The sequence below is a fragment of the Amaranthus tricolor genome, chromosome 3, assembly GCF_026212465.1.
Source record: "Amaranthus tricolor cultivar Red isolate AtriRed21 chromosome 3, ASM2621246v1, whole genome shotgun sequence".
Lineage (NCBI taxonomy): Eukaryota > Viridiplantae > Streptophyta > Magnoliopsida > Caryophyllales > Amaranthaceae > Amaranthus > Amaranthus tricolor.
The window spans coordinates 9,773,690-9,845,051 of record NC_080049.1 but is presented as its reverse complement, the minus strand read 5'-3'; the positions used below and the strand labels follow the sequence as shown (position 1 = coordinate 9,845,051).

Genomic DNA, 71,362 nt, shown 5'->3' with positions numbered 1-71,362 from the left:
TTTAACAATAATCAATAGTGTGAATTATTTATAATAAATAGATGATATATGATATTCAAATTAATTTTTCCTTAATATTGTTTTTGATCCCACCATAATGGGACATGAAAGTTATTGAAGTGTACGTGCAATTAGCCTATAAATACTCCTCTTCTCATCAAGAGTTTTATTGTACAACAAAAAAGTGTGTTCTATCTTCTTACTAAATCTTCACTCAAATATATTTTTCCATATTGAATTGCAATAATCTCTTGAATTTTCTAAGAGTAGACAATATTATTAATTCAAGGGTTAATAATGGATATGCTTCAAGTTTTTCACATGAACAAAGGTCAAGGGGAGTCCAGTTATGCACAGAATTGTACTGTTCAGGCAAACAAACTTAACTCCTTATTTCTTGGTGTTTACGATTAGTATATAATTAGTTTTTCTTAGATTATTCACACGATAGGCTAGACTCACTGTTAGAATAATATATAACATATCAATGAACTAACTCAATCAAAAGTTTAAGCTTATGATTAAGACTCTGTTTATATTCTCTAACAATATACAACATTTCTTGAGGCCTCAACCATAATTTTAAGCTTTTCGTTGAAGGTCCAGAAATAGTTATATTCTTTACAGCAAATGTCCTGTGACACGGCCGCATACGTGCGACCACTCTTAGGTCCAACATATAATTTTGAAATAACCATTTTAAAGCTGAATTGGACATTTTGAACCTTAAAATAGGCATTTTAAGTCATGGATTTGACAAGCTTTAAACCATTGGAATAAACATTTTAAGTCTTGAAATAGATATTTTACAGTTGGAAAAGGTAAGTAAAATTTAAAATTAAAGATTTAAAGGTTAGAGTAGTTAGAAGTGGTCTTTTTTAGTGGTGGAGGTGTTTTAAGGGTTGAAATCGATAACTAAAAATTAAATTAAGCCTCTGGAGAAAGAAGATAGAGACTTGGAGTAGGGATTTTAAGTGTTAGATTTGGCTTTTAAAGTCTTGATTTAAGTGTTTTCAGGCTTGAATTCGGCAAATAAAAAATCTTTTTAGTCGCACGCGTGAGGCTGCCGCATATAAGTTTTTGTGTATTCTTTAACAATCGCGCATGTCTAAATCATGGGCCTTAAAATTTGATTTAAAGCCTTATTATATTAAATTGTGTAACATATAAAGTTAATTCTATAGAGATTGTATATGATCACTTTAAAACTGTAAAAGTGATCACTTCAAAATTGCAAGTGAATACTTTAAGTTTATACGTCATTACTATAAGACAATATGCATATGTTAGGTCAACGCAATAGAAATGATCTTACTATAAGAAGTGAGAATGTCTTATCTCATAATTTGTCATTCATATTAAATTGTACGTCATAAGGTAAAGTCCAATAATTATTTTTTTCTTATGAAAGTTGTGATTATTCTTAGTTTTTAAGACAATGAAAATGGCAAATACATTACTTTTAAAGAGAAAACAATTTATAAAAATTTATATTTTCATACAAATTAAGAATTATATGTTAGTCAATGGCTATAATCTCAAACTTTATTATAATTGTTGGCTTTAATAACCAATCACTAAATAATTTCAATAACATACACAAAAATATAACATTCGAGTTACATATTTGTAGAAATCACGATTAGTGTATCCACCCTATACTTTTGCAGGAACTTATCCGTTTGAGATAATTGTTGCCTTTTTTTAAAGGGGCACACGTATAATATGTACGTTATCTTTCTTTCTCGTATGGAATATTAGATTGATGATTATAACTAAAACCCTAAACTTTTGCCCTTTGTGATTTACATACATTTATTTAAATTTACAGAAAAAGATAATGTTGTTGGCGAAATCATATCTAAAAGAAGCCATACAAGGGTACCTTAAGAATGGTTATCCAGAGAGCATGGTGATCGCAGATCTGGGTTGCTCGTCGGGCCCCACTGCCCTCGAGGCGGTGTCGGATATCATTGAAGCGGTGGTTGCGACATGCCCCAAGCATTTATCACCAAAGTTTATGGTGTTCTTGAATGACTTACCAAAGAATGACTTCAATGGAGTATTTGCGTCATTCTATGATTTTCAAGAGAAGTGGAGAAAACAAAAGGGTGATGATTTTGGACCTTGTTTTATAGCGGGTCTTCCTGGGAGTTTTTATGGGAGATTGCTTCCTCCCAATGGCTTGCACTTTATCCACTCTTCTTCTAGCTTACATTGGCTCTCTCAGGTTTATTTTAATGACTTTTAACTTCTATTACTTTTCAATTTATTTCATTTATTTATTATTAAAGAAAAACATGCTATGTATACCGTGATCTAACATTTAATATCATGTTAAAAAAATAACTCGCTTAAACAAAAGTCAAAATTAATAGTGGCTATTGATTATTACTCCTTTAATATATTTATAGTAAAAAAAAGTCAAAATGGCACTAATATAACTGCTTAATTAGTGATTATTCTCAAATAGTGTTTTTTGCAACTATATAATATGGTTCGGTTTCAGAAAAAATTGATTTAAAATTTAAGAATATGTACATAAAAATTCGAGATATTAATGATTGTAAAATTAATTTATGATTAACCATTTATTAAAAATCGTTAAGGAGATCAAACCTCAATCAATTAATTTTCTTTGGTTACTGTTGAGTTTATATTTTACATTAGTATAATAAACTCTGAAAAAATGAAAAAGATAAATTAATCTAGTGTAAAATAGATCCATCTAATTTAAATGTATAATTTTACCTTAGTGATAAATTTTTAAAATTTCAAAGTAATTTATCATGATAAAATTAAAGTAAATTTTGTGAAAAGTATGGATAAATTCTTAAAATAAATATGAAATATTTGTAACAAAAATAAATAGTCTAGTGGGTACGAACCACCAATAGTAAGTGACTAAATGCAAGCAAACGTTATCCTTTTACGACTGTATCTTTCATTGAAGTTGTGGTTATAAATTAAAGTACTCTATTTTTATTTTATGAAATTAAAAAGCGCAAAGTACATAACTCGCAAGATAAATTTGACTTTTATTATTTATAGATTTATGTACTTTCTCTGTTTATTTGAAATAAAATCGGTTGATTAAAATATGTGAGTGCTTTTTGAGATAGATATTACGAGTTACTATTTTACAGGGTAATTGATTTTTGGTAAGGTTGTTGATTGATATTTAGCCTTTAATGTGTTGGGTAAACTATATTTTTTGATAAATATTTATCAAGTGAGAAAAAATTAAAATTAAAAAATTATTTTGAAATGAAAAGGAAAAAATGATATAAACACCTTTTTGCATTGGCATTAATAATTAACACAACAAAAAACTATGTTGTACCTACAAATATTTACCTTTAATTATTATTTGTTGGAAATTGCCCACATAATACAAAGTTTGTGTAGTTGACATCTATATGCGGACTAAAACTAATCGTTAATTTTTTGAATTTTTTTTTTAAAATAGGCGATAAATAATTAAATTTAACTTTTCATAGGCTGAATATATTAAACTTATAACAAATAGTATATTCAACTATTATAGACTTATAGTTATAACTAGTAGTGATATAGAAAAATCAAAGTTAAACTATTTTTTAAACTATTAGACTAAAATAATACCTTAACTTGAATAATCAAAACTCCATTCATTATAATAAACCAAATTAATGTAAATAATAATTAAACTATTATAAATTATTAATTAATCAATAAAATTAATAATTAATTATAACTAGAGCTGACAAATGGATTTTCTTAGATATATTAAAATAAACAAAAAAAATATTTAAGACTATTTATGATTTTATAAAACAAACAACGTTTTGTGGGCATCTTGTAGGGAACTTCCTATGCCTAAAAACTCGCAGTTGCCGTAGGAAATTAAAAAAAAAATTTGATAGTGTAATTTTTTAATATAGCATACTACCATACTCCGCTCTCCTCTCAAATTTAACATTTTGAACTTTAATGAATATATAATTGTAAAATTTGACCATATATTTGTTATATCAATTATCTGATAAGAAATGATAAATTTAGATTTATGTCAAGTCAATGCACTTTTTCTCTTTAATTTGATATTAATTTTATAATAGATAGGACATAAGATAAATACTCTTTTGTTTTTATTTGTTTTTCTAATTTACTTTTGTGGCAGATTCTAATGCAAACACAAAAGTTAAATGATTTTAATTGTAAGTTTTTAAAAATCTAAAAAGTTAATATTTAGAAAATATATATTCAAACGAATATATTAAGATTTCATATTAATATATTTTCTCATATAGATTAATGAGAAATTATAATCAAAGTTTGACACTAAAATTTATAAATTTTATTTGAGAAAAACATAAGAAAACGAAGAAAGTATTCTACATGATAGTTAATATATGCTAACCATTATCATTGACGATGTGAACTGACCTTAATAAAGTAAAGGTGTTCAACGAGCCAGGTCAAAAATTGAATGGGGTTGGGTCATGTCAAATGTTAAACATGTCGGGTCAGGTCAAAGCCCATTTAAATCCGACCCACTTTGACCCGATTTTTAAAAGTTCATAAAATAGTTTTTTTTATTATACTTTATGGCCCATTGGATCAACCCACTTATGTATATAATAATATCATTTACAAACATTTTTAAAAAGTGGTAAATTTTATTTAGCAATTAATTCTTATAACTATTCGACCTGGCCCGGCCCAACCCTTTACATCATGCCCGTTAATGACCCGCCCCGTTTATCACCTCTACAGCAAAGTCATGTTGCATTAAGTCAAAATGTAAATTGAATATATAAAGGAAAAAATTACCGTGAATAATACAGCCTTTGTTAATTTTCCTACAATAATACCAATTATTGATTAATCATGAATAATACTAACTTAGGGGGAGTATTTTCCTAGAATAATACCAACTTTAGTTTATTAACTAATTTACCAATTTTTTTTGTCTTATAATCACCTTGTAGAAAAATAAAAATTAGAATAAAATAAAGATATTATTTCAGAATAATATGTTTTTAGGAAGTTAAGATCTTTTTTAATATTTAGGATATTAAGGTTATTTTGTTTTCTACTCCTATTATTTAGGTTTAGGTTAATATTTTGTTTTCTTATTTTTAGTCCTAATCTCATGTATAAATAGAGGTGTTCCTCTCATTGATAAATCAATAAAAATTCAATATTCACGAGACTAAACCCAAACCAAATTCCGCATGAAGATTTTCTATATGGTATCAGCGCCGTAAGGTTTTCCTGGACGAAAAAACTCTATCGGTATTTTATCATTGATCATAATCGACCAAAATCGATCCAAACAAATACCAAATCAAAATAAAACCAATCAAATCAAAAACAAAACCAAAACCGGAACTATGATTTCTATGGCTCAAATGGAACAACATTTGTTCCAACTTATCCAAAAACACAACAAAAAAATTCATACTTGGCCAGAAATTTCTGAAAAATTACATTTCAAAAATTACACTAAGTGGTGTAAAGAAATTCAAATTGAAATTGATGATCGGGGGCGACTCAATCATATCATTGTCGCCCTTCATGCCACCAGAGATCAACAATGGATCAAAGTGATATATTGGTGATCTCTTGGATCCTTGCAAGTCTTGTACCCATCATTATTAATTGTGTTCTTCTCGGGCCAATTTCGCTACCTCCCGTGAATGACCCCATCCAACGTGAGTCACGAGGGGGAGAAATATAGGAGATAAGGAAGAAGAAGAAAATCCGAAACCCGAAATTAATAATCAAACCCAAAACCGAGATGAAGACCCCCGAAACCAAGGTTTAAAAAAAATTCTCAACAAAGGTACAAATAATTTGTTAGGTGTCACTGATTCTAATACCACCACCAATATCGGTGTTCACGGTGAGTTGAAGGTCGAAAATAATGAGAAAGAGGAATGTAGTTCAAAAGTGAGAAGGACAGAGGAGACCGAGAATGAGAAGTGTAATATTTTATTTCCTCATTTAATTTCTTTTTATATGGAGGAACAAAATAATAAAACCCTACCCCATCAAATTCCCATTAACAATGAACCATTTCTTTACTCAATCCATGTTTTTCGTGAGTTCCTAGCCCAACTCACTCCTTTTCCTTCCCAATCCAACTCACGTGAGCCTAAAATCCAACAACCTAAATTGCAAAGCTTTGACCCAAATAATAAAATAAATCAACTCAATTTGCTTCTTGACCTTTTATCCAAACTCAAAAAATTGAAAATAAATTATGACAAATTTGCCGATGAGATCATCAAAATGCGCTTTGTAAAATCAAAATCAACTAACAGACTTTCTGTTAAAAGCGATTGGATTCGAAGATTTGAAAATTATTGTGTAAGTTCAATTTCGGTGATCCCGGGACCTAACTTGAGGGGGAGTGTAGAAAAATAAAAAGTATAACAAAATAAACATATTATTATTTCAGAATTATGTTTTTAGGAAGTTAAGATCTTTTTTAAAATTTAGGATATTAAGGTTATTTTATTTACTATTATTTAGGTATAGGTTAATGTTTTGTTTCCTTATTTTTAGTCCTAATCTCATGTATAAATAGAGTTGTTCATCTCATTGATAAATCAATAAAAATTCAGTATTCACCAGACTAAATCCAAACCAAATTCCACATTATGATTTTCTACACACTTATAATTTAATTTTTAAATTGTTAGGGATTTTCTAGGAAAATACTCTTTTAAATTTGGATTATTCATAGTTAATCTATAGTTGGTATTACTGTAAGGAAATTAACAAGAAATTGTATTATTCACGGTAATTTTTCCATATATGAATGGAGTATAAATTTGCAGGTTCCACAAGGTTTGAATGAGGACGATCAGCCAAGAATATTAAACAAAGGAAACGTATATATATCAAGGACAAGCACAATGGAAGTAGTAATGGCATACAAGCAGCAATTCAGAAACGATTTCTTGACATTTCTGAAATGTCGTGCATCTGAGATGATTTCAAGTGGTCGTATGGTCTTAACATTTGTTGGTAGGAATTCTGTTGAACCTACTTCTCTTCAAGATAGCTATCCTTGGGACTTCATTTCTCATTGTCTTGCAACCATGGTTTCCGAGGTTAGTTTACTCTCATCAAAATTCTTTTTTTTTTTTAATACTAAATGAAAGGAAATAGAAATTCTTTTTCACATATAAGATTAAATTTCGTTAACTTATAAACAAAAAAGTTGCAAAGTCATGCCTTGGGATTCGAGAGGCCTAGAAAAACATTAAATATGAGCTCCTAAGTATTAAATATACTATTATTAGCCCCTAACTATTAGCTATTAATTAAGGTATGACATCCAGGCTTGGGAGAGACCACCTAACTTTAGGACGACCGCTCGTGCAAGAGTAGTCCATTCGACCAGGTTTTAATATTTTTATAATACACGATTATTAAATTGATCAATTTAAGGTCATAATCGATACTTCAAAGTTAAAAAAAATGCCTTTAAAAAGTTATAACTGATCATATATAATTAATTACTTAAAGGTCATAATTGGTCACTTTAAGATTATACGTTATAATGGACTCATTACAGATTATGAATTGGAATTGATTCATATATACGTGATGACTTATAATTTAGTACTATATGCTTTAAATTGATCACTTTAAGATTGTACTTGATCAGTTTTACACTTTTTAGTTGATTATCATGTTAAAGTATTCCACTCTAATGTTATAATTAATCACTTCTTATTTAACAGATTACATTGAGGACTGAATTGATCTTTAAAGTCATATTTGATCACTTTTAGGTCAAAATTTAAAATGGATCAATCTATATGTGTTTGGTCTTGCTATAAGACAGTCTTTCTTGCTACTTTGTGGAATTTTAATCGCTTTTCTAATATATTTGGATGAGACCGAAGCATAGACCCCTCTTAGGCTTTTATAGCATTTATAGGGTCGATTCAGGAGGCATGAGCAAAGTGATTAGTTGTGATTACTATTTCTATAAAGTTTTATATTCAAGATTACTTGCTTGTAATTAAGTTGAAGAAAGTATGGATTACATAACAGTTTGCATGCGAATTTTGTAGGGGCTTATCGAAGAAGAGAAGTTAGATTCATTCAATGTACCATATTATGCACCTTGTCTTGAAGAAATAAAAGAATTAGTGGATGAAGAATCATCATTTAGTGGGCATATTTTTGAAGCAGTTGAAGTTGAATGGGATGGAGGCATAAACCTTAATGATGAGTCAAGTTCATTAATGATGCCAACAAAAGGAGAAAGAATTGCCAAAATGCATAGAGCTGTTGCTGAATCAATGCTTCAACATTATTTTGGAGCTGATCTTATGGATGACTTTTTTCATAGATATGCTCAAGTTTTGGATGATTACCTCATTCAAAACCCTAATTCTAAATCAATTTGTTTGGTTGTTTCTTTGATAAAAAATTGAGAAATCTTACAAATGAGCTATTGTTATGAGAAACTGTTTCTCGGTGAAATGATTTTAAATAAAAAGTCTATATATTCTTATAATATGTATTAGATGGAATATCTAACGTAAAAATAAGACACATCTCTCAATGAGATCGTCTTAAACAACAATTTATGCTTACAAATCATCAATACTTGCTAGGCTACCTAAGCTTAGCTTACTTGTGGACTTGTTTTTCTCGACGACGTTTTTTAAACTTTTGGTAATTTTTTTGTGTTTGGAATTTAGTTGAAGATTGTCATAATAACTATTTCTTTCAAGAAAAAAGTTCTTATTTATTATTGTTGTTATTAGACGTGATGTTAATAAAATATGTAAGGTTTCAAGATTCTTCATAGAAAATTCATGTATAAGAAAATAATCACCTTTTTTCTTAGTGTTAGACGATTATTTTAGAATATATAACAACATAATGTTAGCAACCTCATACCCTCTACAAATTATAAGTAGCAAAAAGCGAGGATATATAGTAAGCCATTAAATCTTGTTTAAGGCCATACAGTAATCAACGGAGAATACAACCATGCATTTTGAGTTACTAGGATCAACAAAACCCCGGCCAAATACTCCCTCTATTACTTTTTATTTGTTATATTATTAAAATGGACGATTTTATAAATTTTTGTCAACTTCAAAAAAGCATTGCCATTTTGAAACATGTTCATTTCCTAAAATAACTCTATCAACATTAAAAAAATGATTTGTAAATTACAGCCTTAATGTTTTTTGTTATTTTGCAAATTATAACCACTAAAGTACCAAGGTTTGCAGGTTCAGGTCAAAACACAGAATTCCGACCATTTTGGTGGTTGGAAATTTAGGTTAAATGGACGAGGTTCTGTGTTTTTCGTCTAAAGCTGTAAACTTTGATACTTTGGTGGCTGTAATTTGCAAAAAATAAACATTAAAACTGTAATTCACAAAAGTGTTGAACTTTAAGACTGTAATTCACAAATTATTGTAAAAGAAACACCAAAGCTTATATAAGAGACCGTCTACCCACCCTTAATTTGTCACATTCTAATAGTTGTTTTCTTGGTTTTTCGAGAGTCATACATTTTCTGGTTTTTTCTCATCTATATTTTAGACTTTCTCACACCCACTATTTTTCTAATAAAAATTACTTGATTTATATGAAAATATCATACATATAATATATTTCAATTTTTTTCACTATATTAAAGGTTTAAGCTAAGTGTGGTTAGCATAAAAGTCAATCAAAGCGGCCAACACTTTTAACTGGTTAAATAAGTCATCTAAAAGACAAACAACTATTTGCCGCCAAACACCCACTAAACGTTTATATCGCTGGTGCAATTTTAGCTATATTTTGTTCCTATTTATCCCCATTTTATGCTCAGTTAGTGTGAGCTTTTATGATTGCCATTTTGGGATTTCACACTTGCTTAAGTGTTTTGGTTCTTTTGTTATGTTTCATGTACATTTTGTCAAACCAATCATAATCTGAGCATCTTTGGTGTATTCAGTGCTAAAATTTATTTTACGACCAATCAACTCAACAAAAATAAACAATTATAGCCAACATTTATAAATGAAAGTCGAATAACATTAACAACTGATAAGTAATAAGATTAAGTAGTACAATATTGTATAATATGGTCTAAAGTAATCTATTACGATTTGTTTGAACTAATTTGGTCTTAATATTTTAATCTAACGTAATTAAATTTGATTTGATATGATATGATCAGATCTAATTCAATAAAAGCAAATAGCAAATGGAAGAAAGCAAGCTGAAAATGTGAGTGTTTAGGCCTCACACAAATGAAGAACAACACAGAACATACAAGAAAAAGCAGAACAAATATCAATGAACACAAAACATAACAATAAAGTGAGGTAATATCTTGATTATCTCCCACTCAAACAATGTTTACGTTTTGTTAATGATTCAAGAACACACTAATAAAATAAAACTCCCTCTTGAGAATAAGCGTTCAAGACAATAACATCACAAACGATGAAGAACACGCTCATACTAATGCAAAGAAGAAGAAAGCTCTCTTGGTATTCACTCTAACCCCCGTATGAACCCTTCAACTTATTATTATTCTAATGAATTTATAAGCAAATAGAGATACAACATTCTAGACTTAACCCGTAGCTTTCATTGCAACCTTGAAGAAAAAGTCAAAATAGATATTAACTCTTGGCATTTTGAATTGCTGCTCGAACGAGCAAGTGCACTGCTCAAACGAGCAACTAACATTTCCACTTATCACCTGCTGTTGTCTATGATGCTTGAATGAGCCCAAGGGGTACTCAAATGAGCAGCTCTATTGCACCTTCTCTGTTTACTGTTTCTTCTTGCCTCATTTGACACAATCTTCCTCCATGCCTTGCCTCGTTCAAGGTGTGATCCAACATTTTAGTAGAAGGATGAACCCTGGTTCAGAAGCAACAACATCTGGGATTCAAGACCAAGCTAGGCAAATTCAGTCCAACACAGAGACAACTGAGTTTGCACACGTACCACTATCTGCAAACAAATTAAAAGCTCAGTCCAAGAACATCTCTATGACATTGCAACCATGGACCTACATTGGGATACATATTAAAAGGGCACGGATGGTTTTGACCCTAACTGAGCAAGACCACGTGTAATCACCTTAGTTTAGTACATGAGCAATGTTAGTTTAGTGCATGAGCAATGCAGCGTTGGCCTTAACAGAATTCTGTTATGAGCTGTGCCTTTGTGAAAGTAACTTTCTTTTTTGTTCTTCTTTGACTTTCTCGTTATGATGTGAACAGTTTAATTAACTTTCTTAGAGGCAAAGGTTAATTAACTCTCTCATCGATCAATACTCTACAGCAAATTTTATAAATGGTGAACAGTTTAAATGGAATGAAAGCATAAAAAATCGATAAAGTTCAATCTAATGGTTGAAGACTTTCTCGTTATGATATGAGCTTCTTTCTTATCACTAAAAAATTTAAGATAAAATTACTATGAATAATACAACCTTTCATTAATTTTCTTACAATAACACCAATTTTTGATTAACCATGAATAACACAACTCAGGGGATTTTTCCCAGAATAATACCAACTTCAGTTTATTAGCTAATTACCAATTATTTTTGTCATATAATCTCTTATAGTTTAATTTTTAACATGTTAAGGATATTCTAGAAAAATACCCCTCGAAGTTGGCATCATACATCATATTAAAAAGCTTAAAAATTCTAAGTGTCACAATTAGATAGGGTTTGCCAAATGAAATTTATTTATTTGCTAAAGAAAAATGGCATGACATTTGATGTTGATTAATATCTTTATCATTAAAGAATCTTTTATTAGCATTTATTTTTAGTTAAAACATGTAAATTAGAGACTTTAAAAACGGCATAATATACTTTTGTCAATTTTCAAAGTTACATAGTTAATTTATATACATATTACTGTCAAATTGATCAGTCTTTCTATTGCATAATATTTCTGGCTTTATTTTTTAATATTATATGTTTATATATGTTGATATTTAATTAAAATCGTGCATTGTACGGGTATTTACACTAGTTATTCATAGTTAATCAAAAGTCTGTATTATAATAGGAAAATATACAAAATATTGTATTATTCATGATAATTTATCCAAAATTTAATTAGCTATCAATTTTTGCTGCTAGAAAAAAAAAGGAAATGAAAAAAATAGCACTCATGGAATATTGAATTCAACAGGCTAATAATGGAAAACACTAATGAGTATCATGCAGGCCAAAATCCCAACACTCATAATCATTCATCAACACTAACCTTACGTGGCCCTTCTTCCATCGTTGAATAACACCATTATAATGATGATCATATCAAACTATTTAAATTACCAATTAAATTTAAACAATATTTTGGTACTCTATATTTAATGTATGAAAATATTTACAATCGATGAGAGTGTCTAAGAGCAAAATTAAATCCCCAATAAGTATATCAATTACAATTAATTCTCTTCAAAATTTTATCTTCAAATTTGAAGATTAATGGCATTGGGATTATTCCTATTTGTTCCATTTTTATTACTATTTTTTAGTTATTTAATAAAAAGGTCATTAAAAATTACTAATGATAGTGAAAATGGAGAATTAAGGATAAAATACCCACCAGGAAGTAGAGTAATATTACCTTATATTGGAGAATCCTTGCAGTTCATTGCAGCTATATATACTAAACAAGGCTTCTATAGCTTCGTTCAAGCTCGCCGTCTAAGGTATACTTTCTTCGTTTTATTATAATTGTTACCTTTATTTTTTTTTTATTATAGTTGTTACTTATATTTTTTTCTTTTCAATGTAAATAGTATACGTGAGATCATTTATATTTTGATTTAACATAAATTAAAATTTTAAAAAGACATTATTGATGAATTATATGTCTAAGTAGTTTAAATAAAATTTCATTTAATTATGTTTTACTTAGATATTAGCCTCAATATATATATATATATATATATATATATATATATATATATATATATATATATATATATATATATATATATATATATATATATAATAAACTCAAATGATAAAAAATGTTAAACACCTAAGATACCAAATATTTTAGAATACAGGCAATTTATTGTTTTTTGGGGGAGTTCAATTTTTAGATTATTGAGATCATTTGCTTGTATTTATAATCCTTCTTTGCATATTAATACACAGCTGTTATATCTCTTCTACTATTTGCTTTTTGATTTGGGGAAGGGGAAAGGGAAAGGGAAAGGGAAAGGGAAAAGGGAATTGATCCTTACATATTGGGGGTGAAAATCAAAATCTTAACACAAGGGTAAGAAAGACATCTTTGAGCATAAACCTATCCATCCTGAATCTCACGATGTTTTATGTTATTGTCGAGTAATTAGACTTATTTATTTAGGTCATAGGATCTATTTCAGGCTAGGTGTTTTGAATTGGTTTAAAATCGAATTATGTGTTTATATAATTGGTTATTATTTATTTTTAAATTAATTTTGATGTCCGATCAAAAAAGGACGTGATTACAAAATTGGGTATATGTCGAATCATCGAATTTGTGTTAAACACCTCAAATAAAAAGTTTAAACTAAAAGACAATAAAACTATAGAATTGGGAGACTAATTTAAAATTTCACTTGTTTGGAACTTCAAAAGTATCTCATGATGAAAATACAAGAAAAGTAGATGCTCAAAATTTTGAATCTTCCCTTATCACCAATAGTTAATTAAACCATTGTATTTTTCTTAATTTTCAGAAAAGAGACGCTTAATTTTCCATTCATGTGTCTTGAGCATCCATTTTTCAATATTCACTTTTAATTATCCTACAAAACAAAAAAATCAACATTTTCTCATTGACCAAGTGGCAAACAAAGGTGCTTATTATTCAAAATGAACCATGTTTATTTGTTGGTCTTATTCCCTTTGGTATCCATATTTGCTTTACATGTTCTCTTGAAAGGACTGACGTTGTAGTCCTAAGATATTCTGTTTTAGACTACTGTTTTTAGATTTCAAAGTTTTGACAGTGTCTTCAATATTGGACTTTTCAGGTTTTCATTTAAGGTTTTCTTTATTAATTTCATCTCTACTTTCAGCATAAAAACATGAAATCTTGTCTAGTGAGTTAATATTTGTGGTTAATACTACTCATTTTCGAACACATCATATAAGGTGTTTGCTAAGACTTCTTTAGAACATGTTATAAAATAGTCTAGGGTTACCTCTTTCGGAGAATCATTTTCCTCTTTCTTATTTTCCATCAAGCATAAACGAGCTTGTCCATCCTCATTTTCTTATTTACTGGATGCTTCTGAGTCAGTCCATTTTGCATCCATTGTTTGTTTCTTTTTGTCCCTTTTGTAGTAGTATGTGATTTTGTTAGGGCATTCTTTTACTAGATGATTTGTAGAATCACATTAAAAAAGCTAGTTTACTTTTTTATTTTTGGAAAAATTACCAAAAAGTACATAATAATTTTTTTTAGAAAGAGATTTGCCAAAAAATACCTAATGAAATTTTTTATGTTCCCAAGAGTACCAACTAACCACTTCCCTCAGTTGAACGTCATCTTTTTGCTTTAACTCACGAATGATTTGCACGTTAGCTTGTTGATTGGCTTATTTCCTACCAAATATTCGAGGTCCTCTAACTCCTTCACCCTTCTCTCCTTTTCTTACACTGTTCATAATTTAAAACCGAAACATAAAACTTAAATCGACTGCAACAAGAGAAATTTAATTGGGAATCAAATCAAAAGATGACGGTCAACTACTAGTAGTCGTTAGGTTGTACTCTTAAAAGAAAAAATTTTGTTATGTATTTATTGGCAAAATTTTTATTAGGTACTTTTTGGAAAATAAAACTTATTAGGTATTTTCTGGTAATTTTTACTTTATTTTAAGAAAAAGATTTACCTTTGTAATTGTTTTTTTATTTGAAGTTTATCAATTTCTTCTTCATTTTCATGATGCATTCCGATCCTCTAGAAATGAGTGCAAATGAATCTTCTTCTTCATCACGATTACCATTTTCTAGTTGAGGATTCTTCTACCTTTTGGTATTTGAGAGAAGGATACTTCATGGATGGAGTTACATCATCCTCGCCATCATTTTAAATGTTTTGCTCATGGGTAGTACGCTTTTCTCGAAGATCATCCAGAGACAATGTTTTAAGGTCTTGAGCTTCTTTAATGGTTGTGATCTTTGGACCCCACTAAGATCGTGGATTACAACATAATACTTCTCTCAACATCTGTACATTAGAAAAAGTTTTACCTAACGAATTCAAACTGTTAGTAATTAAAGTAAAACGAGCAAACATTCTATTTATATTTATATTTTGCTTCATTTTAAACATTTCATATTGTTGCATCAAGATATTGATCTTAATTTCCTTCACTTGACTAGTACGTTCATATGTCAGGACTAGTTTATTCCATATTTCTTTTGCATTGACACAAGAAGAAATCCTATTGAATTCCGTTCTTAAGCACACCACTGTTGATTCATGGCTCTATAGATTTTTGAAACTGTTTCCAAGTTGGTTTTATTGAATATGGATTTGGACTTTAGAACATAATTGCCACTTGAATATTTCTTCATTGGAGTTTAGGACAATTCTTGATAATTTTCCATATTTCCATATCTTGATCAATGACACATTTTCATCAATGTTTTTCAATGAGTGACTGAGCTATTTTTTACAGTCGTTTATACTTGCCAAAGTAATTTACAACTACTCCTAAATATAATACAACTAAGTAACATAATAGTAAGCAGATGTTCGATCCACAGGGAAAATAGGACCTTCAAATTATTTAGGTGTATCTTCTTAGATATGAATACTAATATAAGGGGGTTAAGTGTAATGATGAGGAAACTTGTTTCAATTCACTAAAAACAACTAATAAAGATTATGTGGTTGTAAACAGATAATAGTATTCCAACTTCACACATTAATTTTCAATAATCCGAAATCAACACAATCAACTATTCTATTGAAAGGAAAAGCGTCCTTAAACTTGATTTATAAATGTATAAATGAAAAGCATTAAGTATACATCATAACAAGTCAACACACTTATGGAATTATATACTAAAGCAAGATTACAATTAACAAAAAATGATAATCCTTCTTAAACAACTTATAAACTAAAGCAAGTTTTATAAATTATTTAAGTTGCTAACATACTCAAATTAAACAAAGCATCCAATTCAAAAGCACGTGAACAAGCAATTAGAAAACCTATTTGCAAACTAAGCATTCAAATTAAACCAATTCAATTCATATTCAAGATCAAAGAGATTATCAAAGATGATTGTATTAATGATGAAAAAGACTTACAATTAATGGCAATAGAAGATACTAACTTTCCTCAAGATGAGAACCTTAGCCAACAATGGTCATCTCTTTCAAAAGCATGAGGAAGATTAAGTTTTCAGATTTTCCCAATTACAACCCCAAATTAATTTCAGCAAAAGTTTTTGATTCTAAAACTATCTATGACTAAAACTACTACAATCCATCCCTTAAATACTAGTTTACATAAGTTTACGTAATTGAGAGGAGAAGAAAACATCATTACTTTGATTTGAGCCATCTTCTTCGTCTATTTTACTGTCTTTTGCATCCAATCATCATCAAAAGTAAAATGTGAAGGCGACAACTTTTAAAAAGTTGGAACGCTCAGGTTGTGGGCCGTGAGTTGACTGCTGTAACTTTTTTCCTTCAATTTTTTCTTAGTCTTCCTTGTTTTTAATAATAATAATAATAATAATAATAATAATAATAATAATAATAATAATAATAATAATAATAATAATAATAATAATGATAATATTAATAATAATAATAATAATAATAATAATAATAATAATAATAATAATAATAATAATAATAATAATAATAAAGCTAATAATTACAATAATAATAATATTAATAATATTAGTAGTAATAAGATATTAATAATAATAGTTAATTATGCTAATAATAATACTAATAATAATATTTACATACATAGTAATAATAGTAGAAGTTAGTAAGATTATATTCTCTATATCTGTTTTATTTCTCAATTTTATTGTATTAATCGATCCTGTACCCTTTGGTATCAGAGCTAGTAAGTTATTAATTGATTAATTGTGCATTCATTAAATTGCATCTGTATTGAGTGTTGGTAAGGTGCTTGGTCAGCCTAATTAAGTTGTTGGTAAGCCATTTGAGTGTTTGTGTTCCCCGTTAGGTGGTCCCACTGTTCTCATTCAACTCAGACATATTTAGTTTATGCATCATTTAATTTATTAATGGCAAATTGGTTAAGAAAAGCCATTAGTTTAGGACTATCCAACAATATAATTCGAACTAGTGAAATTCATGTAGAAAAGGACTTTTCAAAATTGGGAAATTCCAAAAGAAAATCCTACAAAAATTTATCATGTAGGCATCACTAATTTTAAGACTGCATTTTGTATCAAAACCCATGAAGAAACTAGAAGCATTCAAAAAGAATCTGAAACTATGCATTTACTTTCAGAGTCCAACATTAAAGCATATCTCAAACACAAATTTAGATTCATTCATTTTGGCCTTGTTCAAATAGAAATAAAACCATTAGTTCATAAAGGAGTTGATTGTCCAATTTTCTTAGCCCTCAAAGACGATCGACTTAACAATTATAAAGATTCTGTTTTGGCTATGGTTCAATTCAAACTAATATTTGTAATGGCCCAATATATTTCAATTGTTTTTCAAATTTTACAGTAGATATTCAAGATCCATTAATTTTATCTTCATTAATTTTAAATTTTTAAATTTTAAATAATAAATTTAAAGAGTTTGCTAGAAATTATGCAATTGTTTTTCGTATTAATTTTAGATTAATGAATTCCACCGTTAATCCAAAATTTATACATGAGGCTTCTTCAAAAGAAGAAACTATTTTTATAGAGGTAAAAACCTTGAGATGGGATCAAATTTCAATTCCTGAGATATTTCGATTCTCAAATCCAATGCCTCCTAGAAACATAAGATAAGAAATAGAATGTATTGAGGAAGATGAAAATAAAGTTCTCATAAGATTTGGGTCTATGAGAGAATTATCTAGTTCCCCTTTTACTTCTTCTACCAATTATTCACGAAAATCTTTTTCTTTTCCCCCAAAAACAACTTCTGGTACTTCTTAACCAATAAAAGTTAGATATAAATCTCCTATTCCTGAATATGAAGCAAATGTTTTCTCAAACTTCTCAAATCTCTTCATCCAGACCTGCATCTCCCACAATGTCTGATATGCAAAATTTTGACTCTATCAATGTAATTTCTAATGATTTTGAGATAGATAAAAACTATCTCAGAGGTGAATTTAATTCCTCTCACAATGCTAAAAATCGAGATTGGTTTAGATCTTTTCCTCGTTCCTTTAAAGACTCAATAAGAGATGTATGGTATAAAGATATGAATACTCTTCAAATTAATATCCCATTTTTTACATGGTTTTCATTGTTTTGTGAAAAACAAGGTATTATAAATCCATATTCTCAAAATCACATATTTGTACAAACCAAACTTCAAAAAAATTGGGTTTTAAAGGATGGACAAACAATTAGTTTAGTTCATCCACCACTAACAAAATATTACTTTTCCCTATTATAACCGTGAAATAAAGGCTAGTCCTTCTAAAGAAGGAAGAGTAGATCAAGCAGATAAAACTCCAAATGTCGAAGATATCATTAAACTTTATCATTAAAAAAATTTTACAAATCAAACCCTTCATACCATTGCTACATAAGTAGATCAACTTTCAAATAAGGTTGATACTTTACAAAAAGAAACCTCTAAATCCATCGCCTCTATTATGATTGTATCATTGGGATCTGAAAAGGTTTCTGTACTGCATTTCAAACCACCAGGATTAACTATACCTATGACTCAGATGTTTGCAAAAAAAAATTTTACCTTTTCTGGCTCTAATTCTGAAGTATTGGATAGAATACAAAAATCTTTACAAAAATTAGCTGACAATCCAAGTCATATTAAGGTTTTGAGTAAATATCAAAATTCAGAAACATCTTCTGATGAAGAAAATTCTGAGTCTGCAATTATTTCAAAAGTTGCAAAGCAATTTCAAGAATCTGATAATGATCCCCATCAGATTAATAAAATACGGTCTTCTTGGAAGAATGTCCCTACAAAAAACTATTATCCTAGGCCTACTCCTGTTGATCTTCAATATGAAGAAATGTCTACGTGTACCTCCAAATTTTTTTCTGCAGATATGATCCATGAATGGAACATAGATGGCAAATCTGATTGTGAAATTCTTAATACTCTTCAAAATATGGGAATGGCTATTGTAGCTTACAAAGCAAAACCTTCAGATGAACAAATAATTTTTTGTTTTATTATATTAGGTTTTACTGGTCAATTAAAAAATTGGTGTGATAATCTTCTCACTTTGCAAGATAGATTAGAAATTTTGAATCATGTTACTGACATCATGGATGATCAAGGCAATGTCTCTCAAAAATCTGACTGCTGTGATTTTTTAATCATAGTTATTGCCTTTCATTTTTTCGGTAACCCTACTCAAATTCTTTCTTCTGGAGAAACAATTTTACAAAATTTACGTTGTCCAACCTTAAGTGACTATAGATGGTATAAGGATACCTTCTTTAGTTATGTTTTATAAAGACAAGATTCCAATCAAAGTTTTTGGAAAGAAAAATTTATATCAGGACTACCCAATTATTTGCTCAAAAGAATTTTTAGAAAAATAACTAAACATGATATAAATAAAGAACAAACTCTTAATAATACTAGTTATGGAGAATTATTTGCTTTTATTAAAAAGAAAGGTCTTTCTTTATGTGAAGAGCTCAAACTCCAAGCCAAATATATCTCTGAAAAAAAACAATCTAGAAAAGAAATTCGATGTTTCTGTGAAGCATTTGGAATGTAAGCTATTAGAGCTCCCTCTACAAGAAAGAAAATTAAAAAACGATTATTAAAAATTTCAAAAGATAAAAAAAAATTCTTATCCTTCTTATTATCGAAAGAAACAAGGTAAAAAAAATCTCGGAAATTTCCAAAAATCAAACAAAGCTTTCAAAATCTTTTGTTACTCATGTGGAAAACCTGGACATAAAGCAAATGCTTGTACCACAAAGAAAAAGATTCAAGAAATATTTATTAATGACTCTGAGTTAGGAGATAAAATATCCAAGATTTTATTGCAAACTCCACTCCTGTACCTACTTCTTCTTCTTCTTCAGAAAAAGAAGATAATGAAATCTTACAAATTAATGATCAAACTTCTGATTCTGAATCTTCGATTTCTTCCACTCCTATCAAATGTATTAATATTTTAACAGATAAAGAAAAAAATGTAGAATTTCTTTTTGATCTTGATGACAAAATCCAAGATAAAGAGATCAAAAGAGAAACCCTACTGAAACTCAAAATTATGGTTTTGGGTGAAACCTCTACTTCTAAAAACAAAGAAAGTATTCCAATTTCACAAATTGAACCTTTCAACATTTCAAAATTATTAGAAAAATACTTTTCCAAAGAAATGGCTTCAAAATTGATTCCAATTAAGAACCAAACTCTTTCTGTCAAACATCTTCAACTTGAAATAAATAAAATCAAAGAAGACATTATTTCTATCAAAAATTGTTTGAAGAATTTAGAAATCTAAGATTTCGAATTTGAAATAAAATTATCTATTTTAGAAAACCCTATCTACAAAGAAAATCCTTCTTTGGGAAAAGAGAAAGTTAATGGAGATAATGATAAATTTATCACCGTTATTAATAAAATTAATTTTCAAAAATGGTACGCACCAGTTACTTTTCAAATCGGAGATTTTCAAAAAACCTATATAGCTTTAACCGATAGTGGAGCAGATCAAAACTGCTTAAGGGAAGGATTAGTCCCAACCAAATTTTATGAAAGAAAAAAAATTCAATTATATAGTGCAAATAATTCACCCATGAATATTAAATATAAGATTTCAAAAGGAAAAATTATAAATGAAAATTATACTTTTACTAATACTTTCATTATTATTAATGATATTAAAGAACAAATAATATTAGGCACTCCCTTTTTAACTCAAATTTATCCCTTTAGGTTGATGATAAAGGTGTTCATACAAGAATTTTGGGAAAACAACTATTATTTCCTTTTTTAAGTCCCATGTTACAAAAGGATATTAATTTATTACAAAGTTCTTCAATAATACAAAGTATAAATTTAATAAAGCAAAAGGAATTTAAAATTTCCTCTTTAAAAGAAGAAATTTCTTTTCAAAGGATTGATGAACAATTGCAACAATCAAAATTGCAACAAAAAATTTTTGGTTTAGAGAATATTAAAAATTAAAAGTTTGTGTTGATATTCCTAATGCCTTTTGGGATAGAAAAAAGCATATTTGTCCCGTTGCCATATGAAAAAGATTTCTCTGAAAAAAATATTCCTACAAAAGCTAGACCCATCCAAATGAATTCTGAGCATCTTGAATTTTGCAAAAAAGAAATTCAAACGCTTTTAGATAAAAAAATTAGTAACTCCATCCAAAATCTCCTTGGAGCTGTGCAGCATTTTATGTTATAAATGCAGCAGAAAAGGAAAGAGAAGTTCCTAGATTAGTTATTAATTACAAACCTTTAAACAAGGTTCTTCAATGGACAAGATATTCAATCCTAAATAAAAGAGATTTAATAAATCGCTTATATAAAGCCAAAATATTTTCAAAATTTGACATGAAATCTGGATTCTTGCAAATACAAATTGCTAAAGAAGATAGGTATAAAACTGCATTCACAGTAGTATTTGGACATTATGAGTGGAATGTAATGACATTTTTATTATTAATGAATATGGATATGGATATGGATATGGAAAGTGTTGTTTGAGACAGTAATTCCAACATAGAATCCATGGAATTTTAAATTCTGCATGAAACATGACTGAAGTTTCATAGGCTTGATTATTTGAATTGGCAACAAAAGTTGTGAAACCCTCATTGCACTCTTTTGGATAAATTTGAGGAGTTGGTCCAAATAAATACCACCAATGACAAAACCACATGGGATATTTCGTTGGACAATATTTGTCAAATATAAAAAACCATAAATGATCAAACGGTTTGAATATAAATGCTCTATACCAGGCCATTTTGTAATCATAGTATGATTAATTTTGTGGGGAAAATCTTTTTGAAAAAATGCGTTCTGCATAAGGGTTTCCCCATTCTGCAGAAGAATTAATTTTCTTAAAAATACATTTTGAATAATTTATTTTTTCTGACGAATCTTTGATATGCTGGATTTCAACAGAGTTTGAATCTACTAAAATAAATTCATAAAAACTTTGAGTTTTAAAATGATTTTCTGGTATCCATTCGCAACCTTTTGGAAAAGTTTTCTGATTGATCGAATGAATAATTTGTGGACTTTGAGGAATTGTAAAGTTAGTGAGATATACATTTTCTAATTCGGTTTTTGTAATATATGCAGATTTGGTATAGCCTTTTGTTGGTTCTTTTGTAATTAGTTCTTTTTCTTTTTGAGTTCGGAATAATATTTTGTGAAGTAAGCTCTTGAACAATTTTTGAATATGGAAGTGGAGGAAAATCATTTAGCTGAGTAAATCTGTTTGAAATGGATAGAGTGGTTTGAGGAATTTTTGAGGATGAAAGTATTAGTAAAACTATCATTTTCATTTATAATTTTTCCTTTTGAAATTTTATGTTTAATATCCATGGGTGAACTATTTGCACTCTATAATCGAATTTTTGTTCTTTCATAAAATTTGGTTGGGACTAATCCTTCCCTTAAGCAGTTTTGATCTGCTCCACTATCAATTAAAGCTATATAGGTTTTTTGAAATCTCTGATTTGAAAAGTAACTGGTGCGTACCATTTTTGATAATTAATTTTATTAATAACGGTGAATTATCATTATCTCCATTAACTTTCTTGTTTCTCAAAGAAATATTTTCTTTATAGATGGGGTTTTCTAAAATAGATAATTTTATTTCAAGTTCGAAATCTTTGATTTCTGAATTCTTCAAACTATTTTTGATAGAAATATTAATGTCTTCTTTGATTTTATTTATTTCAAGTTGAAGATCTTTGACAAAAAGACTTTGATTCTTGATAGGAATCAATTTTGAAGTCATTTCTTTGGAAGAATATTTTTCTAATACTTTTGAAATGTGGAAAGGTTTAATTTGTGGAATTGGAATACTTTCTTTGTTTTTAGAAGTATAGGTTTCGCCCAAAACCATAGTTTTGAATTTCAGTAGGGTTTCTTTTTTGATCTCTTTATCTTTGATTTTGTCAACAAGATCAAAAAGAAATTCTACATTAGTCTTTTTATTTGTTAAAACATTAATACATTTTATAGAAGAGGAGGAAATCGAAGATTCAGAATCAGAAGTTTGATCATTAATTTGTAAGATTTCATCGTCATCTTTTTCTGAAGAAGAAGAAGTAGGTGCAAGAGTTTGTAATAAAATCTTGGATATTTTATCTCCTAACTCAGAGTCATTAATAAATATTTCTTGAATCTTTTTCTTTGTGGTACAAGCATTTGCTTTATGTCCAGGTTTTCCACATGAGTAACAAAAGACTTTGAAAGCTTTGTTTGATTTTTTGAAATTTCCGAGATTTTTTTTGCTATTAGAGCTCCCTCAACAAAAAAGAAAATTAAAAAACGATTTTCAAAATTTTCAAAAGATTAAAAAAAAATTCTTATCCTTCTTATTATCGAAAGAAACAATTTAAAAAAAATCTCAGAAATTTCCAAAAATCAAACTAAGCTTTCAAAATCTTTTGTTACTCGTGTGGAAAACCTGGACATAAAGCAAATGCTTGTACCACAAAGAAAAAGATTCAAGAAATATTTATTAATGACTCTGAGTTAGGAGATAAAATATCCAAGATTTTATTACAAACTCTTGCACCTACTTCTTCTTCTTCAGAAAAAGATGACGATGAAATCTTACATATTAATGATCAAACTTCTGATTCTGAATCTTCGATTTCTTCCTCTTCTATCAAATGTATTAATGTTTTAACGGATAAAAAGAATAATGTAGAATTTCTTTTTGATCTTGTTGACAAAATCCAAGATAAAGAGATCAAAAAAGAAACCCTACTGAAACTCAAAACTATGGTTTTGGGCGAAACCTCTACTTCTAAAAACAAAGAAAGTATTCCAATTCCACAAATTAAACCTTTCCACATTTCAAAATTATTAGAAAAGTATTCTTCCAAAGAAATGACTTCAAAATTGATTCCTATTAAGAATCAAAGTCTTTTTGTCAAAGATCTTCAACTTGAAATAAATAAAATCAAAGAAGACATTAATATTTCTATCAAAAATAGTTTGAAGAATTTAGAAATCAAAGATTTCGAACTTGAAATAAAATTATCTATTTTAGAAAACCCCATCTACAAAGAAAATCTTTCTTTGAGAAACGAGAAAGTTAATGGAGAAAATGATAATTTTATCACCGTTATTAATAAAATTAATTATCAAAAATGGTACGCACCAGTTACTTTTCAAATCAGCGATTTCAAAAAACCTATATAGCTTTAATTGATAGTGGAGCAGATCAAAACTGCTTAAGGGAAGGATTAGTCCCAACCAAATTTTATGAAAGAACAAAAATTCGATTATAGAGTGCAAATAGTTCAACCATGGATATTAAACATAAAATTTCAAAAGGAAAAATTATAAATTAAAATGATAGTTTTACTAATACTTTCATCCTTAAAAATTCCTCAAACTATTTTTCCATTTCAAACAGATTTACTCAGCTAAATGATTTTCCTCTACTTCCATATTCAAAAATTGTTCAAGAGCCTACTTCACAAAATATTATTCCGAACTCAAAAGAAAAAGAATTAATTACAAAAGCACCAACAAAAGGCTTTACCAAATCTGCATACATTACAAAAACCGAATTAGAAAATGTATATCTCATTAACTTTACAATTCCTCAAAGTCCACAAATTATTCATTCGATCAATCAGAAAACTTTTCCAAAAGGTTGCGAATGGATACCACAAAATCACTTTAAAACTCAAAGGTTTTATGAATTTATTTTAGTACATTCAAACTCTATTGAAATCCAGCATATCAAGGATTCGTCAGAAAAAATAATTTATTCAAAATGTATTTTTAAGAAAATTAATTCTTCTGCAGAATGGGAAAACACTTATGCAGAACGCATTTTTTCAAAAAGATTTTCCCCACAAAATTAATCATACTATGATTACAAAATGGTCTGGTATAGAGCATTTCTATTTAAACCGTTTGATCATTCATGGTTTTTTATATTTGACAAATATTGTCCAACGAAATATCCCATGTGGTTTTATCATTGGTGGTATTTATTTGGACCAACTCCTCAAATTTATCCAAAAGAGTGCAATGAGGGTTTCACAACTTTTGTTGCCAATTCAAATAATCAAGCCTATGAAACTCCAGTCATGTTTCATGCAGAATTTAAAATTCCATGGATTCTATGTTGGAATTACTGTCTCAAACAACACTTTTCATATCCATATCCATATCCATATTCATTAATAATAAAAATGTCATTACATTCCACTCATAATGTCCAAATACTACTGTGAATGAAGTTTTATACCTATCTTCTTTAGCAATTTGTATTTGCCAGAATCCATATTTCATGTCAAATTTTGAAAATATTTTGCCTTTATATAAGCGATTTATTAAATCTCTTTTATTTGGGATTGAATATCTTATCCATTGAAGAACCTTGTTTAAAGGTTTTTAATTAATAACTAATCTAGGAACTTCTCTTTCCTTTTCTGCTGCATTTATAACATAAAATGCTGCACAACTCCAAGGAGATTTTGGATGGAGTTACTAATTTTTTTATCTAAAAGCGTTTGAATTTCTTTTTTGCAAAATTCAAGATGCTCAGAGTTCATTTGGATGGGTCTAGCTTTTGTAGAAATATTTTTTTCATAGAAATCTTTTTCATATGGCAACGGGACAAATATGCTTTTTTCTATCCCAAAAGGCATTTGGAATATCAGCACAAAATTTTAATTTATAATATTCTCTAAACCAAAAATTTTTTGTTGCAATTTTGATTGTTGCAATTGTTCATCAATCCTTTGAAAAGAAATTTCTTCTTTTAAAGAGGAAATTTTAAATTCCTTTTGCTTTATTAAATTTATACTTTGTATTATTGAATAACTTTGTAATAAATTAATATCCTTTTGTAACATGGGACTTAAAAAAGGAAATGATAGTTGTTTTCCCAAAATTCTTGTATGAACACCTTTGTCATCAACCTAAAAGGGATAAATTTGAGTTAAAAAGGGAGTGCCTAATATTATTTGTTCTTTAATATCATTAATAATAATGAAAGTATTAGTAAAAGTATAATTTTTATTTATAATTTTTCCTTTTGAAATCTTATATTTAATATTCATGGGTGAGTTATTTGCACTATATAATCGAATTTTTTTTCTTTCATAAAATTTGGTTGGGACTAATCTTTCCCTTAAGCAGTTTTGATCTGCTCCACTATCGGTTAAAGCTATATAGGTTTTTTGAAAATCTCCGATTTGAAAAGTAACTGGTGCGTACCATTTTTGAAAATTAATTTTATTAATAACGGTGATAAAATTTATCATTATCTCCATTAACTTTCTCTTTTCCCAAAGAAGGATTTTCATTGTAGATAGGGTTTTCTAAAATAGATAATTTTGTTTCAAATTCAAAATCTTAGATTTCTAAATTCTTCAAACTATTTTTGATAGAAATAATGTCTTCTTTGATTTTATTTATTTCAAGTTGAAGATGTTTGACAGAAAGAGTTTGGTTCTTAATGGGAATCAATTTTGAAGCCATTTCTTTGGAAAAGTATTTTTCTAATAATTTTGAAATGTTGAAAAGTTCAATTTGTGGAATTGGAATACTTTCTTTGTTTTTAGAAGTAGAGGTTTCACCCAAAACCATAATTTTGAGTTTCAGTAGGGTTTCTCTTTTGATCTCTTTATCTTGGATTTTGTCATCGAGATCAAAAAGAAATTCTACTTTTTTTTCTTTATCTGTTAAAATATTAATACATTTGATAGGAGTGGAAGAAATCGAAGATTCAGAATCAGAAGTTTGATCATTAATTTGTAAGATTTCATCGTCTTCTTTTTCTGAAGAAGAAGAAGAAGTAGGTACAAGAGTGGAGTTTGCAATAAAATCTTGGATATTTTATCTCCTAACTCAGAGTCATTAATAAATATTTCTTGAACCTTTTTCTTTGTGGTACAAGCATTTGCTTTATGTCCAGGTTTTCCACATGAGTAACAAAAGATTTTGAAAGCTTTGTTTGATTTTTGGAAATTTCCGAGATTTTTTTTACCTTGTTTCTTTCGATAATAAGAAGGATAAGAATTTTTTTTTATCTTTTGAAAATTTAGAAAATCGTTTTTTAATTTTCTTTTTTGTAAAGGGAGCTCTAATAGCTTCCATTCCAAATGCTTCACAGAAACATTGAATTTCTTTTCTAGATTGTTTTTTTTCAGAGATATATTTGGCTTGGAGTTTGAGCTCTTCACATAAAGAAAAACCTTCCTTTTTAATAAAAGCAAATAATTCTCCATAACTAGTATTATTAAGAGTTTGTTCTTTAATAAAAGCATTTGGAATGGAAGCTATTAGAGCTCCCTTTACAAAAAAGAAAATTAAAAAACGATTTTCTAAATTTTCAAAAGATAAAAAAAAATTCTTATCCTTCTTATTATCGAAAGAAACAAGGTAAAAAAAATCTCGGAAATTTCCAAAAATCAAACAAAGCTTTCAAAATCTTTTGTTACTCATGTGGAAAACCTGGACATAAAGCAAATGCTTGTACCACAAAGAAAAAGGTTCAAGAAATATTTATTAATGACTCTGAGTTAGGAGATAAAATATCCAAGATTTTATTGCAAACTCCACTCTTGTACCTACTTCTTCTTCTTCTTCAGAAAAAGAAGACGATGAAATCTTACAAATTAATGATCAAACTTCTGATTCTGAATCTTCGATTTCTTCCACTCCTATCAAATGTATTAATATTTTAACAGATAAAGAAAAAAAAGTAGAATTTCTTTTTGATCTCGATGACAAAATCCAAGATAAAGAGATCAAAAGAGAAACCCTACTGAAACTCAAAATTATGGTTTTGGGTGAAACCTCTACTTCTAAAAACAAAGAAAGTATTCCAATTCCACAAATTGAACTTTTCAACATTTCAAAATTATTAGAAAAATACTTTTCCAAAGAAATGGCTTCAAAATTGATTCCCATTAAGAACCAAACTCTTTCTGTCAAACATCTTCAACTTGAAATAAATAAAATCAAAGAAGACATTATTTCTATCAAAAATAGTTTGAAGAATTTAGAAATCTAAGATTTTGAATTTGAAACAAAATTATCTATTTTAGAAAACCCTATCTACAATGAAAATCCTTCTTTGGGAAAAGAGAAAGTTAATGGAGATAATGATAAATTTTATCACCGTTATTAATAAAATTAATTTTCAAAAATGGTACGCACCAGTTACTTTTCAAATCGGAGATTTTCAAAAAACCTATATAGCTTTAACCGATAGTGGAGCAGATCAAAACTGCTTAAGGGAAAGATTAGTCCCAACCAAATTTTATGAAAGAAAAAAAATTCGATTATATAGTGCAAATAACTCACCCATGAATATTAAATATAAGATTTCAAAAGGAAAAATTATAAATAAAAATTATACTTTTACTAATACTTTCATTATTATTAATGATATTAAAGAACAAATAATATTAGGCACTCCCTTTTTAACTCAAATTTATCCCTTTTAGGTTGATGACAAAGGTGTTCATACAAGAATTTTGGGAAAACAACTATCATTTCCTTTTTTAAGTCCCATGTTACAAAAGGATATTAATTTATTACAAAGTTCTTCAATAATACAAAGTATAAATTTAATAAAGCAAAAGGAATTTAAAATTTCCTCTTTAAAAGAAGAAATTTCTTTTCAAAGGATTGATGAACAATTGCAACAATCAAAATTGCAACAAAAAATTTTTGGTTTAGAGAATATTATAAATTAAAATTTTGTGCTGATATTCCAAATGCCTTTTGGGATAGAAAAAAGCATATTTGTCCCGTTGCCATATGAAAAAGATTTCTATGAAAAAAATATTTCTACAAAAGCTAGACCCATCCAAATGAACTCTGAGCATCTTGAATTTTGCAAAAAAGAAATTCAAACGCTTTTAGATAAAAAAATTAGTAACTCCATCCAAAATCTCCTTGGAGTTGTGCAGCATTTTATGTTATAAATGCAGCAGAAAAGGAAAGAGAAGTTCCTAGATTAGTTATTAATTAAAAACCTTTAAACAAGGTTCTTCAATGGATAAGATATTCAATCCCAAATAAAAGAGATTTAATAAATCGCTTATATAAAGGCAAAATATTTTCAAAATTTGACATGAAATATGGATTCTGGCAAATACAAATTGCTAAAGAAGATAGGTATAAAACTTCATTCACAGTAGTATTTGGACATTATGAGTGGAATGTAATGACATTTTTATTATTAATGAATATGGATATGGATATGGATATGAAAAGTGTTGTTTGAGACAGTAATTCCAACATAGAATCCATGGAATTTTAAATTCTGCATGAAACATGACTGGAGTTTCATAGGCTTGATTATTTGAATTGGCAACAAAAGTTGTGAAACCCTCATTGCACTCTTTTGGATAAATTTGAGGAGTTGGTCCAAATAAATACCACCAATGATAAAACCACATGGGATATTTCGTTGGACAATATTTGTCAAATATAAAAAACCATGAATGATCAAACGGTTTAAATAGAAATGCTCTATACCAGACCATTTTGTAATCATAGTATGATTAATTTTGTGGGGAAAATCTTTTTGAAAAAATGCGTTCTGCATAAGTGTTTTCCCATTCTGCAGAAGAATTAATTTTCTTAAAAATACATTTTGAATAAATTATTTTTTCTGACGAATCCTTGATATGCTGGATTTCAATAGAGTTTGAATGTACTAAAATAAATTCATAAAACCTTTGAGTTTTAAAGTGATTTTGTGGTATCCATTCGCAACCTTTTGGAAAAGTTTTCTGATTGATCGAATGAATAATTTGTGGACTTTGAGGAATTGTAAAGTTAATGAGATATACATTTTCTGATTCGGTTTTTGTAATGTATGCAGATTTGGTAAAGCCTTTTGTTGGTGCTTTTGTAATTAATTCTTTTTCTTTTGAGTTCGGAATAATATTTTGTGAAGTAGGCTCTTGAACAATTTTTGAATATGGAAGTAGAGGAAAATCATTTAGCTGAGTAAATCTGTTTGAAATGGAAAAATAGTTTGAGGAATTTTTAAGGATGAAAGTATTAGTAAAACTATCATTTTAATTTATAATTTTTCCTTTTGAAATTTTATGTTTAATATCCATGGTTGAACTATTTGCACTCTATAATCGAATTTTTGTTCTTTCATAAAATTTGGTTGGGACTTATCCTTCCCTTAAGCAGTTTTGATCTGCTCCACTATCAATTAAAGCTATATAGGTTTTTTGAAATCGCTGATTTGAAAATTAACTGGTGCGTACCATTTTTGATAATTAATTTTATTAATAACGGTGATAAAATTATCATTTTCTCCATTAACTTTCTCGTTTCTCAAAGAAAGATTTTCTTTGTAGATGGGGTTTTCTAAAATAGATAATTTTATTTCAAGTTCGAAATCTTTGATTTCTAAATTCTTCAAACTATTTTTGATAGAAATATTAATGTCTTCTTTGATTTTATTTATTTCAAGTTGAAGATCTTTGACAAAAAGACTTTGATTCTTAATAGGAATCAATTTTGAAGTCATTTCTTTGGAAGAATACTTTTCTAATAATTTTGAAATGTGGAAAGGTTTAATTTGTGGAATTGGAATACTTTCTTTGTTTTTAGAAGTAGAGGTTTCGCCCAAAACCATAGTTTTGAGTTTCAGTAGGGTTTCTTTTTTGATCTCTTTATCTTGGATTTTGTCAACAAGATCAAAAAGAAATTCTACATTATTCTTTTTATCCGTTAAAACATTAATACATTTGATAGAAGAGGAAGAAATCGAAGATTCAGAATCAGAAGTTTGATCATTAATATGTAAGATTTCATCGTCATCTTTTTCTGAAGAAGAAGAAGTAGGTGCAAGAGTTTGTAATAAAATCTTGGATATTTTATCTCCTAACTCAGAGTCATTAATAAATATTTCTTGAATCTTTTTCTTTGTGGTACAAGCATTTGCTTTATATCCAGGTTTTCCACACGAGTAACAAAAGATTTTGAAAGCTTAGTTTGATTTTTGGAAATTTCTGAGATTTTTTTTAAATTGTTTCTTTCGATAATAAGAAGGATAAGAATTTTTTTTTAATCTTTTGAAAATTTTGAAAATCGTTTTTTAATTTTCTTTTTTGTTGAGAGAGCTCTAATAGCAAAAAAAATCTCGGAAATTTCAAAAAATCAAACAAAGCTTTCAAAGTCTTTTGTTACTCATGTGGAAAACCTGGACATAAAGCAAATGCTTGTACCACAAAGAAAAAGATTCAAGAAATATTTATTAATGACTCTGAGTTAGGAGATAAAATATCCAAGATTTTATTACAAACTCTTGCACCTACTTCTTCTTCTTCAGAAAAAGATGACGATGAAATCTTACAAATTAATGATCAAACTTCTGATTCTGAATCTTCGATTTCCTCCTCTTCTATAAAATGTATTAATGTTTTAACAAATAAAAAGACTAATGTAGAATTTCTTTTTGATCTTGTTGACAAAATCAAAGATAAAGAGATCAAAAAAGAAACCCTACTGAAATTCAAAACTATGGTTTTGGGCGAAACCTATACTTCTAAAAACAAAGAAAGTATTCCAATTCCACAAATTAAACCTTTCCACATTTCAAAAGTATTAGAAAAATATTCTTCCAAAGAAATGACTTCAAAATTGATTCCTATTAAGAATCAAAGTCTTTTTGTCAAAGATCTTCAACTTGAAATAAATAAAATCAAAGAAGAGATTAATATTTCTATCAAAAATAGTTTGAAGAATTCAGAAGTCAAAGATTTCGAACTTGAAATAAAATTATCTATTTTAGAAAACCCCATCTATAAAGAAAATATTTCTTTGAGAAACAAGAAAGTTAATGGAGATAATGATAATTCACCGTTATTAATAAAATTAATTATCAAAAATGGTACGCACCAGTTACTTTTCAAATCAGAGATTTCAAAAAACCTATATAGCTTTAATTGATAGTGGAGCAGATCAAAACTGCTTAAGGGAAGGATAAGTCCCAACCAAATTTTATGAAAGAACAAAAATTCGATTATAGAGTGCAAATAGTTCAACCATGGATATTAAACATAAAATTTCAAAAGGAAAAATTATAAATTAAAATGATAGTTTTACTAATACTTTCATCCTTAAAAATTCCTCAAACTATTTTTCCATTTCAAACAGATTTACTCAGCTAAATGATTTTCCTCTACTTCCATATTCAAAAATTGTTCAAGAGCCTACTTCACAAAATATTATTCCGAACTCAAAAGAAAAAGAATTAATTACAAAAGCACCAACAAAAGGCTTTACCAAATCTGCATACATTACAAAAACCGAATTAGAAAATGTATATCTCATTAACTTTACAATTCCTCAAAGTCCACAAATTATTCATTCGATCAATCAGAAAACTTTTCCAAAAGGTTGCGAATGGATACCACAAAATCACTTTAAAACTCAAAGGTTTTATGAATTTATTTTAGTACATTCAAACTCTATTGAAATCCAGCATATCAAGGATTCGTCAGAAAAAATAATTTATTCAAAATGTATTTTTAAGAAAATTAATTCTTCTGCAGAATGGGAAAACACTTATGCAGAACGCATTTTTTCAAAAAGATTTTCCCCACAAAATTAATCATACTATGATTACAAAATGGTCTGGTATAGAGCATTTCTATTTAAACCGTTTGATCATTCATGGTTTTTTATATTTGACAAATATTGTCCAACGAAATATCCCATGTGGTTTTGTCATTGGTGGTATTTATTTGGACCAACTCCTCAAATTTATCCAAAAGAGTGCAATGAGGGTTTCACAACTTTTGTTGCCAATTCAAATAATCAAGCCTATGAAACTTCAGTCATGTTTCATGCAGAATTTAAAATTCCATGGATTCTATGTTGGAATTACTGTCTCAAACAACACTTTCCATATCCATATCCATATCCATATTCATTAATAATAAAAATGTCATTACATTCCACTCATAATGTCCAAATACTACTGTGAATGCAGTTTTATACCTATCTTCTTTAGCAATTTGTATTTGCAAGAATCCAGATTTCATGTCAAATTTTGAAAATATTTTGGCTTTATATAAGCGATTTATTAAATCTCTTTTATTTAGGATTGAATATCTTGTCCATTGAAGAACCTTGTTTAAAGGTTTGTAATTAATAACTAATCTAGGAACTTCTCTTTCCTTTTCTGCTGCATTTATAACATAAAATGCTGCACAGCTCCAAGGAGATTTTGGATGGAGTTACTAATTTTTTTATCTAAAAGCGTTTGAATTTCTTTTTTGCAAAATTCAAGATGCTCAGAATTCATTTGGATGGGTCTAGCTTTTGTAGGAATATTTTTTTCAGAGAAATCTTTTTCATATGGCAACGGGACAAATATGCTTTTTTCTATCCCAAAAGGGATTAGGAATATCAACACAAACTTTTAATTTTTAATATTCTCTAAACCAAAAATTTTTTGTTGCAATTTTGATTGTTGCAATTGTTCATCAATCCTTTGAAAAGAAATTTCTTCTTTTAAAGAGGAAATTTTAAATTCCTTTTGCTTTATTAAATTTATACTTTGTATTATTGAAGAACTTTGTAATAAATTAATATCCTTTTGTAACATGGGACTTAAAAAAGGAAATAATAGTTGTTTTCCCAAAATTCTTGTATGAACACCTTTATCATCAACCTAAAGGGATAAATTTGAGTTAAAAAGGGAGTGCCTAATATTATTTGTTCTTTAATATCATTAATAATAATGAAAGTATTAGTAAAAGTATAATTTTCATTTATAATTTTTCCTTTTGAAATCTTATATTTAATATTCATGGGTGAATTATTTGCACTATATAATTGAATTTTTTTTCTTTCATAAAATTTGGTTGGGACTAATCCTTCCCTTAAGCAGTTTTGATCTGCTCCACTATCGGTTAAAGCTATATAGGTTTTTTGAAAATCTCCGATTTGAAAAGTAACTGGTGCGTACCATTTTTGAAAATTAATTTTATTAATAACGGTGATAAATTTATCATTATCTCCATTAACTTTCTCTTTTCCCAAAGAAGGATTTTCTTTGTAGATAGGGTTTTCTAAAATAGATAATTTTATTTCAAATTCGAAATCTTAGATTTCTAAATTCTTCAAACAATTTTTGATAGAAATAATGTCGTCTTTGATTTTATTTATTTCAAGTTGAAGATGTTTGACAGAAAGAGTTTGGTTCTTAATTGGAATCAATTTTGAAGCCATTTCTTTGGAAAAGTATTTTTCTAATAATTTTGAAATGTTGAAAGGTTCAATTTGTGAAATTGGAATACTTTCTTTGTTTTTAGAAGTAGAGGTTTCACCCAAAACCATAATTTTGAGTTTCAGTAGGGTTTCTCTTTTGATCTCTTTATCTTGGATTTTGTCATCAAGATCAAAAAGAAATTCTACATTTTTTTCTTTATCTGTTAAAATATTAATACATTTGATAGGAGTGGAAGAAATCGAAGATTCAGAATCAGAAGTTTGATCATTAATTTGTAAGATTTCATTATCTTCTTTTTCTGAAGAAGAAGAAGAAGTAGGTACAGGAGTGGAGTTTGCAATAAAATCTTGGATATTTTATCTCCTAACTCAGAGTCATTAATAAATATTTCTTGAATCTTTTTCTTTGTGGTACAAGCATTTGCTTTATGTCCAGGTTTTCCACATGAGTAACAAAAGATTTTGAAAGCTTTGTTTGATTTTTGGAAATTTCCGAGATTTTTTTTACCTTGTTTCTTTCGATAATAAGAAGGATAAGAATTTTTTTTTATCTTTTGAAATTTTTAATAATCGTTTTTTAATTTTCTTTTTTGTAGAGGGAGCTCTAATAGCTTACATTCCAAATGCTTCACAGAAACATCGAATTTCTTTTCTAGATTGTTTTTTTTCAGAGATATATTTGGCTTGGAGTTTGAGCTCTTCACATAAAGAAAGACCTTTCTTTTTAATAAAAGCAAATAATTCTCCATAACTAGTATTATTAAGAGTTTGTTCTTTATTTATATCATGTTTAGTTATTTTTCTAAAAATTCTTTTGAGCAAATAATTGGGTAGTCCTGATATAAATTTTTCTTTCCAAAAACTTTGATTAGAATCTTGTCTTTATAAAACATAACTAAAGAAGGTATCCTTATACCATCTATAGTCACTTAAGGTTGGACAACGTAAATTTTGTAAAATTGTTTCTCCAGAAGAAAGAATTTGAGTAGGGTTACCGAAAAAATGAAAGGCAATAACTATGATTAAAAAATCACAGCAGTCAGATTTTTGAGAGACATTGCCTTGATCATCCATGATGTCAGTAACATGATTCAAAATTTCTAATCTATCTTGCAAAGTGAGAAGATTATCACACCAATTTTTTAATTGACCAGTAAAACCTAATATGATAAAACAAAAAATTATTTGTTCATCTGAAGGTTTTGCTTTGTAAGCTACAATAGCCATTCCCATATTTTGAAGAGTATTAAGAATTTCACAATCAGATTTGCCATCTATGTTCCATTCATGGATCATATCTGCAGAAAAAAATTTGGAGGTACACGTAGACATTTCTTCATATTGAAGATCAACAGGAGTAGGCCTAGGATAATAGTTTTTTGTAGGGACATTCTTCCAAGAAGACCGTATTTTATTAATCTGATGGGGATCATTATCAGATTCTTGAAATTGCTTTGCAACTTCTGAAATAATTGCAGACTCAGAATTTTCTTCATCAGAAGATGTTTCTGAATTTTGATATTTACTCAAAACCTTAATATGACTTGGATTGTCAGCTAATTTTTGTAAGGATTTTTGTATTCTATCCAATACTTCAGAATTAGAGCCAGAAGAGGTAAAACTTTTTTTTGCAAACATCTGAGTCATAGGTATAGTTAATCCTGGTGGTTTGAAATGCAGTACAGAAACCTTTTCGGATCCTAATGATGCAATCATAATAGGGGCGATGGATTTAGAGGTTTCTTTTTGTAAAGTATCAACCTTATTTGAAAGTTGATCTACTTATGTAGCAATGGTATGAAGGGTTTGATTTATAAAATTGTTTTGATGATAAAGTTTAATGATATCTTCGACATTTGGAGTTTTATCTGCTTGATCTACTCTTCCTTCTTTAAAAGGACTAGCCTTTATTTCACGGTTATAATAGGGAAAAGTAATATTTTGTTAGTGGTGGATGAACTGAACTAATTGTTTGTCCATCCTTTAAAACCCAATTTTTTTGAAGTTTGGTTTGTACAAATATGTGATTTTGAGAATATGGATTTACAATACCTTGTTTTTCACAAAACAATGAAAACCATGTAAAAAATGGGATATTAATTTGAAGAGTATTCATATCTTTATACCATACATCTCTTATTGAGTCTTTAAAGTAACGAGGAAAAGATCTAAACCAATCTCGATTTTTAGCATTGTGAGAGGAATTAAATTCACCTCTGAGATAGTTTTTATCTATCTCAAAATCATTAGAAATTACATTGATAGAGTCAAAACTTTGCATATCAGACATTGTGGGAGATGCAGGTCTGGATGAAGAGATTTGAGAAGTTTGAGAAAACATTTGCTTCATATTCAAGAATAGGAGATTTATATCTAACTTTTATTGGTTAAGAAGTAACAGAAGTTGTTTTTGGGGGAAAAGAAAAAGATCTTCGTGAATAATTGGAAGAAGAAGTAAAAGGGGAACTAGATAATTCTCTCATAGACCCAATCTTATGAGAACTTTATTTTCGTCTTCCTCAATATATTCGATTTCTTGTCTTGTGTTTCTAGGAGGCATTGGATTTGAGAATTGAAATGTCTCAGGAATTGAATTTTGATCCCATCTCAAGGTTTTTGTTGTAGAAACTATTGATTTAGTATTCTCAGCATGAACCTCTATAAAAATAGTTTCTTCTTTTGAAGAAGCCTCATGTATAAATTTTGGATTAACGGTGGAGTTCATTAATCTAAAATAAATACGAAAAACAATTGCAAAATTTCTAGCAAACTCTTTAAATTTATTATTTAAAATTTGAATATCTAAAATTAATGAAGATAAAATTAATGGATCTTGAAGATCTACTGTAAAATTTAGGAAACAATTGAAATATATTGAGTCATTACAAATATTAGTTTGAACAATAACCAAAACAAAATCTTTATAATTGTTAGGTCGATCGTCTCTGAGGGCTAGGAAAATTAGACAATCAACTTTTTTATGAACTAATGGTTTTATTCCTATTTGAACAAGGCCAAAATGAATGAATCTAAATTTATGTTTAAGATATGCTTCAATGTTGAACTCTGAAAGTAAATGCATAGTTTCAGATTCTTTTTGAATGCTTCTAGTTTCTTCATAGGTTTTGATGCTAAATGCAGTCTTAAAATTAGTGATGCCTACATGATAAATTTTTGTAGGATTTTCTTTTGGAATTTCCGAATTTGAAAAGTCCTTTTCTACATGAATTTCACTAGTTTGAATTATATTGTTGGATGATCCTAAACTAATGGCTTTTCTTAACCAATTTGCTTTACTTATTTATTTTAGGAAAAATTACTAGAAAGTACATAATATGTTTTTTTTAGAAATTACTAAATAAAAACAGATTTGCCAAAAAATACCTAACAAATTTTTTATGTTCCTAAGAGTACCAACTAAACACTTCCGTTAATTGAACGTCATCTTTTTGCTTTAAGTCGCGAATGCTTGCACATTAGCTTGCTAATTGGCTTAGTTCCCACCAAATATTCGAGTTCCTCTAACTCCTTCACCCTTCTCTCCTTTTCTTACACTATTCATAATTTAAAATCGAAACATAAAACTTAAATCGACTGCAACAAGAGGCATTTAATTGGGAATCAAATCAAAAGATGACGGTCAACTACCAGTATTCGTTAGGTTGTACTCTTAAAAGAAATAATTTTGTTATGTATTTATTGGCAAAATTTTTATTAGGTACTTTTTGGAAAATAAAACTTATTAGATATTTTCTGGTAATTTTTCCTTTATTTTAAGAAAAAGATTTACCTTTGTAATCGTTTTTTTATTTGAAGTTTATGAATTTCTTCTTCATTTTCATGATGCATTCCGATCCTTTAGAAATGAGTGCAAATGAATCTTCTTCTTCATCACGATTACCATTTTCTAGTTGATGATTCTTCTACCTATTTGTATTTGAGAGAAGGATACTTCATGGATGGAGTTACATCATCCTCGCCATCATTTTAAATGTTTTTCTCATGGGTAGTAAGCTTTTCTAGAAGATCATCTAGAGACAATGTTTTAAGGTCTTGAGTTTCTTTAATGGTTGTGACATTTGGACCCCACTAAGATCATGGATTACAACATAATACTTCTCTCAACATCTGTACATTAGAAAAAGTTTTACCTAAGGAATTCAAACTGTTAGTAATTAAAGTAAAACGAGCAAACATTCCATTTATATTAATATTTTGCTTCATTTTAAACATTTCATATTGTTCCATCAAGATATTGATCTTAATTTCATTCACTTGACTAGTGCGTTCATATGTCAGGACTAGTTTATTCCATATTTCTTTTGCATTGACACAAGAAGAAATCCTATTGAATTCCGTTCTTGAGCACACCACTGTTGATTCATGGCTCTATAGATTTTTAAAACTGTTTCCAAGTTGGATTGATTGAATTTTGATTGGGACTTTGGAACATAATTGCCGCTTGAATATTTCTTCATTGGAGTTTTAGGACCATTCTTGATAATTTACCATATTTTCATATCTTGATCAATGACAAACATTTTCATTAATGTTTTTTAATGAGTGAGATAGCTATTTTTTTACATACGTTTATGCTTGCCAAAGTCAACTACTCTTAAATATAATACAACTAAGTAACATAATAGTAAGCAGAGGTTCGATCCATAGGGAAAATAGGATCTTCAAATGATTTAGGTTTATCTTCTTAGATATGGATACTAATATAAGGAGGATTAAGTGTAGTGATGAGGAAACTTGTTTAAATTCACTAAAAACAACTAATAAAGATTATGTGGTTGTAAACAGATAAAAGCAATTCTTGAGTACTTGTTAGTATTCCAACTTCACACATTAATTTTCAATCATTCGAAATCAATAGAATCAACTAGTCTATTGAAAGGAAAAGTATCCTTAAACTTGATTTATAAATGTATAAATGAAAAGCATTAAGTATACATCATAACAAGTCAACACACTTATGGAATTGTAAACTAAAGCAAGATTATAATTAACAAAAATGATAATCCTTCTTATACAACTTATAAACTAAAGCAAGTTTTATAAATTATTCAAGTTGCTACCATATTCAAATTAGACAAAGCATCCAATTCAAATGCACGTGAACAAGCAATAAGAAAACCTATTTGCAAACTAAGCATTCAAATTCATATTCAAGAGCAAAGAGATTATCAAAGATGATTGTATTAATAATGGAAAAGACTTACAATTGATGACAATAGAGGATACTAACTTTCCTCAAGATGAGAACCTTAGCCAACAATGACCATCTCTTACAAAAGCATGAGGAAGTTTAAGTTTTCAGATTTTTCCCAATTACAACCCTAAATTAATTTCAGCAAAAGTTTTTGATTCTAAAACTACTCTATGACTAAAACTACTACAATCCATCCCTTAAATACTAGTTTACAAAAGTTTATTTAATTGAGAGGAGGAGAAGACATCATTACTCTGATTTGAGCCATCTTCTTCGTCTATTTTGCTGCCTTTTGCATCTAACCATCATCAAAAGTAAAATGTAAAGGCAACAACTTTTAAAAAGTTGGAGCGCTTAGGTCGCGGGCCGTGAGTTGGCTGCTGGGGACTCTTTTGTCTAGTCGCGAATGGTGACCTGTTGGGCATTAGCTAATTCTGTTCGCCATTGGCGACCTGTTGGGGACCCAATTATTTTTGTCGAATATTTTGCATGTCACTAATATGTTTTGTCCCCAATTAGTCGCCAAATTCTTTTTCCTTACTAATAGGCGGCTCATATCTTAGTCGCCAACTAATTATTTTTTTGTAGTGTGGGGGTTCTCACACACCGTAGTATTTAAACTTCTTTTATTAAGCTTTGGAATTCTAGATCACTGCTAGAAGATCTCATTATCTTCTAACACACTTCATTATTCCCCGAAGAAATATCAACTAATTTCCTAATTAAGAACTATAGTTTGCATGTTTAGAGCTTGTGGGTAATGTCATGTAGTTCTTTGCCAAACTACAATTTTTTGTTATGAATAAGATAGCTGTTTTTGAACAAGCTGTTCATTGGAGCAGGTTCAAAATCAGATGGTCCAATTAGTATTTATAAATATACCCATCAACATTGCAGCGGTCAGTTATTATCCTTTAAAAAGCTTTTCTAAACTTTGAACAACCAGTTCAATGACTGACTGTAACTAACTTTTTCGGTATGGTAGTTTAACTTGAATTTTCGAATTCAAATAATGTTGGACTTAATCTTCAACGTAATTCCAGAAATTGTTAGTCTTTGGAACATTCAAAATTAAAATATTTTAAGCAATAAACAACAAATTTTGAGATAAAATAGAACATACAAAGATCAAACTTAGTATTGGGAACATTCAAAATTAAATTCAAAATAGGATTCAAACTATTGATCCTAAAAACTAGGAATACCCGTTTAAAAATATAATAAATCCAAACAAAATATGATAGTTAACGTAAAACATTATATAATGAAACATAATGATACTTAAAAAAACATTTGATCTGTAACACTTAAGCATGTTCACGGTCCGGGTTGTGCCGGTTCCGTTCCGATTCCATCCGATTCCGGTTCCACTCGATTCCGATTCCATTTGGAACCTGTCGCGAACGGTTCCGGTTCCGGACGGTTCCAAACGGTTCCTTGGCGGTTCATGAGGCGGTTCCAACTCGCGGGTCGGACCATCGGTTCCATTTTTATTTTTCCTTTAAATATTTATATAATATAAAAATACTATAATATTGCGGACGTACCTTTGATGATTACTTGATTATTAGCGAAATTCATTGCTTGTCAAGTTGTCATCGTTATTAAAATATTTACTAAAAAGAATGGAAAAAATAAATTAATAAGAAACGAATCAACGATAATGTCGATAAAGATGATTAATAAAAAAAGAGGGAGAAAATGAACTTGAACTTAGTATCCAAACGAATACTAAGCTGCCTACGTATCCCGAAGGAATCAAAGCCCACATAGTTCTTTGTCATACCTTTTAGTTGTTGAATGTTGATTTATCGTTGTCTGATTGATCCTATTCGTCTTCATCATCATCATCTGGTTGGTTAGATGCTTCCGCTGACTCTCCTCCTGACGATGATGTAGATGTATCCATCATTATCCATGGATCATCATCATCGCATTGATCATCATCATTCCTTAGTCCTTGTGTTCGAATCTCCGCTTGATCCCAATCTTTCTTGCAAACACATATTTGAATATTATGTGGAGCAAGACGAGATCTCTTTTCGTCCAAAACTCTTCTACCTGCACTTAAAGCAGACTTCGACGCAATCGTAGAAGCAGGAATTGCAAGGATATCCTTTGCAATTCTCGATAATATGGGGAATTTTATTGATTTTTCTTTCCACCACTCTAAAATACTATAGCTACCTTGGTCAATTTCAAAGTGATGTTTAAGATAACTATCTAATTCTAAATATGCAGTGGAGGGTGAAGAAGAAGATGATCCTACAAAACTATCATCTTGGCTCATTATATTAGCTATTACAGAATTATAATAAGAGGGACGTGCCGAGACGCTAGCACGCCTAGACGTATCGCGTTTTGGGTAATATACACTAGCATAGTAATCATAAAGTTCTGCTAAAAGTTTTTTACAAGTTCCAACATAATTATATACATCACTAGGCGGGCGATCTAATGATTGATAGTAAAATCCAATTACTTTAGTAAGACATTCTGTTTTAAAACATGGGTCTAAAATGGTTGCAATTCCATAAATATATGGAAAATCGGTAAAATATGTCTTCCACTTATCCATCATATCTGTAAGAATCGGCTTTAAATATGGGTTAGTATCATCATGCGTATGTTTAAGAAGATGATAAAAAATAGTAATACACTCACTTATTACTAAGTGGACGTTTGGTTCGTAAACATATGAAAAAATCTTAGTTGCGTGGTCATACGCTTCTAATATTTTATGTACACCTATAGCTACTTCCCATGTGTCATCAGTTATATAGCTATCTGTACACTCACTATAAAGTTGTGTTATAACTGGACGATAAGCAATCGCTTTTCTTAATAAATCGTTGGTTGAGCCCCAACGTGTAGGAGTATCTAATGACCAATACACTTTTTTTAGTTGATATTGGTCACATAATTGCTTATATCGTTTCTTTATCTGTCCAATTCTAAGCCACTTCACTATGTCTCTAACTGGATCTAATAAATCGCTTAATTGTTTTATATCCGCTTGGCAAGATAAGTTAACTATATGAACACAACAACGTATGTGTAATAAGTTACCCCCAAGGATAAAATTAAATGCAGGTTCGTTATACAAAAGTTCCATACATTTAATGTTAGCGGTGGCATTATCGGTAGAACAACAAAATATCTTATCTAATAAGTTCCATTCTCTACATATCTCTACTAATTTATATTTTATGTTTTCACCCGTATGTCTTTCTAGCATTGTCTCAAAAGCAATTATTCTTTTTTGAATAATCTAATTTTGATCTATCCAATGTGCTGTTACACACATATAAGATTCTAAATGTGGGGGAGCAGACCAAATATCAGTTGTTATGCTAACCCTACCATTAAAAGATTTAAACATTTGTACTAATTCATAGCGCATTGTTTCATATAATTTAATTGTGCGTCGTTTAAACGTGCCTAGGGATTGGTCTATATTGTGGTTGCAAACTTTTTCTAGTGTAACGCTCGTATGCCCTACTTTCACCATAGTTAAATGGCAATTCATCACAAATTACATACTTAGAAAATTCATCAATCATATCATTACGATTATATTTAAAAGGCATACCTGTGTTGGGAATGTCCCACTGTCGTCTTCCACTTGTGGTCCCACTGTCGCTTGCTGCATGAGTTTCTTTTCTGATTCCATGCTTCTTTGCCAAATGTTTGTTAAAAGATCTCGTACCACCACCTAACACGTATTCACAAAACACAATAAATAAATTTTTATAAAATATGAATATATAATGTATGTATAAAAAACTGAAAAAGTATTTACCTCTGGCAAAATTGTATGAAACTAAGGGCTTTACTCATTGACTTTCAAATATTTAACAAGTGCATAAGAAAACATCTGGATTGTCGGTTGGTTCTTTTGTAAAATACGACCACACATGTGAAACAGCTCTACCACTAGGAGGTGGCATTGCCGGAAAAGTTTGTCTTACTGGTTCATCTTCATCTAAATTTAAATATAAAGACATACTCAAATATCACGATATATAAACAAATATTAATTTAAAATTTAATCAATTTGAAGAATAAAATTATAAAACTAACCGATAGTTTGGAAATTGACTCGTTTACCACGAGCTTGTCTTTGTTGTTGTTGTTGTAGTTGTTCTTCATGTGATCTTGTTGATGACTGTCGAGATATATGTATCCCAGTAGGGGTCGTTGGTTCCTGTTCTTGTTCTTCTTCTTCATCAATTTGTATTTCTCTTTCCACCTTTTCTGCATAATTATGTAATTCTTGGTCGTACCCTTCTGGATAATTTGGTTCATAATTATAATTACTAATCGAAGGTGTTGTTGATACCGACGGAGTTGAAGTGGCTTTTCTTTTGGAGCTAGAACCTCCCAATGATTTTGCCACTTTAGTAACTTTTTTAGAGGCTTTTTTTAAAAAAGAAGACATGATTGATAATATTGAAATAATAATAATAATAGAATTAAGAAATAAATAATTAATTAATAGACTAATTATGTAATTAACTAAATTAAGAAATAATTAAAAGACTAATTATGTAATTAAGAGAATAATTGCGTAATTAAGTAATTAAGTAGAGAGAGTAGGAAAAGAGATGAGTAGTGAATGAAAATGATTGAAAGTGATGGGTATTTATAGGAAAATTTGCAACGGTTAATATAACGGCTAGTTTCACGGTCCGATTCCATGGAACCGTTGGGCCGGTTCACCCGGACCGGTTCCGGTTCCAACCCGCGATTCTTAGGTCCGGTTCATGCAGTTTTTTTCCGGCGGTTTCACGGTTCCGCGGTTCGGAACCTGTCGCGAACAGTTCTGGTTCCGGATCCGGTTCCAAGCGATTCGGGACCGGTTCGGTTCCGGGTAACCCGCTCCGTGGCCCTCCCTAGTAACACTTAATCCACCAATGTAAAATTAAAAAGCAGGGTCGGTTTCCATCAGAGCAAGATGATCAATGGAACAACTTTTTTAAAAAAAAGAGAGAAAAGCTAAGAGCACGGGAAACTAAAGTGTGGTAATGTATTGCTTTTATGTAGTTATTACTAACATTGATAATGACTTGACAAAGCTAGGTGAATATGTCAAATAAACAATGCCACTACTAGCACTATGAGTACCAACTACCTATTTTCTAGTATATTCTTTCCGTTTTATTGAATTTGTAGTATTTTTTATTTTAGTCTATTTTTATTTTGGGTGATGACCCATCACCTTTTTTAATCTCATCAATATATTTTAACTATATTTTAATTTCATCCATATAATTTATCCTCTCTCTTCATTTATTACTACATTTTGAAAAACTATTACTTTTCTCTTTAATGCAAATTAAAAAAGCCAGAGGGAGTATATTATTTATCTCTCAAAATACAAAAAAATAAATAAGTTTATCTAATAAAAAACGTTGACTCTATTTTCAAGAACATTTTTCGATTCCAACATAATTTCCAACAATTTTTGAATCATTTCCCTTAATATTGCTTAAAAAAAAAATAATTCCCACTTTGCACTATGTGGGAAAGTATTTCCCACAATACCGTCCACGTGGAAAAATAAATTTTTTTTTTAATTTTTCAGAGAAAACCGCCACTTGAGATGGCGGTTTCCCTTAAGTGCTAAAACGCCACATGAAGTGGCGGTTTGGTCAAGGCAAACTACCATCTCAAGTGGCGGTTTGGTCCCTAGTAAACCGCCACTTCATGTGGCGGTTTGCTTGTGGCCTGCAACAATTTTTTTTTCTTTCATTTCCCCTAAATAGTGAACGCAACCTGCATTAAACTAGTTCAATACCATCTATTCCATAATAATCAATTACGAACCAACTTGATTTGAAAAAATTAATCATGAAAATAATGCGAAGATATATTACAATCATGGAAAGTCATACAAGAAGTTCAAATCATATAAGAATGTACAAAGTTTGTTAAACTACAACCCCCGGCCCCTTTTGTTTTGCGCACCAGTGGATGATGATGGTGTGAACTCGTCAACCTCCGCAATGACATTAAGAGCAGGAGCTCGTCGTTGACTAGCACGCTGATATGTGATGATCCTTTGTAGGAGGCGATGGATGTGGAGGAGGAGTGGTGATGGAAGCTGGAGGAACGAATGGGGACATAGTACTGGATGTCGATGGCGATCTGGAAGACCGACCTCGAGTAGATGAACGCTGGCGACCTCTTGTGGACCGAGAATTGGATCCTCCGGAAGAGCTACCTCGGTGGGCTGAACTCCGTGGAGAACGAGTGTGGAATGTGTCATCTACCTCGCCAATGACGGGTGGAGTCGGTATAAGGTACTCATAACCCGCCTGACTCAATGCATCGGTCAATGACGCGTTGATGGAGCCTAGGGTCTGAGAACATAGCCGATATCCCACATCAACTGGCGATGTAGCGGCCCCTTGAATCGTGTCATTGTATTGTATGATCACCGATCGGATGCGCTCAGCCTGTTCGTTATCATTATATTGTTAAAAGATTCACATAAAAATATTACTATATGTTATGAGTGTTGAAAGAAGACATACCAGTAACGTAGATGTCGGATGGTAATGTGATCCTGGCTGCGCAAATGTGGTGTTCGTTAGGCGTAATATGGAGATACGCTTGTACCAACTCATGTACATAGCAGAGCTTTGACCTGAGAAGTTATCTCCTCGAACCAATGTAGATGCTCGGTCATTCCATGCATCTACGTGCGATCTATGTCGTACGAGGTAGTTCTTATCCCCAGTTCTCCGATCGATCGCATGTAGTTGAGGTTGGGTATCACAGGCTTGCGGAATAACCTGATCCAAACCGAATTGACGCATAACACGATTCGGGAGGTGTAGCTTGACGATGTCAAAACAAATAAGTGGACAATATGATCTCCAAATCTCGTGGCCCGATGTACATATGTGCGGCAGAGCGTCCATCTTAGCCGCTGTGTAAGGCTGCCATGTCATCTGTAATAGTAAGCAATATGCTCAGTAATATATACAATTTATTCATAACTAATACAAACAGTAAATGTTAATAACCTACTCGTCCCGTTGTCGATCAAGTGTGTCTCTGTAGTAGACGAGAGTGTGTGGGGAGTGGGATCTCGAAAGATATACGCGAAGCCAGCTGCAAACAAATAAACATTGTTTAACATTTCCATTTATCATAAAATAGTGAAATTATGAATTTGAATAGTGAATTGAGTGTTGCTACCTTACAGCTAAAGGATCCAACCCGCGCCGATGCTGTGACCCTAAAACCGGTTCAAAATCACCCGCGTCATCTTCCTGATCATGTTGCCCATCGGGTCGAATCGTCCGAATAATGGGCATCCCTATATGAATGTGCTCTCATGACCATATCTGTAACAACATCAAGCAGCCACCAATGTCCTTGGCACCCTTACGAGATGCTCGACATAAGTTACGAGATGCTAGGCATGACTTCTCTCGCATTATCCAAAATTGCAACCAATTCAACATAAACCTCCATTGCCGTTCCAGGGGCTTGTGATGACGCATAAGCAAGAGCACTTATGCTTTCATCATTTTTAATCGGGACTAACACATTTTTCCCAGTCACCGGGTATTTCATCTCCATTTTTAACATAAATGAGTTGCGATCACAACCAATTACATCATAGACTTTGCTAACAAACACCTCAAAAGTCGTATTTTGACGATGGATAAACATCACTGTATTTAATCCTCCATTATACCCAACATCGGATCCAGTATAACTTACTTCCCCACCCCAATACACTATAACGGGATAATGATCCATATTCTGCAAATATAAACATGTTTTTCATGTGATTTCACATACACTTAATTGTTGATTGTGAGAAAGGGAAGTGTAAATTTGAATACAATAATTTGTGATATTAAGGTATTAGAACACTTATTAGAAGGTTCATTTCAAATATAAAAGCTAAAAATACCATGAATATATACAAAAACCATTAAACTAACCCTACAAAGTAATAAACTTTCATTGCAGCATTTCATCAAACACTTTATATGCATACAAAATAATTCCTAAAATTCAACTACAAATGTGTAAAACGTAAGCTTAAATCATGAAAACAATAGAATGTAACAAACAATTAACGTTTTTATAACTTCAATTCAAAACAATAATGAACAAAAAAACAATTTGCATATTGAAAAAAAATTAGGGTTTTATTCATACCTTAAATGAGGATGAAAATGAACTAGTACACAAGGAGAAGATGGGAATGTAGTTGATTAGCTTAGTTGAATGAGAGGAATTGTAAATTTGAAGTAAATGAGAGTGAAGAAATTTTTTTTTTAACCTAATACCGACAGCAAGAAGGAAAGAGCAAAATGAAATGCTTGAAGGAAGCTGTTGTTTGCTGTTTTGTACTGCTACCAAACCGCCACTTCAAGTGGCGGTTTACTCGATATTAATTTTTTTTAAAAAAAAAAAAAATTAAAAATCCACAAAACGTCATTTCAAATAGCGGTTTAGTTCAGATCCCTAAATAAAACCGCCATTTCATGTAGCGGTTATATTAAAAAAAAAAACATTTTCTCACACCTATCCTACATGGACGGTAAAGTGGGAAATTAGTTTATAAGTTTGCAATATTCTAGGAATAGTTTCACAATTTTTCTCTATTGATCTCCTCTCTCAGTGATTTATCAAAGCGCATTATATTCTTTTATCATCATGGCTCATAAAATTCTTCCAAAAAAAAGTCAGATTTTTTCTTATTTATTCAACATAATTCATCACATAATCATTTTAACTATTTTATTTTACCCTTTTCGATTTTCCTGATATCAAATTATCAATTCCTAATTTTTTGGAATCAACATTGGGGTGTGATCTAGTGTGAGAGATTAATTATTGAACTTTCTTTTGTTTAATTATTTGTATCGCTTTGAAGTTTTGCGTGATTCTGACTGTTCACCTTTACAAGGCTTAGTCAATTAAGAGTTAGTTTAGGGGCCCTTTTCTATTGACACTCCAGGCCCCATATTCTCAAAGACGACACAGATGAGGAGTGCTTAAAATGAGAGAACACATAGGCGTTTCATAGTAATAATAATTGGCAATGGTGGTCACTGGTTAGATGACAGAGAAGAGGTACAAATAAATGTTTCCTTTACATTTCTCTAAACCAAACAAATTGTGAAAGTAACGGCTCTGTTCAAAACCAGATATCAGGTTGATCCGAATCCGGAAATTCGGGTATTTGGTTTTTCAGCTCAGGTCGATCCGAATGTTTTTTTTTATAAAATTTAAATACTAACTCTAAAAAAAAGGAAAAATCCGCGGGAGAACAATTATATTAATATTCAGCTCAGGGTTAGCTTGAGAGATACTATGATGATTTTATTTACGAAAAAAGCAAAAAAAAAATAAATAAATAAAACCGAATATCGGATACCCGGTTTCCAAAAAATATGTGATCCGGTATTTGGCTTTAAAATCGGATACCTGATCTGGATTATCTGGTTTGTAAAAAACGGATAATTTATCTGGTTTTGAAAACAGAATAATCCGGATAAGATATAATTGCACACCCCTACTAACGGTATTAACTTCCAATCATGTTCTTCTTTATCTTCATTCCCTCTCAATTACAGTGAAGTATACCAAACACCCCTTTAATGTACATAAACAATTTTTTTATGAATTAAAAAATGAGCGCAATATCAACCAAATTGTAATAATTGTTTTGAAATTTTTGTAGGTATGGGAATTGTTTTAAGACACATATATTTGGGGAGACCAATGTATTTGTGTCAAACACTGAGTCAGCAAAGGAGATATTAAGCAATGATTTAGGAAAGTTTACAAAGAAGTACATAAGATCAATTGGAGAGGTTGTTGGGTCTCAAAGCTTACTTTGTGCATCTCATCAAAACCATAAGTTACTTCGGTCACATCTTCTCGACTTATTCACATCAAATTCTATTTCTCATTTCACCACCCAATTTGATGAATTGGTTGTCAATACTCTCTCAACTTGGGAACGTATGGACCATGTTTTCATACTCGATGAAGCACTTAAGGTATTATCTTCTTCTTTTCCTATATTGTACGAAAGGGTCGATTCTAAAAGGGAGTGAGCTAGAGGGGTCTGTGACCGAATCTCATCAAAAAATATTAGAAAAACAAGTTAGCCTACCAAAACCCCAGGGCTATATTTATAAATATCGTATTTATGAATATTTAATAGATAGGGACACATAATTAATATTTTTCTCGAGCCAGATTAAAGGGCCCTTATTTTCCTAAAATTTTGATGTATCACTTTTATAGTTAAAAAGATGTGGCTTGTTGATAAAACTATAATTATTGAACTAAAAGTTAGGAGTTTAAATCTTGCCCATATTAGTTCTTTTGTTTAAGTAATAACTTTAACTCCGTTCTAGCTTATGAGAAGGATTCGCCATTGGTAGACAGTAAATTCTTCCTCATGTTAATTTTCAAAGTGTTTATTCTTTGAAAACTTTATCCTGAATAATCTCACATTTTACTAATTTGCCTACAATAATTCCAACTTTTAAATAACTATTATAGTCATAGTCATAGTTATCAACCTTGTATTCCTGCACAAAGTCAAGGTTTAAGGGAAATGTAGCGAGCATACCATACTTGTAGCCCTCAAAATAGAGTACAAACAGTAATGCATACAGTCAATTAAACAACCCAAATAAAGAGAGTCTTGTAAACAGAGAGATCACACTAAGATCAAGTGAGAAACACTACTAGCAAATCATAACATAAGTTGGACTAGGACTGAGCCATTAGAATAAATTTTAAATAAAAACGTAATAGAAATAAATTAAGTAAATAATTTAAATAATTAACTAGAACAAAAAGAGGTAAGTGAAAGGAAACAATTAAAAGTCTAAGACACAATTACAACACCTCCAACTATTTTTATTTCTCGTCAGGTCCTCAAAGAAGTACAACTCATGCAAATCGATCTATATCTTATCCTCCCATGTTCTTTTGGGTTTACCTTGACTTCTCTTATCCTTCACAATGAGGCTTTCCACCATCCTCATGGGTTCATTGATAGTCTTCCTTTTCACATATCCAAACAACCTCAACTTATTTTTATGCAACTTTGCAAACAATAAGGCGACCTCTAACCTCTCTCAACTCCTGGTTTCTAATTTTGTCCATTCTTGTTTGTATGCGTCCGTATCCACTACGTCTTACTTATGATCAAATGACTTCTTAACGGGCTAGCATTCCTTTCCACGTAACAATATCGACCTTACTGAAACTCTATATAAATAACCTATTAATCTAGTAGAAAACTTCTTATCACATAGCATCCTAGTGGTCTTTCTTCCCTTAAGCCAATATACTTGTAGCTAATGAGTTACATCTTCAATGATCTCCTTGTTCCTCTGTATAATAGAGCTTAAATTGATTGTACATACGTCAACATCTTGTCCAATGGTCACCTCAAGGTTACTTAACTACTCTATTCCACTGAAATTGCATCTCATATATTTAGTTTTTGCATGACATATATGCAACTTTTTTCCTTTAAGAACCGCCATCCACTACTCTAATTTTATGTTAGTCTCCTAACTAGGTTCTACTACTAGTACAATATCGTCAACAAAAAGCATACAACACGATACAATTTTCAAGATAGATTTTGAAAACTCATCTATAATGCCGTCAAAAATTAAAGTGCTTAATATCGATACTAATATAAACCTACTTTTACTATGAACGTTTCTGTTATCTCAACTAGTATATGAATGTTAGTCGTGACTTCATTCTTCATGTCTTATATAGCCTCAATATATATCCGCAAAATACTTTTAACATCAAGGATATCCCAAATGATTTTACATGTTATGTTATCGTTAGTTTTCTCTAGATTGATAACCACCAAAGACAAATCCTTTTTTTGCTCTCTATCATTCTCTATCAACTCCTTAAAACATGAGTAACCTTAGTGGTAAATCTCCTTGGTATGAAATCGAATTGACTTCCTAATCTCCATTTAATTTCTTTTTTTCCTTATTATCACACTTTTCCACAATTCCATCCTTAGCTAAAAAGTTTGATTCCTTTATAATTGTTGCATGCTTGCTCATTGCCTTTGCTTTAATCAATAGGAAAAAGTGGGCTGCTCCTCTATTCTTATAGCATCATATCATATGTGTCCTTGGGAAGACATTAAAAAGGTTAGCAACCGTCGAATGCATTATTCTCCGAAACACTTCTACACCTTGATAAGGATATTATAAGGACCACTTATAACCTTAAAGTAATAACTTTTAATCTTAAAGTGAAGAATTAGATCCTTAAATTGATCACTTATAATCTTAAGCAATCACTTATAAGCTTAAAGTGATCAATTAGAGAAATGAGTTGATGGTATGGGTCAATTTCATGATAAGACAATCTCATAAAAGACATAGTAAGACGGTCTCATAGAATATATAGTAAGAAGATCTCATACAAGACTTATTGTTCATTTTAACTTGTAATTTGTAAAATACAATGCATAATTGGCACAACAAATTGACAAATGCTCAAATGACACAGTGTCACGGTGAGACTATCTTTATGGGCTAGCTTAATATACATATATATTGTTAAATTAATCATTTATAACCTTAATATAATGTAATCACTTACAATCTTAACATTACTAATTCTAACCTTAAAGTGATCACTTATAATCTTAAAGTGATCAATTAGTGAATAAGCTGATTATATAGGTTCGTCTCATGATGAGAAGGTCTCATACAAGACTTGTTGCTACTAAATAGCCTAATTGAGATTTAGGCCAGCCGACTCATTAGAATTTATTAGCCCAATGATCTTGAACAACTCTTGTGAGAGACCGTCTCTCGGTGAGACGACTTCAAATAATAGGAGCCTATATTTCATAATATGTATGAGATGAGCTATTTAGCCTATATATAAGACGTGTCTTATGGTGAGACCGTCTCGTATATACAACAATTTGTAAATGATCTTAATTGAAAAGCGTAAATTATTAGTGGGCTTAGAATATCTAATTTTGAAGTGCAGATGACTTTAAAGGCAATGTGCAAAATGCTATTAAGCCTAGAGGGTAGAAATGAAGAGTTATGTTTACTGCAAAAGGATGTTGCTTATGTTTGTCAAGCAATGCTTGCATTTCCATGGAAGTTTCCATGGACTACTTTCAGCAAAGGTCTTAAGGTGAACCTTCTACATTTTACTATTACTTTCTCCTTATATTATTATTCGCTGAATACTTTCATACTAAACACTATTCATTAATCTAATTTGTTTTAACTTTTCTTTTCCTAAACACAAGTTTTATGTGTTTTATTTTTTAACATGTCCATCCAAATTTTTTATCACCGTTTATCAGAAAGTATTGTTATATTTATCAAATCTCTTATAATTTAGATAATAGACTTTAAAAATTATAATATTTCAAAATAATTAATATCGCCTTTTAATGTTTGTAATGAATCTAAATCAACATAATTTTTAAAGAAATTAAAACATCTTTATTTTTTAAAGAAACGGGACACCTTTGTTTTTAGACTTTTAAAAATAATTTCTGTCAATAATATTTTCAGACATATAATAGACTTGAGTGTAGAACCGTTACCCTAAGTTTTAGTTGTACGTGTAGCCTCAAAAAATATTATACTCTATTAAAGGGACTTTGAGAAGCCAGGAGGATTTGTTCCGCAATCATCAAATTTAGCATAAATAGTTCTTATGTGAGGAGCATGATATATATTACATATAACATATTTGTTATATTTCGATGCTTAAACCACCAACTTAAGCTAATATAATAATTATTGGCTTATTGTTGTAGAATAAGCCTTATACAATGTCAAATTTAGTATTGTTTACTATGACAAGTGTAGGCAAGAAAAAGGATAATGGAGATGCTAACAAAGATGATAAAGGAAAGAAAAGATAAAGAATCAATACAAGATCCTTCTGTTTATGATCACAAAGATGTTCTACAATACCTGCTGTCTATCGAAGATAACATTTTTACAGATGCACAAATCAAAGATAACATTTTAACCATGATAATTGCAGGTAATTACATCCATAATCATGCACATTATTTATTTGATATGTATTATTTATCCACATTAGAATATAATTTAACTTAATTTCATCTTTTAAATTAATTAAATCATATTCATTGTTTCAAAATTACTTAGGCCAAGACACTACAGCAAATGCAATGACTTGGATGGTCAAATACTTAGATGAAAATCAAGGTGTCCTTGCAACTTTACAGGTTTTATAACTATCAGCTTAAATTTTTAGTTAAATTAGGAGCTCAACATTTACAAATAAATATTTTGTACAGTCAATGATTCATTTTATTTTAATTTGTACGTATTTCATAGGATGAAGTAAAGTACTTACAGAAGCGAGTAGCCAACAAATCATTTCTTACGCTAAAAATTCTAAATGAGATGACTTATGGTGCCAAGGTATAAAACCATTTATTATCATTTCAATGCAGTTCAGCTAAGTTTTCACTAGATCACGCTAGATCAGTTCAGATTAATTTCCTGTTATCAACTTATCATTCAAAGTCATTTATAAAATGATATATTATATATGTAGATGAAGTATATAGTTGAATTATTAAGGATAGGTTGTAAAAGAAACGTTGAGGATGGCGTCCATAGTACCTTGGTTCCCCAGAGTTGCACTTAATGACTGTGAAATCTCAGGTTTGTCCTCCTACAACCTACAATTTATGAATTATTGTAATTCTTTCATATACATACAATCATGATTAAAATATAGGCAAATATAATTTTGAGAATGTTCAAGATGTTTGATTACACAGGCTCCTTAAATTATGAGGCAACGAATATTAGTCATATATGTTGTTTTTTTTACTTTAATTTAAAAAATATTTAAAATAAATAGAACCATAAAAATTATTGTCTAATGTTATTTTGCCCCTAAATACATGATTATCATGTCATAGGATTTACGATCAAAAAAGGATGGACTGTGAACGTGGATGCAAGATCTATACATTTTGATCCAAGTTTACATAAATCAGATCCTCATAAGTTCATTCCATCTAGGTTTGAAGTAAGGCTTTATTTAATTTAGATAATCATATTTAACTCTTGTGATTAAGCTGTTGCATTATAATTAATTATGTTTGTTATTTCTGATGTCCATAATGCAGAATGAAGTAAAAGCATACAGTTTCTTAGCATTTGGTGCAGGGGGAAGAACATGTCTTGGCATGAATCTTGCCAAAACTATGATGCTTGTGTTCCTTTACCGCTTAGTTACCACTTACTCGTAAGTCATTCTATTTTTAGCAACTTCGCGTACACACTTGAACTTGCTATGTGTTATATATATATTTAATAAAAAATAGCGGAATTTACCATCAAAAATAAAATTAGCTGAATTTATGAGTTGAGGCCAAGAAACATGTTGAAATTGTGGTTACAAAATGTTAAATAAAAATAAAAAGATGAAATATGTAAGAAATAAATGCAAACAAAAACAACAAGATTCAATGAGGTTCGGCAACTTGCCGAAAGTATTATACAAACTAAAAATCTAGGAGGCCAAAAGGCGTGCTCCCAATCTCTTGAGCTTCTCAGGAAATTGGATTATTTTGAGATAGCAATTAATATGAGAATTTAAAAGGCCAAAGGAAGTTAATTCCTACAACTTGTAGGTATTTAATTACTATGGTACTTCTTGGTAACTAGGAATGACACACGAGTAAAATTATACGAGTTTCACATCGCATTTGGTATGGGTATATGTTTGGTGGGTAGTATGTGATTATTATGAGTATGAAAATTCTTACCCACCATGAGGTAGCTCGTTTGTATAAGGTCACCTTACCCACATGCCATATCAACTTGTCCTGCCCCATATTTACTCAATCCGTCCCATACTGCCCGTCCAATATCTACAATTTAATACTTTATATCAATTTTGTAACAAATATATTAAAAACTATAGAGAAAAAAAAAATTAAGGATATTAATTCTATTTTATTACATTATATAGTTTTAAAAAATGAGATATGCATTTGAATTTGCAAGAAAATGCAATTGTATGGAGCGCACTTAACGTAGACATAGAGAGAGTAAGACGAGGTATAAGGTGTGTATACACATGATGGATATATCTTGTTCGCCATAGTGGCCTGGTGGGAATAAGTATGAATTCATATGCAAAAGCGGTAGGCATAGTATGAAAATTAAACTTGTTATGGGTGATGGGTAGGTGACGGATATGAAAATTTTAAATAGGTGTGGTACAGGGGAAGGCATACTGAAGACATCTGTGCCTTTTGCTTTTCCTATTGATAACTAGAAATCTTGTGTTAACAGCAATTTCCAAGGTGCTACCAAACACAAATTCAACTTCTTGAGAAATTTTATGGAAAAATTAATTCCTAGAAAAAAAATATTTGCTCTATTAATTAAATTTTAATGTCGAACAACAATGAGTAGATATATAGATATGAAATATTTTGCCAGAACAATCGTGTAATTTTTAAAGAAATTTTTTATAGAACTAAGCTATATTCTAATGCATGTTTTGTTTGCACTAGGTGGGAGGTGACCGATCCAGATTCAAGTGTGGAAAATTGGGCATTATTTGCGAGGTTAAAAAGTGGTTGTCCTGTTCGAGTAAAACCTCTATGCAACTAATTTATGGATAAAAGAGTTAAGGCACGTTTTATATAAAAAACAGAAATGGAATGAAAATCAATATGATAATAACACGTTAATGTTATTAGTTTTTTGGTGTTACAAATAGAAATAAATTCTCTTATAGTTTTGTGTAACAAAAGTGTGGTATACCTATAAAAATAAAATAAAAATTAATTTTGTCAAAAAAAATTCCAGATCTTCTACCACCTTCCATTGGCCTTTCCCTTTAACCCCAACATTCTATATGAACCCTTATCCTCCTATTCATTATTGTCATCAATTTTACAGTTTCAAAACAGAATCTCATTTGATCAAATTTTTCATCTCTCTAGAAACTACATTTGCAATCCAAATTTGAACTTCATTGCAAATTGGTACCTTTGTCCATCTCAATAAAGGCAGCAAAGGATAATTCAGTAAAGTTCTACATTAGGTATTAAAAGAGGAGATATTTAGACCCAATAATGGTACGAAAGGATGTAGAAGGTGATGAAAAACAGAATATAAACATTAGAGATGAGAAACAACATACACAACAAGTTTATAAGGTATCTTTGATACCTCCTCTTCAACAAATGTTTTTCATTAACGGATTCCACAATACATTAATGAATAAACCCGCATACTTGAGAACAAGCTCTCAAGAGAAATATCCCATCTAACAATGAAGAATACCCTCAATACTAATGCATAGAAGAAATGTTCTCTTGGTTTTCACCCTAGCCAATCTCTCTATGAATTATCCCTTTCAACATGTGTTGTGTATTATTTTATGAAGTTATAAGCCCTTTAAATAGAGGGCGTACAACATTCTGGAACCACAATAGCTTAGCAATAATCTCACAATAACTCATGGATTGACTCCCTTTCATTTCAACCTTAAAGAAAAAAACTTAAAAAATTAATCGTTAAACTTCTAAACATGTTGCTCGAATGAGGCTCACATCTGTTCGAATGAGCAACTATGTTTTGCCCTCACTGCCTGTTGCTGCTCATTATGCTTGGACGAGCGCTCATGCTTGAACGAGCACTTCAACTCTAGCATCTCTCAGCTGCAAGATTGTGCCTCATTTTAGCTACCCTTCTCTATGCCTTGTCTCGTTCAAAACATGTTTATCTTTTCGTGCAACTTCTTGCATTGATCAAGGCTTCCTCTGCCTTGCCCAATGCAATCCTTTTGCAACACATTCTTGTTTTTCGTTGCACCATCAACACGACGCACAAAAAACCCTCTTGCGTTGCTCCTTTGAAGCCCCACAATCAATGAACGCAACTCTTTTGCACCCTCATCGTTGCTCAAAACATGATGTGTCTTGTCTTGAGTCATCAAGTCATCACCTTCGCTACTAATTTTTTTGCTTATATATTACATGCTACTTGTAGTAACACCTTGATAGAGATGATCTAGATTCTCTCTTACCTAGGTTTACATTCTCTCAATCCCATTATGTTTGCACCTCTTGATAGAAGAGTATATATTTACTTGCAGTTGGATAATTAGAAAAATATAAGTGAGTCATAAAAATAACTTGATTGGATCAATTAAAAGAATGAATTTATTGATTGAATTAAAAAAGAATAGGGACCATTATCACACGAGAAATTAGTGCAAGGTCAACAATTCTAAACACAAAATAGGTACAAGATTTATTAGATATGCATAGAACATTATAACATAACTCCTATATATATGTAGAGAATAATGTACAAGATATATGAGATATTGTTAGTCTATGAGACTTTTAGTCTCACATATTTAATAAGTTTGTCATGAAATTAGATTAATTAGAGTACATGAAAGACTCATTAAGACTAGATTAATTAGAGTACTTTAATAGTTAGGAGTTATGAGTAGATGAAAGGCTAAAGGTTGTGACTCTTCAATAGTTGCAATTATTATTTGGCATCTTTCTTCCCCTATATAAAGCATGCTTTATACTCATTTTTTTAGTAAGAAAGAAAGTAAAAAACTTTTTCACATAATCTCTCTTCTAGTCTATTTCATAGTTTTTCTCTACTTTACCCCAATAATTTCCAACAACCGGTATCACAGACATAGGTTCTAGGCATAAGTTCCACATATATCCACAAAAATAATACACAAAAACCTCAAACACATGACTTCTTCGTCTTCTACAAATCAGACCTTCAACCAGAATATTATTCTCATGTTCAATTGAGAGAATTATGATTTATGGAGTGTCAAATTGAAGATCATTTTAAGAGCTAAAGATTTATAGGAGTTAGTAGAAAACGGTATTAAGGCTAAAACCACATTTTCTCAGGTTCCTAGTGAAGCACCGCCAAGACAGGAAACTCTGTTTAAGGAGGAGATTATCAAAGACCAGAGTACTTTACATATTCTTCAGAACGCTGTGATGGATGTCATTTTTCAAAGAATAGTTACTGCAACTTCATCTAAAGAAGCATGGAATAATTTGCAAACAGAGTTTCATGAAAGTGAAAAGATTTAGACCATCAGACTCCAAAATTTGAGAAGAGATTTTGGAAATCTGAGTATAGAGTTATAACACCCCAGAATTTCCGACCCTTTAACGAATCCAAAACCGTAAAGGACGGAAGGAAATTCGGGTGTTACATAAAAGAAAAGGAAAAGAATTTAGATAAAAGTTAAATATTAACTTTAAAAAGGTGAGTACAAATTTCGGCAGCATCTCTTCTAAAAATCGAACATGTGGAAGAGCAATTAGCACAATAAAAACATTAAACTAATCTAAGGCATCATTGCCTTTAAAATCTCACTCCACAGCGGAATGATTCGTCGGCGGCTTCTCAAATCAACATGCCAACCATGGATCGTGGTTCTAGTGTCGACACTTGCGTTTTAAAATGACTTAACTCCTCAAACCATACAAAGTTATAAACTACGCAGCGGAAATACAAATATACAAGGGAGGACACAAGGCCTCATAACAAAACATATGCAATCAAAGTTTACAAAAGATACAAGAGCTACAAAATCGAAAGATAACGGTATGACACAGGTTATGCTTCGCCCTCATCACTCTCCCCCAATGCAATGCAATGTAAAGAAGCTCCAACACCTGCTACGCCTGTCTATGATCTTGCTGCTGCTCGACATTAGACCAAAGACCAATGTGTCATAGCAGGACAATCATAGAAGGTCATCAACAATCAAACATAAACACAAACATGTACACGTCAATAACTAGCACCAAATATAATAAGGCCACCTACTAGATAACATTATGTTATATAACAAAATAAGATGATTTCATAAGACACAAGCGCATACAGTAACCATTTATCGTCCACTTATACTTCTTGATCTCATTACGTCCTTTCCAACCCGAACCATGTGTTCTTGGGTAGAATGCAGGTCTTCATGCTCCTCTTTTCAAAACATAAACTCTTGCAAAACACGCATAGTATCAACTCAACCAAGGCATTAACAGAATACCTAACACATGACCTTATAGAGCTTATCTATCTTAAGGTAAGTGTGATCATAGTCTGTGATACCCTTGAGGTAACTTCACTTAGGCACACTTCTCACTAGCATACACTATTCTATTAATGAGTTGATATTCTATCAATGAGCAAACGTTCTATCAATGTGTAAGCTTTCTATCAAGAATGAACCTTCTATCATTAAATAACTTTCGATCAATGAATAAACTTTCTATCACTGAATAACTTTCTATCAGTGGATCTTTTCTCTACTTCCTGGCATATTGACATGGCCAAGAGCGTTATTGGCCATCCGGGGCTCATGGCAAAGTGTGAGCTCATGCCCCCTCCAGCTGACCCTCTCAGGTCCTACCTTCGAGAAAAACTAACACGCTGGGGTACTAAACCAGTGAAGAGGCCACCATATTGGGGTTTGCAAGGCCCGCATGGTAACACCTCGGTCAAGGGGCAGTATCGGCCACCCGGTGCCCAATGACAAAAGCATGCTCATACACCCCCTTAAGGTGATCCCGTCAGATCTTACCTAAGGGACTACTAAATCAACCAGACATAATCCAGTTGAGTCACGCCAGCTAATAATAATCTAATACTTTTTCAGATGGGAATAACTCCTACTTTTGACTATTAATGAGCGCCCTGGGATAGCAGCACGCCATAACCCACTGAGCCACTCAACAAAGTATGAAATTCATCTATAAAGGAGTCATTCTAACTCCAAGTAAGGCATAATCTAATTCTTAGATAAATAAAGGGGGTGGTCCCCGCCTCCTACTAACACTTTTATTCTCTATAACTATTCTAAGCGCAAGGAATCATCATCGATAACTTTTCGTATAAAGTGTATTCACTAGTACCTCATAGTTTCAATACAATGCATATTATCACAATAAACAATAATGTCTTAAAGAAAATTGTATATAAGGGTTCGTTACTGCGTGTACGTACCTGTAAGCGTCACTGCACGACCAAAAGTTACAAAATTCACCTAACTAAGGTGCTATTTTCCTCTTATGAACTGGAAACCTATACAAGTTAGGAATAAAACTAATAAATCCCGTTAACTACTTTGTCATACCAACTAAATACCAAAGTAACCACTATCACCTATTCAACATGAGTTTTTCGATTACTCTAGCACGTACACAACTTATTCAATACAAGTCAAAATCATTAACTTAACACAACATAAGTCTTTTCACCAATTTAAAATTAAAAACATATGTGAATTGTTCCTTTTATCAACAAATTTTGAGTATATCGGTTCGCGTTACCCACAAATAACTAATCACAACTAAGCCTTACAATTTTAATATAACACTTATACAACAATAAGGAAAATTTTAGAGTTATCGAATCGCGATATCATTTGTTACATTCTCAAAAGCTAAAAAGAATTATAATCAAAACACAACAAGTAACTTTAGCAACCATTGACGATAAGTTGACATTATGCTCTTAGCTTACTAACATTATGCATTATGACTTCAATAACAACCTAATAAGAGTACTTATAATTCACAACAATCAACACAACAATTAGTAACTATTATTACCAATTTAACAGCCAAATCACTTCCATAGTCAACTAAAATCATCACCATTACTAATTATCACATCAATAACCAATCGACTAAGTCTTAAAACAACTTTTAAGGTTATTTAATCAATTATCACCACAATAGAGCATAAAACACACATCATTAGTAATTTCATTTCTAATCCAAACCCTAGTCATTTCATGTTCAAAGATAATACTTTTAACCGTTATCCATAGCAAGAATCAATAAATTAATACACCACCAAAATGTACATGAAAGCCCACACTATTACTAATTTCAAAGATAACACCTTTGATTGTTACTCATAGTAAAATTTAAAGAAACTAACACACAATCAACACAACCTATAACTTCAAGCACTATGTCATAAATATGTTCAATTCATCCATTAAACTCTTACCCACAAAAAGATTCAATGAAATTAATACAAAAATCAATACTAAACTCATAAACTTGATAACAATTTCAATTAAAGACAAGAGGAAATCAATTAGGGAAGAGGATATAGCTTACTTAGGTGAATAAGAGAAAAGGGGTGAAGAGAGGAGTGATTTCTGGGATGGTGGTGACACACAGTGATGGGGAGAACCGAGTCCACGGTGTAAGCGGTACATGGCAGTCGCTACTGCTGGTTGTTGGGCAGGAAACACAGCTGGTTGCTGCTGCTCGTGGAGGACAAAGTGCAGCCTGCTGCTGCTGGTTGTGGGGAGGAGCACTGCAGCCTGTTGCTACAGGTTGTGGGGAGGCGGACCGCAGCTGGGCTTGTGTGCTGCCGATTGTTTGTGAGGGTAAGGGAACGTGTGGAAGAGAGGGAGAAGAGCGATGGCAGTCGGGTTTTGCAAGGTGAGGGAAGGGTTGTCTCACTTAAAACCCTAGCCCATCCTTTTTATTTTGTTTATTTACTTATTTATATACATTTTCTTGCGAGGCCCAACTAAGAACTCACCTCCGTATGCTCACACATTTTAATAAAATAATTATTTTGAATCGAACCTCTTTATTTAGAAATCGTTATTGTATTTTTAATATAAATACATGCTAATATTTAAATTCGTATTTGAAAGGAATTTAATAAAACTACTTCAAAATTAATTTAACATAATTATAAAATCCCCAAAAGTTATTAAAATATTAATTAATAACGTTAGAAAATCTCGGGGTGTTACAAGAGTTTGAATAAAACATCAATGATTACTACACACGAGTCACAGATGTAGTTAATCAAATGCAGATGTATGGAGATGAGATAAAAGAAGAAGATGTTGTAAATAAGATTTTTTGCACCGTGATAGAAGCATATGATAGTGCAGCCGGTGTGATAGAAAGTACAAAGGGCTTATCAACTCTAACAGTATTAGAGGTGGTAGGCATGATGAAAGCACAAGAAGAAAGAGTAAATAGAAGATCAAAGACAAGTCTGGAAGGAGCATTTCAGACTAGTCACAAAAACAAGAACGTCAAGAAGCAGGAAGTTAGAAACACTTCTAAGTCTAATTTTACTAAAGGAAGAAATGTAGCAGAGAAGAAAGACAAGTTTCCTCCATGTGGAATTTGAAAAAGATATAATCACTTAGAGAGTGATTGTAGATGGAAAGGCAAGCCTCAGTGCAACCATTGCAAGTGGTTTAGCCATGTAGAGAACGATTGCAATAGGAAGCGGAATCAAGCACAAGCACAAGTTTCAGAAGAAGTAGGTCACTTCTTCGGTGTGAAAGAATGTAGCCAAGAATCTAATGAATGTAAAATCGATAGTGGACGTAGTAACCACATGACCAAAGATTCTAGATTTATCCAACTTGATACTTTAGTAAAGACTCCCATCAGATTAGGGAATGAAGTAGTTGTTAAATCAAGTGGAAAAGGTACCATTGCAATAGAGACTTACAAAGGAGTAAAGCACATCAAGGAAGTCTTGCATGTACTAGACTTGAGCAAGAATTTGATTAGTGTATCGCAATTGATGAGAAATGGGTACATTATTCAATTTCAAGGTAATACTTGTAGTATTTTAAATCCATCTCGGATCGAAATAGCAAGTATTCCCATAAAGGATAAGAGTTTTGTGTTGAATTGGTCTTATGCATCCCATCATGCTCATAAAGCCAAAGCAGATGAAATATATTGGCTATGGCATAAGAGATTGTATATCCTAAAGCACTTCATCAACTTCGTAGTAGAATTTGGTGAGAGATCTTCTAGTATTGAATGAATGTGATGATGTTTGTGGTGCGGTCAGAAACCCTCGGTGAAGCATTTCAAAGTATTCGGTAGTTTTTATTATCATCTTGTTCCAGATCAAAAGAGGTCCAAGTTAGATGATAAGGCAAAGAAAGGAATCTTTCTCGATTACAGTTCTTAGTCTAAAGGTTACCGAATATTCACCCTTGAAACTGAGAAATTCGTAATAAGCAGAGATGTTACCGTAGATGAGGAACCATTGTGGAATCAGGACATGTAACCAAAACAGAAGCAAAATAGAATTGTTGTTCCTCCTATAGATGTTCCAATTTTGCATCAGCCGGAACTAGAAGTTTAGTCTCCAAGTACTCTAGTTGGGGCCAAAACTCCAGATTCGGGATCAGAAGACAAAAATGCAACTGGTCCAAGAGGAAAGAAGCATATCACAGAGTTGTATGCTCGATTTCTAGAATGTGATGAGATTGAAGAGTTATACCACATAGGAATCATTAAAGCCACAAATTTTCATGAAGCAGTTCAACATTTGGAGTGGAAAGCTGCCATGGAGGAAGAAATTCGAATGATTGAGAAGAACGAGATGTGGAAACTAGTTGAGAAGCCATCTCATAATCAAACCATAAGAGTTAAATGGATCTACAAGATCAAGACTAATCCAAATGGTTTCGTTTCAAAGTATAAAGCAAGACTTGTTGTCAAAGGCTATTCTCAGTAGTTTGACATAGAATATAATGATTCATTTGCACTAGTCGCAAGGCTTGACACAATCTGAGCAATCTTAGCTCTAGCTGCCTCAAAGGGATGGAAGGTACATCAAATGGATGTCAAGTCAGCATTCCTTAATGGACATATAGAAGAAGAAATCTATGTTCAACAGCCCTAAGGATTTGAAGCAAAAGAGAAAAGGGACAAAGTATTAAAGCTGAAGAAAGCATTATACGGTTACAAACGGGCTCCTAGGGTCTAGTATAGTAGAATTGATGATTACTTCACACAAAAGGGTTTGACAAAAAGTCTTAGTAAGCATACCCTATATGTGAAGAAGCACAAGAATGGAGATATATCAATTATTTCCTTATATGTGGATGATCTAATTATCACATGTAGAAATAAGGAATTGATTACAGAATTCAAGAAGAAAATGATGCAAGAATTTAAAATGACAGATCTTGAATTTCTAAATTGTTTCTTGGAATTAAAGTTCATCAGAGTTCAGAAGAAATCTTCATTTGCTAGAAGAAATACACAAAACGCTTATTGAATAAGTCCATGCTAGAGAATTGTAATTCTGTCCTAACTCAACTTCAAGCAAATGAAAAGTTATTCAAGGATAATGGACAAGAGGAAGCAGATCAGAGAATCTATAGAAGTATGATAGGTAGGTTACTTTATCTTAATGCAACAAGGCTCGACATAATGTTTGTAGCAAGTTACTTGTCAAGATTCATGCAAAGTCCTAGCCATCTTCCCCTAGGAGTAATAAAGAGATTTTTAAGATATGCGAAGGGTACATTAGGCTATGGTGTTCAGTTTGAAGCCATGACTACTAATCCAAGAGTTGTTGGTTTCATGGACAATAATTGTGCAGGGTCTCTCGATGATATGAAGAGCACCTCATGTTACACTTTTACTCTAGCAAATAGAGTATTTCTTGGTCATCTGAGAAGAAAGGTACTATAGAGCAATCTACAGCAGAAGTAGAATACGTTGCAGCTTGTGAAGCTATATATCAAGCAATATGGCTTAGGAAGATTATGTGTGATATTGGCAAAGTTCAAGGAGAAGCTACCGTCATTCATTGTGATAGTGATTCTAGAATAGCAATTTCTAAGAATCCTATATTTCATAAAAAGACAACGCATATCAAGATCAAGTATCATTTTGTTAGAAAAGCTCATAATAATTATGAAGTCAAGCTAGTTGAAATTGATGGAGAAGATCTGTTAGTAGACATTTTCACTAAACTAATTTCGAAGGGTAGATTTAAGAAACTTAGAGGCTAACTAGCAATGGAATCCAAAAGTCTTAAGGAGGAGTATTAGTAAATGGACTTTTAGTCTCGCACATTTAATAAGTTTGTCATGAAGTCTAGATTAATTAGAGTACTTGAATCCTCATTAAGACTAGATTAATTAGAGTACTCTAATAGCTAAGAGCTATATGAAAGGCCAAAGGTTGGCTCTTAAATAGTTGCAATTATTGTTTGGCATGTTTCTTTCCCTATAAAAATGATGCTTTATACTAATTTTCTAGTAAGAAAGCAAGTAAACATGTTTCTCACATAATCTCTCTTCTAGTTTATTTCATTGTTTTTCTCTACTTTTCCCCAATAACTCCCAACAAATACTTTACTCTTATTAGAGTATTTTGTACTTCACCTCAATTTTAATCATGAAAATCTCAAATGCCCAACCTGCAAAGAAGAACAAAAAATTGGATTTTTCCAAAGCCTTTGTGAGAATATTAGCTGATTTTGCGCCTATGTGAATATGTGAAGTTTGAATTGTGTCGTTGTAAAGTGACAGTCCATCTTAATATATTTAGTGCATTCCTAAAATACCATGTTAGAAACTGTATGAAGAGTTACGTAGCTGTCACAATAGAGCTTGAATGGCTGTAGATGAGAAATGCCAAGACAAGAGAGCAAAACTTTAGTCATTACTCACAAGTAAGAGTAACCATCAAATGATATTTAAATTCTACCGATGATCGCGAAAAAGTAGGTTGTTTCTTAGGATTTTAAGACGGTGACGAAGAACAAGAAAAACAAAAGAGTCAGATAAAAACGAGTCAAGGGACATAAGGCCCAATGACAATGACAATTTAAGAGAATAACTTGGTTGGGACAACCTTTAAGGTACGAAGAACTTGTAAAGCAGCCACACAATGATTAATATGTTGAGCATCAATACATTGAACCAAAACATGAACTGAATAACACAAATCAGTAACGTTAAAGTGAGGTAAATGAGGAGAGTAATAAGACACTATATTTATCGGGTTTAAAAAACAACTTTCTTTGTGCATATTAAGGATATATATGTTTACGCTCAACACGACCATTTTATTAAAGAGTGTCCATACAAGATATGTAATGAATAATTCATTTGTGGCATACAAGTGGAGTGCATAAGTAATTACTAAGTCACTGTCACTATATAATTGTAAGAAATGATATTCATCACAATGAGAAGGAACAACATAATCACCCTGAATATTGCAATAGATTAAATCAAACACATACTTGACTCTGTTTAAAATAATTTATGAAGTATTTCGCGTTTGATAAGCATGCAAACAAATATCATGAGGACAAAATGATTTAAGTGAAATAGAGATGCCTAAGTTGCCGATGGCAAAGTTCATGAGCACTCAAAATAGTAGTTTGTTAACATTACTCAATTGTAATGTGTCACTTAAGATGACTGTTCCTACTTGAGTAGTTATATCTAGTTCCCCATTCATCAAACAAACTAGAAAAAAGGGAACAACTCTTAAGTTATTAAATAAACTTTTGTTCACTAACATATAATGAGAAAAACCGATATCAATTATCCAACTATTAGAATAATATGTTCCATCATGTTTTACTACAGAAGAAGCATTACCCATGTTATTTAGCATTTTCATTAGATGTTGTCATTGCTCAAATGAGAGGAGAAAAGCAGCACGATCACTGTCACTAAACGTTGAAAGAGGAGTACTTGGAAGAGCACCATTCCCTTATGTGCGATGGCTGAAGTGTTGGTGTGCAATGGCTGATGTGCATCCACTATGATATCGAACCTCGTGTTGTCCTGAGCCAAATCAACTAGGCTCAGACCCAAGGGAACCAATGAACAACAACAACAACAAAAGGAACAGCAACAAAAAAAGCAACAGAAACCATTCTGATGTTTCTGATGAAGTTTCTAATGGTTCTGATCCTACGCATACAATGCCATCATCTATGAATCTTGATGAGTTCAATGCAAGCCAAGACAGTCAAGAAAAGGAGGAATTAATAATGGAGAAACAGATACAAAAGCTTGAGACATCAAATAAACAAGAGAGGCCAACAGAAGCAACAAAATCAGACATGCAGCAGATTCTAATCAACATCGATGACCAGGCCACCTTGAGAGACCAGCCCAGACGTGACCTGAGTCCATGGGAGGACGTGGAGGGTAGAATTGGAATCTCTCTACATGGACCTTGCTGCCATGGTCCAAGAGTCTTCCTCACAGTCACCGGAGATGCACAGAAAACAAGGGCAAAGGTCGACCAGTCAACAGTCAGACGCTGACAGAAGGCTACTCTTACTTTTTGTTTCTGTTTTCATTTTAATGAGCACATGTACATCACGTGGGCAATATTACCGTTATAGGTGGTTGCTTGACGTGTATTTTCTCTTGCCATGATCATGTAATCTATTCCTATATATAGATGGCTTAATCATTGTAAAACCAAGTTTTGATTAATAAAAATTCAGAAATTCACTAAGGTTTTTCCTTTTCAATTGCTGTGCAATTGGGTTACCAAGGGTCAATCTACCCTTATTGGTTGTGCGTGTTCTTGAGTGTTCTTGAAGATCCCACACTACCCTATCCAAAGAAACTGATAACTCCATTGTGGATCAACGGAGGAAGCCTAGAATTGTGTGGTAGTGAAGCGTGGCAGTCTAGTTCTTACCAACACATTCTGAGTGCCAGTTCTTAGAATATCCCTCATCTTCGTATCACAATCTGATTTATGCGTTCAATTCTTCCTTCATCACGCATAATTGGATCAATTGGTATCACAGCAAGAATGTGTAGGGCCTGAATATCATCCTCATTTGTCTGTGAAGACGAATTCTCAACATCATTCCTGACTGATCAGAGAAATCAATACTCAGAGAATTAGGGCGATTTCTATTCGTGTGCAATTGCAGTGGCAAATCCCTGAAAAATCCGGTTGTCTTTCTTTCTTTTGTTAAATTTCTTTGTGAATTAATGAACCTAATTATATTTCTACACATTTCAATTGAATTTGATCAATAAACGTGTGTGCATTTGTCTGATACTCATAGAGAGTAATCTGAAACCCCCAAGAATCCAGTTCTTGAAGGGATTTCTGAACTCTGCGATTAATTTCTTCGCTTCTGTGCATAATTCATTTGAGTAAATAATCAATCATCATGAATATGGAAGAGAAATTTGATGCATTAGTTAATATGGTCACTCAATTGAATCTGACAGTCACATAATTAAAGAATGCTGCTCCAAAACACCAACAACCCAACGCTAACACTGAAAATGCGAGGGAGGATAAGTCCATGAGGGTTGATGTGCGTGAGTTTGATGGCACTTCACATGAACCAGAGACCTACATTGAATGGGAAAAGTGGGTAGAAAGATATTTTGAGTACAAAGACACCCACCCTGACCAACAATACAAAATTGCAAAGGTGAAATTGACCAAGCTAGCAGCAACCTGGCTCGAAGGTGGGCAGAGACAGAGGGTACGTGAGGACAGCCTAAGATTAACTCTTGGGAAAAACTTAGGAAGCACCTTAGGAGAAAGTATGTTCCATCCAATTACAAGTAGCAATTATACACTAACTAGAGCAACCTAAGGCAAGGAACCAAGTCAATGGCTGACTACATTCAAGAGGGAGAAAGGTTGACAGTGCTGTGCGAGATAGATGAACCTGAGGAACTGAAAATTGGGAGGTTCTTAGGAGGGTTAAGGGAAGATCTGAGGGAGAAGGTTGAGGTCATTCAAAACCTGACATATGAGGGAGCATGCAATAGTGCCTTGATATTTGAGAAGTCAGCAAAATGAAGGATCACACAACCTGCATACACACCCAGCAAAAACAGGGAGACCAACTACAAAGCACTTGCACAGAACCCTTCTGCCAGTAGGGTGATATAGCCTCTTAGCACACCTGCCTCCCAGCACACCTGGTAGTGCCCACATAGTGAAGCCACCAGCTGTTAGGGATAGAGAAGTGAACCTTAAGGACATTATGTGTTTTAAGTGCCATGGACATGACCATTACAAGAGGAATTGTCCCAATACACGAGCCTTTACACAAAGAGAATGGGCTGAGATCCACAGTAGGATTGGACCACAAGATATGTTAGTGCACACAGGAGGAAAAGAAGAGGTTAAGTTGCCACCCAAACCTGAGGATTAATATGAGGGATCCTTTAGAGTGAATAGTTTTGGTTATATGGAGAAAATGGAAGGCAACACTACTGAGGAAAGTGAGGACGAAGAGGATATAGAGCACGTTTACCTTGAGGAGGAGCTTCACAATATGTTGATCATTAATGGAGGCAGTGATTCCAATTCTGTGAGCAAGAAGCTAGTCAAAACTTTGGGATTAACCACTAAACCTCATCCTTGACCTTACAAACTAAGATGGTTGGATGATAGCACAGGGATTACAGTTAGTAAGCAATGTTTGGTGAACTTTAGCATAGGCATCTACTATGACCAAGTGCTTTGTTATGCTTTGACCATGGATGCTTGTCATTTGTTGCTTGGGAGACCATGGCAACATGATAGGAAGACCATGCACAATGGTTACACCAATGTGTATTTCCTAAGACATGAGGGTAGGACCAAGGAGTTGATGCCATTACCCCCTCACAAAACCATACCTCCTGTTAAGATCAAGCCATCACCCACACACTTAATAGGTAGAAAAGAGTGTGACAGAGAGCTAAGATCAGGGAACCAAGTGTTTGTGTTGTTTACTAAGGAGCTACCTTCCACATACACACCTATTCATCCAGCTGTTCAGGGATTAATAGAGGAATTCCAAGATGTTTTCCCCGATGATCTACCCCCAAGGTTTACCACCCATAAGGGGAATTGAGCATCAAATAGATTTAATACTAGGGGCACCTATACCTAATAAACCAACTTACAGGACAAACCCTAATGAGACTAAGGAATTACAAAGACAAGTGGAAGAGTTGTTAGCCAGAGGATATGTAAGGGAGAGTCCAAGTCCATGTGTTGTACCTACACTCTTAGTTCCTAAGAAAGATGGATCATGGAGAATGTGCGTCGATAGTAGGAGTGTAAATAACATTACTGTTAAGTACAGATTTCCTATTCCTAGACTAGATGACATGTTAGATGAATTAGCAGGGGCATGCTGGTTTAGTAAGATAGATCTTAGGAGTGGATATCACCAAATTAGAATGAGTGAAGGTGATGAGTGGAAAACAACATTCAAGACCAATTATGGACTGTATGAGTGGTTGGTGATGCCTTTTGGGCTAACTGGGGCTCCTAGCACGTTTATGAGGTTAATGAATGAGGTGTTGAGACCATTCCTTGGAAAATTTGTAGTAGTCTACCTAGATGGCATACTGATCTATAGTGTAACTGTAAGTGAACACCTTGAGCACCTTAGGAAATTGTTTGAAGTCTTGAGGAAGCAGCAACTTTATGGGAAAATAGAGAAATGTCCTTTCATGTTGTCTGAAGTGAATTTGTTAGGATTCATCATTGGGAAGGAAGGAATTAAGGTAGACCCTGTAAAAATAGAAGCAATTACCACCTGGCCTACACCTACAACCATCACACAAGTGAGATCCTTTCATGGGTTAGCGTCATTCTACAAGAGATTTATTAAGAA

At 31.2% G+C, this 71,362-nt stretch overlaps 2 protein-coding genes across 4 annotated transcripts in view; both read left to right on the top strand.

Moving 5' to 3' along the window:
* The window catches only part of LOC130809498 (probable jasmonic acid carboxyl methyltransferase 2), a 9,829-nt gene extending 949 nt beyond the window's left edge, over positions 1-8,880 (top strand). Inside the window, exons 1-4 of the mRNA XM_057675297.1 lie at positions 1-372; positions 1,832-2,230; positions 6,831-7,106; positions 8,079-8,880. The exon at positions 1-372 is cut by the window's left edge and continues 949 nt beyond it. Of these exons, the coding sequence (XP_057531280.1) occupies positions 298-372; positions 1,832-2,230; positions 6,831-7,106; positions 8,079-8,444 (1,116 nt within the window). The 5' untranslated portion in view covers positions 1-297 and the 3' untranslated portion in view covers positions 8,445-8,880. The remainder of the gene's footprint in view (positions 373-1,831; positions 2,231-6,830; positions 7,107-8,078) is intronic.
* Positions 8,881-12,350: 3,470 nt separating this feature from the next.
* Positions 12,351-57,988, top strand: LOC130809497 (abscisic acid 8'-hydroxylase 1). 3 transcript variants are annotated; one of them, XM_057675294.1, is made up of 10 exons: positions 12,351-12,714; positions 49,558-49,879; positions 52,884-53,036; positions 53,726-53,906; positions 54,035-54,114; positions 54,227-54,313; positions 54,481-54,559; positions 54,823-54,932; positions 55,033-55,151; positions 56,431-57,986. In XM_057675294.1, exons 1-10 carry the CDS (start codon positions 12,488-12,490, stop codon positions 56,528-56,530), a joined length of 1,458 nt encoding a protein of 485 aa, XP_057531277.1. In that variant the 5' UTR covers positions 12,351-12,487; the 3' UTR covers positions 56,531-57,986. The 3 variants fall into 3 exon arrangements, with proteins under 3 accessions (XP_057531277.1, XP_057531278.1, XP_057531279.1); XM_057675295.1 differs by lacking the exon at positions 12,351-12,714 and adding an exon at positions 48,665-48,947 and having other exon boundaries at positions 56,431-57,988; XM_057675296.1 differs by lacking the exon at positions 12,351-12,714 and adding an exon at positions 48,979-49,476 and having other exon boundaries at positions 56,431-57,988.
* Positions 57,989-71,362: the final 13,374 nt, after the last annotated feature.

Excerpts from the sequence above, each read along its gene's own strand:
- LOC130809497 (XM_057675294.1), top strand. The coding sequence starts at position 12,488 with ATGGCATTGGGATTATTCCTATTTGTTCCATTTTTATTACTATTTTTT. Across the intron at positions 12,715-49,557 it reads GTTCAAGCTCGCCGTCTAAG|GTATGGGAATTGTTTTAAGA; the intron begins GTATACTTTCTT and ends AAATTTTTGTAG. Across the intron at positions 54,314-54,480 it reads AGATGACTTATGGTGCCAAG|GTTGTAAAAGAAACGTTGAG; the intron begins GTATAAAACCAT and ends TATTAAGGATAG.